Raw genomic sequence first — 60,948 nt, forward strand, 5'->3', positions numbered from 1 at the left:
AGGGCTGTTCGGGGTTCTGTTTGTACAGTTATGTTTTGTGTATGTTGCCATGGTGACGGGTGACGCCCTCTCGCTGCGACGGTGTGTCCTTCCGGGGTCAGAGGGCGCCCTGTGTGTTGGTGTTGTTGCCGCGCTGAGCAGTTAGGTAGCGGCAGTGTGTTTTTCTGCAAAACGGCTGTGCTCCCTGGCTAGCTCACGGGAAGCACGACCAAACGATACCTCCGTCTCCTCCTTGTCTGAGCTCGCCACAATATTTATATTATGAAAAGCAGATTTTTGACATTTTAAGTTTGTCCCGTTGTCAGATAAAATAAACACGCACAAAACAAAAGCAAACAACAAGAACACAAAGCTGGAAAACCCACCCGATTGACCAAAATCAACTCAAAATATTCCCACACAACAGAACCTACTCTATTCCTCGCTGGCTCCAAATCTCTCAGTAGAAATATCAGTGGTTCGCTATCTGTCACCATCAAAACACTCCACAAATCCCGCGAATGATTCGCTTCCTTATAAACCATTGAATCAGATACCGAGGCAGTCAGATTCTAAATGAAGCATCGGACGTCACTGATCACGTGACTCTGGCCAAACAAATCAAGCTTCGACACACGCACCGGAGCGTCAGCTTCAAGCGGGCCATCACTACTTTATGGCTGTCTCCCCCAGGAGGAGTGTGAAAGGCCAGAGAGAGGAGACAGGGGAGCAAAGAAAAAGATGGACTTTTTGGAGACGGCACGACACGGGAGTCAAGGGAGTGCACGGCAGTTTTTTGTGTGAATTATTTACACCACTGTAAATAAATGCACTGTTCATCACAAAGAGTCCAAGGTTTGTGTCTTCATTTCCCACATCCCCAAAGTGTGCCACACAGCCAGTGACAGCCATGGATTTAACACCTTTCCTCTGCTTTTTCCTTACTACATATTTTTGGGGATTTGCTTCTGCTCTCGATGGTAAGCTGAACAGCACAAGTATACGCAAACAAGTTTAGAAAATTATATAGAAAATAATTAATTGAAATATTTTTTTTCAGGTCAAGCTGTGCTTTCTGTAGTATACTGACAGTTGCTCTCATAACTCAAGTAACCGTTCTAAAATAACTTTGTCACTGATGTCTTCAAAAAGGTCATTATAACCAGTGTTGGGAAGGTTACTTTTAAAATGTATTCCGTTACAGAATACAGAATACATGCCCCAAAACGTAACGGCGGTACATGTATTCCGTTACTCCCCAACACTGATTATAACCCAGTAGTTATTAAGACCAGTAAAACCAAATGTCAAATACGTGCATGATTTGTGCTTCTTCCCTCTCTCCTTCTGTAATGCATTTTTGCTTGATGATATGAAACAGTATATTTAAACTTTATATTGTTTTATATTTTATTAAACACTAGCAGTGTCTGCCTATTATTGTCTTTCTTTTTTACCTCTACTACTTTCGACCTTTATCTACTGGATTGAAAGAAAAAAAAACGAATTTCCTGTTCGGGTTTTTCCCCTGCTGTTAACAAGAAACTTGTGTTGCTTACTTCAGGCTAAGCAGGTATTTTGAGTCACTCCAAGGTAGACTTGACAACTGATATGATGATAATTTAATTTTAAAGGATTATGAACAGTCAGTCATTACATTTCATTTGTAGATAAACATGGGAAAATGTTGACATTTGAATTAAGAACAACACTAACATGGAGTATAATAGTATAAATGGAGTTAATTATTATACTACTGGTTCTTGGTGGAATGGATATATAAGATTAAAAAAAAGGTTGAGCAGCACCGCCGTGACATTGTACATTTATGGCTCAGAGATATATTTCTTCTGGAAAGAGAACGTTAAACTGTCAAAGCGTCAAAGGCTCATTTGACAGTGACGTGCTTTATATAAATATTTTCTTTCTTTCTTTTCTGTTTGACTTAGACCAAAAACAAGTTGTAGAAGCTGGAGAGAATGCACTACTGAAGTGTTGTGATTCCAGTATCGGTAAAATCGAAAAGTTATCATGGATCAGGAGAGATGTGGGAACAAATCTGCATGTTTTCTTCTACCGAGAAAATCGCCTCTATGAAAACATCCAGCATCCATCCTTTCGTGGCCGAGTGAAGCTGAGTGATCCACAAATTAAAGATGGAAATGTGTCCCTCATTCTCTTCAACACCACCACTAATGACACTGGAACATATGAGTGTTATGTGGTAGGCACTCACGCTGGACGCCGTAAGAGAGCAGTTTCTGAAGTCCAGCATGTAGTGCAGCTGAAAGTTAAATCTATAAGTACGTTTTGGCATCTTTAGCCTAAGTTAGATGAAATCTACACAATGCACCTTTTTTTTCCTTTTTAATAAAGCAAAAGCCATCATACCTTAAAACCATTGTAAGAAGATCAGAAGTCTGTTTATATGATTTTAAATTGGTTTCATTTTAAGTATCGTGTCAAGTGTTTTTAATGTAAATTTATTGATCAGTGATGTTACAATTTACAAACAAATTAGAAACTAACACAAACAAATTCCAAAGTTTACTATGATCTTTCACTGCTTCTTCCATTTATTAATTGATAATGTCTGACAGCACCTCACGCATGTTTCTCACCTGCAGCTCAGCCACGAGGACTCACGGAGGATGGATCTGTTGAACTGATGGTTGGTCTGTCAGCTTCTGCTGGGCTTCTTGTTGCTACTGTTGCTGGTTTTGTGATCTACAGAAAATTTGCGAATTCAAATTATCGCTCTCCTTCTGAACAAAAGCCAGTTTCCAGGACTCCCAAGGAAACTGGAAAGATGACAATGGAAGTCCAACCCGAGAGTCCTCTCCTATTAAACAGTTAAATACAGACTGAAGAAGTCACTTGGACGAGAGATGAAACGTTTCTCCTACAAAACGCTACGTCTGAATGAACAGAATCAACTTTTGGAGAGTTAAATATATAAATTTTTGTTTTCAAGTCTCAAAACAGAGTTAAAGCTAATGTGCACTGTTGTTCTCTCAGCCCACTGAGAGGAAAAGCACATCTTTATCAAAAACTCCTGCAACAACCTCTTTTTGTGGATTGTGTGTTTTTATTGTCTACTTTTTTTTTATTTAGGAAAGTGCATGTTAATTACATGTAAAAAAAAATTACATGAATGTAAACATACCAGATTATAGCCAAGGGCTAATTTCCATCTGTTGTCCATAAAACATAAAAAATAAACATAATAATTCATAAAAAATTCATAATTCATTCATATTTATCCCCTTCGTATATTTTATTTATATTTGTCTCTGTATTTATATGTGTGTGTGTGTGTGTGTGTGTGTGTGTGTGTGTGTGTGTATATATATATATATATATATATATATATATATATATAACATTCTGTAACTGTAACTTCTGTCGTTGCTGTGCTTTTTTGGAAACCGAATTTCCCAGAGGAACCCACCCGAGGGATTAATAAAGTTCTATCTTATCTTATAATAAAAACTCCATCACCAAACTCACACATACACACCATTCTGTTCCCAAATGAAACATTAAAACTGTACAACTCATACATGATCACACACTTGATTTGTCCATAACCAGTTTTTAACCTTTGCCTTAAACAAGTTGAATGTCGAGCATTCTCTAATGGGTTGAGGAAGACTGTTCCACAGATGGCCACCCTGGACAGAAAGGACGTTCTGCCCAAATGCTGTCCGTCTGTGGGGTTGTAGCTCGAGTGGTCCTGTCTGAGCTTTCTTTATGCCTAATGAACTCCTTTAGTGGTGGTGGAGCAAGGGAGTGTAAGACTTTATATATTAAACACACTCTTTTAAATTTCACTAAGTTATTGAAGTTCAGTAATTTGTGTTTTTTTAACACATGACAGTGGTGGTGGGAAGTCGGTTTTTTGTCAAGTACTTTTAAACTTCTTTTATAAATGTTTTCAATAGTTTTAAGTGTTGTTGGACAAGCAAGTGACCAGGACGTGAAACAATAGTCCATATGAGAGATGATCATACTAGCCATGGTTATTTTCTAGAGAAGTGATTATACACGCCTTTGTTCTTCTGGTATGCTGTTGCTCGTGTTCATGAAGATCTAATTACACTGGAATCTTGAGAATCTAGTTCCTGACTGATTAGAATTTCAAATGCATATTTAAAAAAGTTCCACTACCATCTCCTTTTATTTCCTCATTCCTTTAGTCTTAAAGTGCGCAAAGTTAAACTCACAATCCAACAAGTGACTTTATCTCACAGTGGGTAAATCCAGGGAATTTCTTGTTATTGTTAACAAGTTAATATGAATTAAAAGAAGGAAAAATCTCCAGCTTCAAATGGACAATGTTTATGACATTTATTCTGCTCTTACCTTGTGTTCTATGAGGCAATAATGTTGACTGACAGGAGGCGTGAACATTGGCAATGTTGGCAGAAAAAACACACAAGCCTTAATTAACACTAAAACAAACACACACACCTGACTATGACTGGAACTTAGTCTTAGTCACGTCTTTCACATTACTAAAGGTAAAGTCACCTCTTTGGTCTTGCAATGGGGATAAATAGAGTCCAGACGAGTACAGAGCTGCACAGATTTATCAGAACTGTTTAACACTTTATAGATATTACATTGCATAAAGAAAACACTTCACTTTGCTTAACCTGTAAACCATGTGCCAGGTCACATCTATAATCTTTGATATTTTTATAGAAGAGATTTAACTGTCAGCAGTTCACATTTATGTCCCTTTATTTATATGATTTGCGGTGCTAAGGCTTAAGATGTAATGTGTAGGCCTGCTCCTACTGCTCTAGGTCAGTAAATATCAGCTGCAATATGTACATTAGCAGTAAAGTAACACAAAGACTCATATATTACTATCACGGGGGTCTCAGGGACACAGGGAATAAAGCTTATCCCAGCTCTATAAACTAAACAGGTCACAGTTACAAATATGTGTGTCTTTGAATGGTGAGAAGATTAAAGAGTGCACACAGGTGAACTGTCCCTTTAAACGCTCCTGTCGTGTTCACCTCCCGCCCCTTACTTTAGTGTTCCCATTCTTCAAAATTGACCAGCCAGTTTTAACTGCTCTTAAATCAGCACAACAACCAACAAATCTTTTATTCAACATTCTTCATCTGTGAACAATGTCTCAAAGTAGTGTTTAATATTATAATATTAATATGAATTAACTGCAGTAAAAATACAAATGGGCACTGAAAACATATTACAAAACGAATGAATGAAAGTAAATAAAAAACCAAAGACCAAACTCAACATGAAGCCTTGTGTGTGTGTGTGTGTGTGTGTGTGTGTGTGTGTGTGTGTGTGTGTGTGTGTGTGTGTGTGTGTGTGTGTGTGTGTGTATCATGCACATGTGTGGCATGTGACAGTCAGGTGAGGGCCTTGCAAACATAGGCATCACATTTGCAGCATCTCAGGCTTGTTTTGTTGTCTCTCGGCGCACAGAGCTCACAGCGCTTCCTTTTCTGCTCGTGTCTGTGTTGGGGGAGAGCAGCCAGGCCAGTGGCTGAGGCTGGGGCTTGCACACTCTTCACCAGACTGGCAGAGCCTGGTGTGCGGGGAATGTGCTGGCGCCGTTGAATAAGAGGAGTCACCAAAGCTTTCCCCAGCTCTGCTAGGAAAAGTCTCTTCCTGAAACTCTTCCCCTGATTCCAGGTTGGGTTGATGGCTGTCCACACCACATACGCGTTGAAAGCAGACACATCAAGGATCTTGTGGAACAGTGCCACAGGCCAACGAGCTGTCATTAGCTTGCAGGTGTATGTGCCAGTAAACTGCAATAAAAGGAACAATAAATAAGAGATTGGGAACATATTGAATCTGTCGTACACAAAATGCTATGATTCACATAAATGAAAATGAAATACATGCAGGATCGATGAAACTTTACATTACCTTATCAAGGCAGTCAACAGCTCCTTTGTTCTTCTTGTAGTCCTGGATTATAAGGGGCTTCCTGTCCTCTGTGGTGCTGACCGCGGCGTCTTTGTGTGGCGTGCTCATCGGGATGACATTTCTATTCTCCGTGGGAAAATCCAACACAAATGTGTGTGTGTCAGTGAAAGCACATGTTGATGAGAGTGCCTCTCTTCCTCTACTTTTTCTGCATAATCCATCATACAAAATGTAATCAAATGGAAAAGTCTCTTTTTAAAACTTGTTTTATTAGTTTTAATCTTTTAACTTTATGCATCAAGCAAAAATTTAATTATATGCACCATTCTCTGACTTGAAGAAATTAGTTTAACATTTAAACCTATTTTCTGCACATTCCAGCACATAAAATATTTTTTTTTTGTTTACACTCACTCTTTCAAATAGATGCAAGTAAAACACGGCAGAACATAAATAAAGTCAAAGACTCAGCGGTGCTGTTGCTCTATTTTCACCTGTAAAGCAGGAGTAGGGTAGGCAGAGGTGTGCTCTGGTGCAGGTGTGCCGGAGCGGTCAGTGGAAGAATCCGCGAGTTTCTCTGTGAGTTTCCCATTAAACCCTCACGCTGCACGAACGTGGCACTCGCTTACGTCATTGTCATGAGACATTTTCGCAAAAAAATCACGGTTTTAGTAACGCAGTAACTGAGCGTTCCTACGGGAAAGTAACGGTAATCTAATTACCATTTTTGCAATAGTAATCCCTTACTTTACTCGTTACTTGAAAAAAGTAATCAGATTACAGTAACGCGTTAACGCGTTACTGCCCATCTCTGGTTGTCACATGTGGTATTATGCACTTGGAGACTGGTTGTTTTGTCCAGCACAACACACACGCCCTGGTTTTCGTCGGCTCCTCCACTACTGGGGTTCCCCGTGTATACCTGCATATTTCAGGCATAGCTGCTCCTGGCGTCACATGCTACCCAGACCTTTATTCCACTGTGGCGTGGGTGTGGTCTCTGGCCAGCTGCAGAGGAGGGGTGACGCAGTGAGCTCCTGGGGTGGCACAGGGGCGGGGTGAACAGGTGTGCTGGGATCTGACAGTGATTGTGTCTCTTTATATGTTGGCAGTGACAGTCGGAGGAGGGAAGCGGACGTGACAGCAGAGAGAGAGCAGGTGTGTCTGTGTCCCAGTAAAAACCACAGTATTAAATAAAAATTCTGCTGTCATCATATTCGCTCCAGCTTATGTTTCTTGGGTCCAACATTACATCCACATTTCCCTGGATTGCTTAAAATGTACACCTTGAAGGGACAGCGACCTCTGAAAGGAACCAGGCAATCATCAACCGTCACCTCAGGGCCTGGATTGTACATAAGCGCCACTGCTGCACAGTTCAAAAGCAAAAGTGGTTTTTATGGAGAACAGCTACCATCCAAGCTCTCTCAAAAATATCTGCTGAATCATTTTTTTCCTTTAAAACAAGTTTATCATTTAAATTTAAATGATGCCTAAAGAACGTGTAAGTGTCTGAGCACAAACTCTGGATGTTAAAAATGTGATCAGATGAGTTTATTCAGTAGTGCGTTGTCAGCTCGAACCTGTTTTTTTGTTGGGTCTTTTTTTCTTTTTCTCTATAGCTTTGCTCTTAGTGTTTTACAGTTCAATTCAATTGTATTTATACAGCGCCAAATCACAACATCATGTCATCAGGATAACACATCTCATGAAAGACTGAAATATGCTTTAAAGAAAAACTCCAGAGCAGAGATGATTCAGCTGGATCAGAGGGAGTTTCCTCAGCAAGCTGCCTGTGTGTAATTTTTGGCTCACACTTGCTTTCACAAGTTGGATAAATCAGACTGTATCAATTCAGCCACATCTTCCCCTCTTATATGTAAATTGTCAGCAGTGCTGTGACATTTGTGCCACATGTGGCCCAAACAACACTCATTTTCACTCTGTCTGTGGCTATTCGTCGAATTCGGGGACTACAGTGTTATTTTATGTAGCTGTTTCTCTTGTTGACAGTTGTGCCAAAAGTGATTGTCTGTAGTTTTTTATGTGTAATGTCTTTACTTATATTTGTAAATACATGTTAGTGAACAGTTTTTGCAAATTTAAAAATTGCCTATTTTAACATAACATATACCTTTATAAAGCTAGTGTTATATTTTTGTAATTCCTGATATCCTCTTGGCCAGATTACTTCAAAAAATACATTTTTAATTTAAATTAGACTTTTTAACTCGATAAATAAAGGATACATCAGTTTGACAAAAACTGATTGCAGCTTCTGCCTTCTGACAGGAACGTGGTTTGTGGCTCAAAATGACATGATATCATTACTTATATCCATCTGTAATGTGTTTCACGTATTATAGGTCATGTACATTTGTTTAAATATGGGAAATCCTTTTTTGGCATATACTGAAAATCTGTATTTGGTAGACAATGACTTTTTCGGCACAACACTGACGTTTTAAAATGGCGGATTGGATACTTATGAATGAGATGTTCTCATGACTTATCAAGTGATGCCACTGATCAGCCAATCGGTGGCATGCAGTCTGATAAGGTGACATTTTAATACCTTCTCAGATTGTTTGAAACCCCAGCCGAGCAGATACTAAAAAGTACCTGGTACCAGGAACTATGACTCAATGGAAAACCCGAAAAACAGTAGTTGTGATCAGAGCTGTTTTGATTCTTTAAATAACAGGGAAACATGCAGCGGTGTTTCCTTTATGACCTCTATTAGCAGAGTAAACACTGGAGCATCCTTTATGATAAGAGAGCTGTATGAAAACCTCTCATCATTCCTTCACCTCGTGATGTTTTCCTTCAACGACAAGGAAACATGATGAGCCAGAGACAGAGTTTTAAACTATTTGTTTCTGTCATTCAGCAGAACAGCGAAATAACAGACTCAGAAAATCAATGATGGGGAAATCTGCTGTTGCTCTCAAAGGAAGTCATTTAAATGTTTCGAGTACTCCGAGACTTGACAAGAGAGAGAGATAGAGAGAGAGAGAAGGCCACGCCCAACAGCAGTTTGTTTATCAGTGGAAAGTTTCTAACATTTATTCTGTGATTTCACCCATTTGAGACATTTTAATGACATAAAGATCACTGTGCATGACTTAGATAGATTTAAAGAAGCTTTCCCTTATTAAAGGTCAGAGGTCACAGTCAAGGCCTTGTGTGTTGTCGGTCTGACTGGGCTTCCACCTGCTGGTGATATCCTGTCAAAGCACTTTACAGTGACACTCCACAAACAAAAAAAAGGAAATTGGGTGGTTGTTACAAAAGTCTAACTTTTAATTGGTACAAAATAATTTTACGTTTCTCTGATGAACGTAATTAAATCATGCAGGATTTGTATGAAATTTAACAACTTCATTTATTCTTGTTCAGATGACATGATACAATCTAGTAAGAGTGGTTAGTTGCCCGGACTCACAAAATTCACAAGATCACACAAGATTTCAAACAACAGGAAAAACACTGGAGTTATAAGAGGCAGACAACTATGCACGCATCACATGTATGCTGTTGCTATTTATTGTGGTTTAACCTCTCAAGGACAAAAAATGCTGCATCAAACCTTGCAATCATAGTTTTAATACTTTTGCGACACACATACTGGCAGCTCGGTGGTGCAGTGGTTAGCACTGTTACCTCACAGCAAGAAGTAGGAGAAGGAGTTCAAATCCACAATTGGGCAGTGGGTTCCATCTGGTTTGCAGTTATTACGCCTAGGTTAATATGTCATTCTAAACTAATTTTAATGTTTTTTTCTCTGTATGTGTTAGCCCTGTCATAGACTGGCGATCTGTCCAGGGTGTACCCTTCCACTTACCCTATCACATCTGGGATAGGCCCCAGCTCCCCCACAACGCCGATGAAGATAAGAGAGTGGAGTGAAAGTTGTTATAAATCTATTACGTTTTAAGTTAACTAGACTGTTGAAGATTATGTAATATGAAGACAACATATAGTACTTAAGGGACCAAGTACTATTGGGGTAAAAGTTATTGTATAGTGTTGGAATAAAGTGACAAAATTGCGAAGGATTTAAATATTCCAAGAGCTCCACTTATTTCATCTAAATATGTTTCAATCACGTTTTATCAGCACAAAAGGTTTATTGAATATGAATAGTTGTGTTGTTTTAACTCAGTTGTTTAAGTTTCTGTCAAAGCAAAACATTTTTGTGCAACCAATGTCCACTATTCAGTTAAATACAGGGAGTGCAGAATTATTAGGCAAATGAGTATTTTGTCCACATCATCCTCTTCATGCATGTTGTCTTACTCTAAGCTGTATAGGCTCGAAAGCCTACTACCAATTAAGCATATTAGGTGATGTGCATCTCTGTAATGAGAAGGGGTGTGGTCTAATGACATCAACACCTATATCAGGTGTGCATAATTATTAGGCAAAATGGGTCAAAAGAAGGAAAAGTCAAAAATAGTGAGATATCTTGCAGAGGGATGCAGCAGTCTCAAAATTGCAAAGCTTCTGAAGCGTGATCATCGAACAATCAAGCGTTTCATTCAAAATAGTCAACAGGGTCGCAAGAAACGTGTGGAAAAACCAAGGCGCCAAATAACTGCCCATGAACTGAGAAAAGTCAAGCGTGCAGCTGCCAAGATGCCACTTGCCACCAGTTTGGCCATATTTCAGAGCTGCAACATCACTGGAGTGCCCAAAAGCACAAGGTGTGCAATACTCAGAGACATGGCCAAGGTAAGAAAGGCTGAAAGACGACCACCACTGAACAAGACACACAAGCTGAAACGTCAAGACTGGGCCAAGAAATATCTCAAGACTGGTTTTTCTAAGGTTTTATGGACTGATGAAATGAGAGTGAGTCTTGATGGGCCAGATGGATGGGCCCGTGGCTGGATTGGTAAAGGGCAGAGAGCTCCAGTCCGACTCAGACGCCAGCAAGGTGGAGGTGGAGTACTGGTTTGGGCTGGTATCATCAAAGATGAGCTTGTGGGGCCTTTTTGGGTTGAGGATGGAGTCAAGCTCAACTCCCAGTCCTACTGCCAGTTTCTGGAAGACACCTTCTTCAAGCAGTGGTACAGGAAGAAGTCTGCATCCTTCAAGAAAAACATGATCTTCATGCAGGACAATGCTCCATCACACGCGTCCAAGTACTCCACAGCGTGGCTGGCAAGAAAGGGTATAAAAGAAGAAAAACTAATGACATGGCCTCCTTGTTCACCTGATCTGAACCCTATTGAGAACCTGTGGTCCATCATCAAATGTGAGATTTGGGAAAACAGTACACCTCTCTGAACAGTGTCTGGGAGGCTGTGGTTGCTGCTGCACGCAATGTTGATGGTGAACAGATCAAAACACTGACAGGATCCATGGATGGCAGGCTTTTGAGTGTCCTTGCAAAGAAAGGTGGCTATATTGGTCGCTGATTTGTTTTTGTTTTGTTTTTGAATGTCAGAAATGTATATTTGTGAATGTGGAGATGTTATATTGGTTTCACTGGTAAAAATAAATAATTGAAATGGGTATATATTTGTTTTTTGTTAAGTTGCCTAATAATTATGCACAGTAATAGTCACCTGCACACACAGATATCCCCCTAAAATAGCTAAAACTAAAAACAAACTAAAAACTACTTCCAAAAACATTCAGCTTTGATATTAATGAGTTTTTTGGGTTCATTGAGAACATGGTTGTTGTTCAATAATAAAATTATTCCTCAAAAATACAACTTGCCTAATAATTCTGCACTCCCTGTAAATCCTACACGTTCTTTGAACAACATTGCTTTTATTTTCACAGACTGTACACAAAAATGAAACAAACATGAAGGCAACAAAGAACCAAAAACTAGAGACAAAAGTAATTAAAACTCAGAGGTTTTGAAAAATGAAATATAATAATCCTTTAATTCCAAAGAAGTGTTTTGGATTTTGTATGTGTTTTGTCTCTAGGGGCCACCGTAATGACCATATGCACAGAGCATGTACAAGAATTTAAATTTGCAATGCTCCCATGGCCCTCAGTGTATGAACAACAATGAAGAACTTAAAGATAAAAAGATCAAAATAAATGGTTTGGTATGGCTGTGGGGCAGGTGGTTCAGAGGGAAGAGGTGAATGCAGGTCTGGAGTTTTTGTGTGTGAGAGAGTCGAGAGGGACAGAGCAGGGATAGCCTAAAGGCCAGAGAGGGGAGGTGCATTTCACCATAGGTCTTGAATGCAGCTATGGACGAGTGCGCCGGACAACAGCAGCATGTGGAGCAGCTTTAAAGGTATGAAAAGTGATTCGATTTATTTTAAGTTTCTTATATCTATGTCTTAAGGTTTCTGTTGAATAGGAAAAGTACACCAAAAATCTAAATTTCAGCATTTTCTGTCTGAATGTAAAAAGTTATTTCACAATGATGCTAATATTGGTTAGCTAGTTGATAATTTGGAAATATGTTTTAGCCAAGTAGCCCGAATAAGCAAACCACATATAAATTAGACATTCAGAACTGACTTAGCTTAAAAATCAAGATACGTTTGATCAAACTTGGTCTTTGACAACCAAAGTTTCAATATTTTAGGGGATTTCAACTTTCTATGCTTTTATGATTTTAAAATAAAAAAGTTTATTAGCAGCCTTAGGTTTTTCATGTGCAAGCTAGGAATGAGTATTAGTTTGTTGATTAAGAGGTGCTAATCAAAAAGAAAAAACTAGCCTAACTTCACATACAGGTCTATTATGATATTTGTTTTATTTATTTATTATGTCACCCATATGTCACAAAAATTTGATTTGCAAAATACAGATTCCTCAAGCGATGAGAGTGAATCAGCGGCTGCTTAATATGGACATTAAACAATAAGAGATCCAACATGTCCTCTTATCTGGACCGACAGCACTGATCACAGTGAGGATTACAGAGTCTGTTACACATACTAGTCGTTCTGTGGTGAAGGAAATGTGTCTCTATTAGAAGGACCAGACCTCAGACCTCATACTTCCATTCTTCTTGTTATCTCCAAACACCTTCTTGTCCCATTTACGTTTCTGTTCTAGTGTTCATGTCCCACCCTCTCTCTCTTTGCTCGTTTGTCACTTTGTCACGTCTCATTGCAACCAGGGAGATCTGCCTGACCCAGGATCAGACACTGAACCTCAGCCTGAGGCAAGGGTGGGCAACTCCAGGCCTCGAGGGCTGGTGTCCTGCAGGTTTTAGATCTTAACCTGGGTCAACACACCTGAATCACATGATTAGTTCATTCCCAGGCCTCTGGAGAACTTCAAGAAATGTTGAAGAGGTCATTTAGCCATTTAAATCATCTGTGTTTAATCAAGGACACACATAAAACCTGCAGGACACCAGCCCTCGAGGCCTGGATTTGCCCACCCCTGGCTGAGGTGTAGATAGTTGTTTACCATTCATTCAATTGAATTTGATTTATAGAGCACCAAATCATCCCAGCTGTTGCCTCTCATCTTCTATCAATAAAGTTATGTTTTATATTCACTCTCATGTTGTTTACCTTTTACATTAGAGCAACCAAATCTATATTAAAAATACTGCAAACTTACTGAAGCTGCATGTATGACCATGTTTTTCTGCACTTGTGCACAATGGTACCTCTGTCGCTCTCTCTCACAAACAAGAACACACACACAGACACACACACAGCCTTTATCTTAAACGGTGCAATATAATAAATATAATTATCACATGTTTAGTCATTACCACAAACATAAATTATTTTTTTCTTTGATCGGAGGATCAATCAGTGAAAGAGATGCGCTACCATAAACCTCAGTGTAGAAGCGCAAGGAAAATTAACCCGCAGCTGCCATCACCTGACCACATGTAAGTCACGTGTGTGGAGGCTCAAATGCAGCAATGCGTAGCTGTAGTGTCTCCGTGATGTACGAACATATATAAAGAGGATTGGATCCCCGCAAAATGCGCATGTCAGTGTTCGTGTTGGAGTTTAACTTGTGACGTAGAGCTCGTTACCATGGAGCCTGCCGACAGAAGAAGGGGTTCCCCTCTATGGCAGCACTTTGAGCTGATCTCTCCCAATAAGGTACTCCATACAATATACCTCCATCCTTCGTGCATCCTTCGTGCATCCTTCCTCCATCCTTCCTCCATCCTTCCTGCATCCTTTATCCATCTATACTCTTTCTATCCTCCATCTGTCTGTTCTGCTGATCCGTATCAGCGTCACGTGACCACAGTCTTTGCTCCATGTTAGAAACACTGGAGCGGAGTCACCATAATCATCTCATTTTCTGCTGAATTTATTTAAATGTTTATTGAAACCATAGCGACACATTTTTGATCTCAGCATCTCTCGCCCTTTAAACACGTTAAAATGACTGAATCTCACAAAATGATACGTAGCCATTTTTGTTTCCATGGCAACAGCTGAGCAGCATCTTCACCACCAGGTGGAGCACCAGTCTGATCATAGGCTGGAGGAAACATGGTGGATGATCACCTGAGCTGTACTCAGCTTCTGATAAACAATCAAATCAGATACAGAAAACAGGATTAATATTCATGAATGACAACAAGGGAAATGATGACATCATAACAGAAACGCAAACAAGACGTACATGAGTATAAAACATGCCAGACTGAAGATGAGACGTCAACAGCATCGCAAACATTAACTTTTAAAGCTTCCATGTGGTTTTACATTTCTTCCATGAAAACAGGAAGTGCCGCTTTTCATTTGAAGACTCACATTTATGGACGTGGACGTGGAACAGTATAAATCTGGGAGCTTTGTTTGGACATGAAGTTGGTAATGTGTCTGTGTGACAGCTGTGTGGAAGCATGAGAGCAACGTTTGCGGGAAAATCCACAGACTGTACCACTCGGACGTGTTTCAAGGAGGTTTTTCACAATAAAATCAAAGCATCGGTTTAAATAAAACCTCCTTCACCTAGTAAGGAAACATTTTGTGGACACGATTTATTTCCATTTAACAAAGTTAGTTCAGTGAGAGATGGTAGGAGGAGCAGAGGTCAGCTCATGGTGACAGAGGTCAAACAGATGTGAGGAGGAACAGCACACACAGCACTGGTGTGTTTCATCTCCACACATAGACAAACCACAGCAACACTGACTCCACTCTCAGCCTCCCAGTGACCATGAGCTTACCCGTGTCACCGGTGCCAGCCTCTGTGGAGCCCAGTGTGTCATATGATGATGATACAGGACATTTTCCACACCCAGCTCCACGCTGAGTCCTGGCTTCAGTGGGTGAGTCCATCCAGCAGAGACGTGGAGACACAAAGACTGAGAACGGCTGGACAGGTTCAGGTGTTACACTTCAGTTCAGTGTTCATGAACGCAGGTTCATTGTTGTGCACTAGAACCTGATGTAGAAGTTACAGCATGCAAGCACACGGTGATGGGGCCGAGGAGCAGCTCTTTACTGACATCTAGTGGTTCTACATCTTTTTCCTGGTTAATAAAGTTCAGCTTTCTTCTCCTGCAGATCATTTGACAAATCTTTTGCTGTCCCCATGACTCGGGAGCCAAAAACGTCGGTGCAGCACTGGACCTGCAGCGTCTGTCTGAAGGCCTGAAACTCCTCCCACGCTGATAACAGGTGAGCATGGTGACCTTCAGTAAGGTAAACCTGTGGTTGTTTCTGTCCAACACAGCTGTAGGGCAGTAAAGAACGTCACCCAACCTCCACCAGAGAGAAAGAAAAATGTCTGTATCACGATTCATATTCTGTGAGAGTAATCACAGATCCCTGTGGGGTGTTTGAACACTCGTACACACTTCCAGCTGCACTGTGGAGGTGCAGTGATTGGAGTGTACCCGTGGGGATCTGTGATTTTGAAGGCTAGGACGTGTTTCAGCCTCTGCTGTCGTTGATGTCACAGAATAGTTAAATCCTTCCTGTTTCATGGGATCGTCCTTGTCTTCTGACAGCAAGCAGAAACATGGCTGTGGTATAGTTTTGTCATGTTGACGTCTTGTCACGATGTGAGCGTTTCATTTTATGACCAGTCCTGATGGACTGTGATTAGTGAAACTGGAGACTTGCTCCGCCTTCCACCTCTTCCATCATTTTCCTGTTTGTTATCCCAGTGTGTGTGTGCTTTGATGTGGATATATCGTCAACGTGTCCTTTAATGACGTGACTGTGTGGCTGCTGTTGCTCTGTCTCTCGTTTCTCTGGATCAGCTTTGTTTTCTCAGTCTGGAGGAAATGGGTGTAATACTCATGCCTACTCTAGGCCCCTCCCACAGGATAGACAGATTGACTGTGGCATCATCATGTGATAAAACCCATTCTGTTAAATCTTTCTGTACTTCCTGTTTAGTGACCTCATCATTTAGCACAGCCTCATTAAATCTGCAGTATTTAGATAGTTTACTCGTCCTGTCCTCACTGCCAAAGATACTGGTTTGTGTCCACACACAGTGGTGGGTTCTTTATTACAGTCACTGGTCCTATATAGCTTTTTACCAGGTGGTGTTGAAGAGCTCCCATGGACACGGGACATGAAGGTGACGTTAGTGGCCCAGTTCTGCTGGGAGCCGCTCCACAGTCTGTCTGAGAGCACAGCTGAAGTTAAATATACACAATATAAAAGTTTAAGACGTTTTTGTTTAAGCTCCCTCTTCTCACATGTTCTGTCTTCGCATCCAGCTGTTGGGTCCGCGTCTCGGTGCAGGAGATATCTGACCGTGCTTTCGTCTTTGTTGTTGACTTTGTTGTTGGTCTGTTCGTGCCCCTCTCAGCTTTCTGTCCTTATCTTTTCTCTCAAACTGATTTTCCACATATGCAGCCCGTTATGATCCAAAGCTGTCCAGCGGGAAAATCACAGTCCTTGACAGGCCAATTCTGGCCCCCGAGCCTTATGTTTGACAGCCCTGCTCTAGAGGATGCTGACACTGTAAAAACATTTAGTGTTGCAGTTTTCACTGAAGGCCAGCATATCAGGAATGGAGCTGGGCTTTTGTTGGCTCCTGAGAAGAAGAGCAAAGACAAACACATCTTCTCTTCCTCCTGAATAAACAGGAAACAGGAAAATCCTCCACTACAAATCAGAGTCAGTGGAGCATCGCTGCAGTTAGAACTGCTTCATTTATGCACAGGCAGGTGGAGGTTTTCCTGCTTCAGCTGCTGCTGGAGCTTCAACAGATGTGGTGATGGAGCAGAGGGTAGCTGATTACTGGCTGCATCTATAATAAGCACTGTTTGAATCAGACCCACAGCTGGGTTTCTGAACCTCACACTGCTGAGTGCCTCACTTGAACAGTGGACATTCATTTATAAGGAGCTCTATGAGCAAAAAAGGAATATAAAAGTAATATAAGGAGAAAAGCAGCACTAAGACACTTCACTGTAGCTTTGTGGAGCTCTTACACACAGTGTGTGTGTTCTAGTCCACATCACAATAAGACACTTACTGAGAAACAGCTAGTGCTGAAGACGCTGCAGCCCAGAGGTTGGAGGAACAGACAGTGACACACAGACATGAATCAAGAATCGGTTGCAGTGCGAGAAACAACACAGTGGCAGAAATAGAATATATGTTATTTATTTATTTTAGTATATATGTTATATACATGTCGATTCATCTGCCCATGGATACAGAATACAATTAGAAAATATGAAATATCAATGATTATGAGTGGGGTGAGTGCAAAATCCAGGTAGGACATGATGTGCAAAGAATCCAGAGTGCAACCTTTTCACATAAATAAATAAGTGTGTTATTGTAAGTGTGTTGTTGTAAGTGTGTTATTGTAAGACGTTAGCAGAGCAGTGATCGGTGCGATTCTGTGGACAGGTGTGCTTCATCCACACCTGAGCTGAGATCAGGAGTATCTGTACTTGGTTTGACTCTGTGGGAGATCTATGCATTTTCTTCTGCTTATCCAGCTCAGGGTTACAGGAGGCTGGAGCCAGAGTACACCCTGGCCAGGTCACCAGCTTATCACAGGGTAACATTTGCAGTGACACCTGCAGAATCACCGGGTGACCTAACCCCACTAACTGCATGTCTGTGGACTGTGGGAGGAAGCCTCCAAACACAGAGAACCCAGAGAGAACATGCAGACTCCACACAGGAAGGCCAGGTGGGGGATTCAAACCCTGCTGTGAGGCAACAGAGCTAATTACTGCACCACCGTACTGCCTCTGGCTGGGTTGTAGCACATCTAATACTTACCTCACTCAGGGACATGAAAACAATTCATACACAGCCTTCATGCTTTTGTTGATGTTCTGTCTCTTTTAAAATGAAAAAAACATAACACAAAAGACTTCATTGTGTGTAACTTATCAGATAATTATTCCCCCTTCTGTGATTTAAGCTGTTCCTGCTTCTGCTGCTTTTATAAAAAAAAAAAGCAAATCAGACTTGGAGGAAAAGAAACAAAACAGAAGCATAAGTGGGCTACCAGCATTGGTGTCTCCATTAAAACATGATTCACCATGGTAACAGAGTCCTCTTGACTCAGAAGATACTGAAATTTGTTTTTAATGGATTTATTTTTGGTTTGTTTGAGACGGTCTGTGTGTGTGTGTGTGTGTGTGTGTGTGTGTGTGTGTGTGTGTGTTTGTCAGCGCTGATACAGAGACTAATGGGTTTGCGAGGATACCGTTTAAATCACTTACTGAGAACAAACAAAGTCTTTTCTTTGAAAGTTTTGAAGCTAAATTCAGACACGGGGACGGATGATATTTATAAGTGCTTTATGAAACCCGTCCTCATCGTAGCAATCAAGTGCTTCCATCATCATGATGGCACGTTGTTTTAGAGCACAGTCAGCACGTGGCCTGTTGGCTCATATTCTACATCATTGTGTGTCGCTGTGATTGTCACGTCCATATGATACGACTTTCACCTGCTGGCAGGTAGAACAAATACTGTCCAACACAGCTGTAGGGCAGTGACTGTTACAGCCACAGGGGAGCTCCTTCATCCCCACAGTCACACTGTGCAGTGCACACACGCACACACACACACACACACACACACACACACACACACACACGATGTCACAGACATGTGTTTACACGATTACTTAGCCCTTGAGCTCAGCTCATGATCATTAACATGAACTGTTATGATCGCTGATCAAAGACCAGAATCAGAATCAGAATCGTGTTTATTGGCCATGTATATGCGCAGACACATACAAGGAATTTGGTTCAGGTAGATGGTGACTCTCAAGCACAGCAATGTAAATCTCAACAATATAAGCAACGCAATACACCCACCCACCCTCCCACACACACACACACACACACACACACACAGACACACACATGGATCCCCCATTCAGAGATGGTCTTTCTCTTTTTAAATGGCCTTCTTGTTTGTTCTCAGTAAGAGATTCAAGCTGTATCCTCTCAAATCCATTCAATTCAATTCAATTCAATTTTATTTATATAGCGCCAAATCACAACAAAAGTCGCCTCAAGGCGCTTCATAGATACAGAGAAAAACCCAACAATCATATGACCCCCTATGAGCAAGCACTTTGGCGACAGTGGGAAGGAAAAACTCCCTTTTAAAAGGAAGAAACCTCCGGCAGAACCAGGCTCAGGGAGGGGCGGCCATCTGCTGCGACCGGTTGGGGTGAGAGAAGGAAGACAGGATAAAGACATGCTGTGGAAGAGAGACAGAGGTTAATAACAGATATGATTCAATGCAGAGAGGTCTATTAATACATAGTGAGTGAGAAAGGTGACTGGAAAGGAAAAACTCAATGCATCACGGGAATCCCCCGGCAGCCTACATCTATTGCAGCATAACTAAGGGAGGATTCAGGGTCACCTGGTCCAGCCCTAACTATATGCTTTAGCAAAAAGGAAAGTTTTAAGCCTAATCTTAAAAGTAGAGATAGTGTCTGTCTCCTGAATCCAAACTGGAAGCTGGTTCCACAGAAGAGGGGCCTGAAAACTGAAGGCTCTGCCTCCCATTCTACTTTTAAATACTCTAGGAACAACAAGTAGGCCTGCAGAGCAAGAGCGGAGCGCTCTAATAGGGTGATATGGTACTACAAGGTCATTAAGATAAGATGGGGCCTGATTATTTAAGACCTTGTATGTGAGGAGCAGGATTTTGAATTCAATTCTGGATTTAACAGGAAGCCAATGAAGGGAAGCCAAAACAGGAGAAATATGCTCTCTCTTTCTAGTCCCTGTCAGGACTCTTGCTGCAGCATTTTGGATTAGCTGAAGGCTTTTCAGGGAGTTTTTTGGACGTCCTGATAATAATGAATTACAGTAGTCCAGCCTGGAAGTAATAAATGCATGAACTAGTTTTTCAGCGTCACTCTGAGACAGGATATTTCTAACTTTAGAGATGTTGCGCAAATGGAAGAAAGCAGTCTTACATATTTGTTTAATATGTGCGTTGAAGGACATGTCCTGGTCAAAAATGACTCCAAGGTTCCTCACCGCGTTACTGGAGGCCAAGGTAATGCCATCCAGAGTAAGAATCTGGTTAAATACCATATTTCTAAGATTTTCAGGGCCGAGTACAATAACCTCAGTTTTATCTGAATTAAGAAGCAGAAAGTTAGCGGCCATCCAGGTCTTTATGTCTTTAAGACATTCCTGCAGTTTATCTAATTGGTGTGTGTTATCTGGCTTCATGGACAGATAGAGCTGGGTGTCATCTGCATAGCAGTGAAAATGTATGCCATGTCTTCTAATGATGCTGCCTAAGGGAAGCATGTATAATGTAAACAGAATTGGTCCTAGCACTGAACCCTGTGGAACTCCATAATTAACCTCAGTGTGTGAAGAGGACTCTCCATTTACATGCACAAACTGGAGTCTATTAGATAGATATGATACAAACCACTGCACCGCAGTACCTGTCTAGCAGGACAAGCACAGAGATGAGTCCACTGTCAGAGGCCATAAGAAGATCATTTGTAACCTTCACTAAAGCTGTTTCTGTGCTGTGATGAGCTCTGAAACCTGACTGAAACTCTTCAAATAAACCATTCCTCTGCAGATGATCTGTTAGCTGTTTGACAACTACTCTTTCAAGGATTTTTGATATGAAAGGAAGGTTGGAGATTGGCCTATAATTAGCTAAGACTGCTGGGTCTAGAGATGGCTTTTTGAGTAAAGGTTTAACTACAGCCAGCTTGAAGGCCTGTGGTACATAGCCGATTATTAGAGATAGGTTGATCATATTTAAAATCGAAGAATTAATTAATGGCAGGACTTCTTTGAGCAGTTTTGTAGGAATAGGGTCTAAAAGACACGTTGATGGTTTGGAGGAAGTAATTATTGAAGTTAACTCAGAAAGATCAATTGGAGAAAAAGAGTCTAACTTAACATCAATGGTACTAAGAGTATCTGTAGATAATATTACATCTGTGGGATGATTATTGGTCATTTTTTCTCTAATGATAAAAATTTTATTTGTGAAGAAGTTCATGAAGTCATTACTAGTTAACGTTAAAGGGATGGTTGGCTCAAAAGAGCTCTGACTTTTTGTCAGCCTGGCTACATTGCTGAAGAGAAACCTAGGGTTGTTCTTATTTTCTTCAATCAGTGATGAATAGTAAGATGTTCTGGCTTTGCGGAGGGCTTTCTTATAAAGCAGCAAACTATTTCTCCAGGCTAAATGATGATCCTCTAGATTTGTGACACGCCATTTCCTCTCCAGATTACGAGTCATCTGCTTTAGGGTACGTGTTTGAGAATTATACCACGGAGTCAGGTACTTCTGATTTGAGGCCTTAGTTTTCACAGGAGCTACAGTATCCAGAGTCGTACGTAGTGAGGAGGTGAAATTATTAACAAGAAAATCGACCTCTGTTGGGGTAGCGTTCAGATAGCTGCTCTGCTCTGTGTTGGTACAGGGCATTGGAGATGATAACAGTGGGTGGATTATATTCTTAAACTTAGTTACAGTGCTTTCAGAAAGACATCTATTTTGATAAAGTCTACTCTTCACCGCTGTGTAATCAATTATTGTAAAAGTAAATGTTATCAGGAAATGATCAGACAGGAGAGGGTTTTCAGGAAACACTGTTAAATGTTCAGGTTCGATGCCATATGTTAAAACAAGATCTAGAGTGTGATTAAAGTGGTGGGTGGGTTCTTTTACGTTTTGAGAGAAACCAATTGAGTCTAATAACAGATTAAATGCCATGTTGAGGCTGTCATTTTTAGCATCTACATGGATGTTAAAATCACCGACAATAATTATTTTATCTGAGCTCAGAACTAAATTAGATATAAAGTCTGAGAAATCAGACAGAAACTCTGTGTAAGGCCCAGGTGGACGATAGATGATAACAAGTAAGACTGGTTTCTGAGTTTCACAGCTGGGGTGGACAATGTTAAGCATCAGGCTTTCAAATGAATTAAAAGTCTGTCTTGGTCTTTCATTAATTAATAGGCTGGTGTGAAAAATTGCTGCCACACCGCCCCCTCGGCCTGTGCTTCGAGATTTCTGGTAGTTAGAATGACTCGGGGGTGTTGATTCATTTAAACTAACATAATCATCCTGCTGCAACCAGGTTTCTGTAAGGCAGAGTAAATCAATTTGTTGATCAATTATTAAGTCATGTACTAACAGAGACTTGGAGGAGAGAGACCTAATATTTAATAATCCACATTTCACTGTTTTACTCTTTGGTTCAGATGTGGATACTGTATTGTTCTTTCTTTGTGATTGTTTATGTTTAAGTTGTTTGTTGCTGGTTTTTAGTTTGTTTTTTGTCTTTTTGGAAGCTGACACAGTCTCTATGGAGATGGGTTTTTGGGGGGGTAGCAGGAGGAGAGAAGCTGCAGAGAGGCGTGTAAGACTGCAACTCTGCTTCCTGGTCCCAACTCTGGATAGTCATATTTTGGGGGGTTTAATAAATTTGTCCATATTTCTAGAAATGAGAGCTGCTCCATCCAAAGTGGGATGGATGCCGTCTCTCCTAACAAGACCAGGTTTCCTCCAGAAGGTTTGCCAATTATCTATGAAGCCCACATCGTTTCTGGGACACCACTCAGACAGCCAGCAATTTAAGGAGAACATGCGGCTAAACATGTCACTCCTGGTCTGATTGGGGAGGGGACCAGAGAAAACTGGTCCAACATTGTTTTGGCAAAGTTGCACACCGATTCAATATTGATTTTAGTGACCTCCGATTGGCGTAACCGGGTGTCATTACTGCCGACGTGAATTATGATCTTACTGAATTTACGTTTACCCTTAGCCAGCAGTTTTAAATTTCCTTCAATGTCGCCTGCTCTGGCCCCTGGAAGACAATTGACTATGGTTGCCGGTGTCTCTAGCTTCACATGTCTGAGAACAGAATCGCCAATTACCAGAGTTTGACCCCCGGCGGGTGTGTCGCCGAGTGGGGAAAAACGGTTAGACACATGAACGGGTTGGTGGTGTACCTGGGGCTTCTGTTTAGGACTATGCTTCCTCCTCACCGTCACCCAGCCTCCCTGTTTCCCCAGCTGCTTTGGACCTGCCGGGGAACAGCTAGCGGGGCCTACGCTATTTTCGGCTGCACCAGCTACAGGGGCCTGGCTAGCTACGGGTGAATGAAGGGTGCGAAGCCGAGTCTCCAATTCAGTAATCCTGGCCTCCAGCGCTGCAAATATGCTACATTTGTTACAGATATCATTACTGCTAAAGGAGGCAGAGGAGTAACTAAACATCTGACACAATGAGCAAGAAAGTGCAGGAGGGACAGGTGAAGTAGCCATGGTGCTAACGAGTCGGCTACGAGCTAAGCTAAGCTAAGCTAGCGAAACAGTACAGAGACAGTGAGTGAATACTTTGGCTATAAATTAGGTAGTGAGTACACAGAAAGTGTGCTTCGGATGAAGCACGTGAAGATTATACTATGAAAGAAGAATGTATTTAAAAGTTGTTAATTAAATTGCTAAGCAATTAAGCTACTCAGAAACACCACTGTGTTTGAGCAGGAACAGGAAGTGATACTCTACCACAGAGCGAGTGAACACCAAGTGACAGCGCCTCCCAAGTGGACTCCAGCAGTCCATTAAAGTCTGTAACAATGCTCACACACACAGACCGTCTCAAACAGACCAAAAATAAATCCATTTAAAAAATGTAAAGAACAAAAGTTTTCAGTAGCTTCTGAGTCAAGATGAGTCTGTTGCCATGGTGAATTCATGTTTTAATGGATATACAGGGTCTGAGCCGTCATACTCGTAGAATCCACTCACTGAGGGAATAAAAAGCGAGGTGGCAAAAGAGTCTGGAAAAAAACCCCTAAGGCAGCATGGTCTCAAAGATCCGGGCCCAGCGTATCCAAGCAGGGTCGTGGAAAACTGGTCCCCCTCCATGGAGCTTTTCAAAGCACAGGAGACAACGCACGCTCGACATCGCTTACCAGCCAAAGCTCGCCGCCAGTAAAGCCTGAGTTTTACCTGAATAGCTGCTCTTCTCCCTCTCCTTTTCCATGGTCTACAGGGACCGCTGAGATCACCTGATGAGGATCCAGCTAATGGTGGAGGGTGGGAAATGCAGAAGGAGGAGGAAGAGACATTGTGAGGCATCATAGAGGAAGAATGGACAGTAAAGCCAGGCGATCATACACCAAGGCAACTAATACATAGTTAAAACTAAGTGAGAACAGCAGAGCAGAAAAAAACGTAAGCGAGTGCGACGTTCATGACAACAGCTGTGTGCAGAGTATGAGCGTGCAGCGTCTAAAGTGTGGAAGTACCGACCTTACTTTGACTTTCTGTTAAAAGTGATAAAAACATTAGCGTCCGCTGTTCACAGCATGGGAAGAAAACTTCTTTTTACAGCGAATAAAACCCCTAAACTTCTGTGCAAGCACCGAGTACGCTGCCACAGGAATGTGAAATTCACAGAGAAACTCCCGGATTCTTCCGCTGACCGCTGCGGCACACCTGCACCAGGGCAAACATCCGCCTACCACACTCCTCCTATCCAGGTGAAAATAGAGCAACAGGACCGCTAGCCTTTGATTTTTCTTATTTTCTGCTGTGTTTTACTTGCATCCATGTGAAAGACTGAGTGTAAACAGAAAAACCTATTTCATGTGCAGGAATGTGCAGAAAATAGGTTAGAGAGTGATATTATACCCCTCTCGTCAAAAAAAGTGACAGGTTACTTCCGGAGCTCATTAATTATTCATGAGCTCCGGAAGTCCGGAAGTAGGAAGTAATTAAATTATCCCCTAATTAAATTAGCCCCTAATTAAATTAGCTCCGGAAGTCCGGAAGTAGGAAGTAATTAAATAATAAAAATATGATATTCATAAAAATATGATATTCATAAAAATATGATATTCATAAAAATATAATTGATTATTTAGAAAGTTTCTTATATATCAAAATAGCATTCTTTTATTTCTTTAAGCAATTAAAAAATTTATTTATTTTTTATGCTCAAAAAACGCCATCTGGTGGTGGGTCAGTGTGTGCGCGCGCCCGCGCGCGCCCGAGGCTGTGTGTCTGGGCGCGCGGGGGCGCGCCCGTGTCTCCGGACCGTGCTCTCTCGGGCTCCGTGCTCATGTGTTTAAAAATGTATTAAACCATATTAAAATTGTAGGAAGTAATTAAATAATAAAAATATGATATTCATAAAAATATGATATTCATAAAAATATGATATTCATAAAAATATAATTGATTATTTAGAAAGTTTCTTATATATCAAAATAGCATTCTTTTATTTCTTTAAGCAATTAAAAAATTTATTTATTTTTTATGCTCAAAAAACGCCATCTGGTGGTGGGTCAGTGTGTGCGCGCGCCCGCGCGCGCCCGAGGCTGTGTGTCTGGGCGCGCGGGGGCGCGCCCGTGTCTCCGGACCGTGCTCTCTCGGGCTCCGTGCTCATGTGTTTAAAAATGTATTAAACCATATTAAAATTGTTTAGTTAAACTTGTGCTTTTGTAACGTTCAGTATGGCCACAAACACATGCTGCATGCCTTGGGGGAAAACTTTATTTCGATTTATATGCATTTGTAGATTTAGAATAAAACTCATACTCAGAAAAAACAACTCGCGATCCCCGCAGCCCCCTTAACCTAATCCTTAGATACATAAGCAGGGAAAACTCCTTAAAAAACCCTCCGCTATTTCTCCAAAACCCTACAATAACTTGTTAGGGTACCCCCTCTATTCCCAAAACCTTATATTCGATAACAGGGAAAATCCTGAAAAAATCCTTAGTCTTTTTTCTCAAATTCAGCGCCCCGCGGCTCCCTTCATGCTCAGCCAAACAAAGCCAAAACTCCTTTTAAAAATTTCTCCGCGATTTCTCCAAAACCCCTAGAATAACTTGTTAGCTACCCCTCTATTCCCCAAAAAAAAGCGCTATAATCCAAAAACATTGGGAAAGCTCCTTACTCTTTTTTCTTCAAAAACTTGCCTCTTGCTAGCTACCTCTAAAATTCTACGCAGAGTCTAAGTTCTACCTCGCTCTTAATCTCCGATCCACAACTTCTTGCAGAGCACAATTTTTTCCTGCTTGTTCGCTCCCCGCTCTGCTCCCTAATGCGCTGCTTACCTCGTTCGAAATTTGCGCCGGAGACCAACTCCCCCCCTTACTGCGCCCCGCTGCCAATCACATAACCCTTGCACCGCTCCCTTCGCACCCCGGTTAGCCAATCCGCTCCAGGTCTGATTTTACGATCTCCCGCTGATGTTAAGACTATCTTCGAACCCCCAGAAGAGATCTGACTTCAGACATATCAACAACTGGCGCCGCTCAGACTGCTTGCGAGCTCAACAGCCATGAAACCAGGGATCAACAACTACCTTCGCGTGCCCTATGTGCATATCACTCGGTAAGTGTTAATCTTCCCCCTCTAACTACATTTTCGCATTTTCCTTTTTACCACTCTGTCAATCCTTTCATTTAAAAAAATAAATAAATATCACAATGGTTTGTAACAGGTACAATACACCATCCATCCATCCATTCGCCTCCACTTATCCTTTTCTCAGGCTCGCGCGGTGCGCTGGAGCCTATCCCACGTACAATACACTTTAAAATATATATAAGCTCCACTTTTAACTCCCGTAAAAGTTTATACATTACATGTCTACATCACCTATCATGACCTCATCGGGTATCTCATATCATCTTGTTATTGTTATGTTATTTGATATTTTGCTAGTTTGCGTGTTTTAAAACTCTTTTTGTTTTTCTTTATATTTTTAGACCCAGATGTGTTAACCTGATCCCTGCGAAACACCAGCTCTGCGTGGATTTTGACCGCGAGTGACCGGATGTTGTTTCCGGCCTGAGGTTGCCTGAAATGCCGTGAGGCTCGTTTGAAAGATTGCGCCCGAGACCAACTCCGCCTCCAAGGCATGCCTACCTTTAGCTGCCACCAGTGAGATATCAGAGCCGGGCTCCACATATCCAATCAGGAACACGAGCAAGACAGCTTTTGCAGACTCTCCAGAAATATACAAGTCCTTACCAACTGCTCTGCAACCCAGTGTTTCTGGTCCCCTCACTAACATCGCTTTTTGAGATATTTTTTATGAACCACCAAAAAAGCAATTTTACCCCACAGACTGGGTCTGAGGGCAGCAGCGGGGACAAATGATTGTAATGAAGCGACGGACATTTCATGGCTGGTCTTGCATAATCGTGAGTTATTATGTCATATGGTGATAAGTACATAGTTTTGCAAGAGGCATACAAGCACTGTGGAAAAAGTAATCATAAAACTGTTTTTGTGAACACCCTACGTTATGCTTTAAAAAATGTGATACATGTAATGTGATCATCAAAGAACATGATTTAAAAAAAAAAAAAAAAACTTTTATTCTTATGCTTTTAAAGTATGTCAGATTATCTTAAAACACTTATTTGTATGTTATAATGTTTTTCTTACACCATGTGTAATTTTTATAGACACCGTATTCATTGTATCAATGTGTAATTATGTATCTTTGATAAATAAATAAAATATTTAATCTTGTATTTGTGTACTTTCTGGTGATTCAATAAAAATTAGTCACATATCGCTCTGATAAACACAGATGGCTGAAAGAAATGTTTGATGGAACAAAGGAAACAAGTGTCTTGCTGCTAAACTTTTAAGTCACCATGGTTTAAATGAGAAAGTCTGTATGTAAAACATGAAAAACTCCATATCAGTGATATCTACAAAGGTGTACTCATTTCTTTGTAATGGTACTTTACTGTTCCAATGAAACAAAAAGAAAATCTCATTTTTAAAGTACATTTTTCGGCCATCCTGACCTATTTTCAGGGGCAAGAATGTTGATGTTAGACTGTGTTTTAAATCAGGTTGTGATCTTAAACTAACTATCACAGCACTGATTTCAGTTGTAATCTCAATTAGAATCCCAATTTGGCTTTTCTCCAGTCAGTGTTATGGTGAAATTTAACTTGTTCTTTTGTGTAATTGCACATGGCCCAGCAAAGGACCCCTTAGTAAACTGGTTTGTACACTTTTTATATTGAAACGTTCAACGTTTTACGTGTTATCCTTGATCACAGTTCTAAACAAGTTAACTTTCTTCACTTCAAAGTAACCCAAAAAAGAAACTATATGTCCAGTTCTCTTTACTCCAAACCTGGTTTAAGGCTATGCTGTTGTTGTGATATGGCCATACAAATAATATTAAGTTTAATTAATCTTTTAAAAAAATGGCTGCTTCATGGCTACCTGTTCAGAGAATTTGCAGACTTTTATGGAAACTGTCACAATGTAACACTCTCACTGTCAAAACAGGGTTGATCCATGTTTCTATGAACACTGATTAATATATCAACAGCTCTGAAAATCCTTTTTTTTTTTTTTTTAAAGTAAAGCAGAACAGGATCTCTGTATCTCTAAAAATCCCAACAAAACTGGCAATCACCTCTAAACAAATGGAAGTAGTTTATGGATCTTTATCACCTGCAACACCATGTAACACCTAGATGTTAGACTCTTTTACCATCACATTTGCAAGGGTTTATGTGTTATCCTTGATCACAGTTCTAAATAAGTTAACTTTCTTGACATAAAAGTAGCCCAAAGAAGACAAATATATGTCCAGTTCTTTTTTACTCCAAACCTACTGATCGGAAAACATTATGTGATGCTGGAAGTTTTCATCCTATCCACCTGCAAAACAAGTTTACCTGTAAGCCAACACATTAGACGTAAGCAAATTTGTGAAATTCCTGAACAATGTGCTTTGTGGAGTAGCAGTAGTACTAGAACTAGTACTAGTAGTCCTAGTATTCTGCAGCAACCAGGCTTCAAGAGTGATCACTCTTCTGGCTTTCAAATGGTGAAAACATGTCACAGTCTTAACCGCAAATCAGAAATGTTGGTAAATTTAAAAAGGAATTTAAACGTCAGCTTTGACATAGACACAGACTTTATTAATGCCACACTCAGGAAATTCACATGTTACACATGATTTAGCTCACCTGCTAAATCCCCAGAGCAATAACCACATCAGCATCATTAGCCTGAGTGTTGATCCTCCAGGTGAGTGAGTGGAGTTGAGTGTGTGTGTGTGTGTGTGTGTGTGTGTGTGTGTGTGTGTGTGTGTGTGTGTGTGTGTGTGTGTGTGTGTGTGTGTGTGATCAGAGGTGAAGCTGCTTTCTGCAAAGTCTCATCAACAACATCTTTAGAAACAAACATCAACAACCAGGAAGAGTCTAAAAGCACTAAATATGAAACAGACCATTTACCATACCCAACACTGAGCTCCTGCACAGTCAGATGGAGTGAAACATAATGTCCCAGTGGTGTTCTGTTGGATTTAGCAGGTGAGCGTTGTTGCCAGTCAAAACCTTTTTGGAAACTCTTTACAAGAATCAATGTAATTATTTGTTTTACTTGAATCAAATGTAATGGTTTATATACCTGAAATAAAACTTTTTTGGAAACCCTGTACATGAAGTAAAAGGTTTTTGATCTTGTAAGTTCTGGCTTTAATATTTTCAGCTGATAAAGTGAACTTCATACAAACTCTGTGTTAGAAAAAGGGGATAGTTTACTACATGCTATAAAAACACAATCCTTAATCTTTTATTTTGCAACTTTATCTTTCTGTTCTGGTTTTTAGAGTGATTGTTTTATTGACTCGTACTTTGGGAATCACCCTGTTGTGAGAAAAGGATAAGCTGGGAGAGAATACAGCATTATGTATCCGTAGATCTAAGACATAAACCTGTTGTTAAAAAAGAATAGTTAACTGAAGTGCAGATTTAATTTTAAATTATTTCACGAACTGTCCAGGAATTACAGAGAGCTTTATACTGATATGGTAAAATTCTCTGAGTGTATTGGTTGTATATGACAAGTATTTGTAAATCATTAGTAGTTACTCTTGCATAGGTGTTTTGCTTGTTTTAAATTTGTGCACTATTTATTTTTATTTTTTGTATTTTGTAATGAATCTCTAATTCACTTTTTCTTGTTGGCCTTGTTGTGTGTACCTCACAAGTCAAATTATACATTGTGATGGAGCAGTCACAATACACCCGCACGAGACACAGTTTGATTTTTCTAACACAGAGTTTGTATGAAGTTCACTTTATCAGCTGAAAATATTAAAGCCAGAACTTACAAGATCAAAAACCTTTTACTTCATGTACAGGGTTTCCAAAAAAGTTTTATTTCAGGTATATAAACCATTACATTTGATTCAAGTAAAACAAATAATTACATTGATTCTTGTAAAGTTTTTCCAAGAAAGTTTTATTTGATGTAACGGGTTTCCAAAATTATTTAATTTGATGTAATGAAACCAATAGTTTTGAATGGGGTAAAACAAATAACTCGATTGATTCTTGCAATGCTTTTCCAAGAAAGTTTTATTTGATGTAACGGGTTTCCAAAAAAAAGTTTTATTTCAGGTATATAAACCATCACATTTGATTCAAGTAAAACAAATAATTACATTGATTCTTGTAAAGAGTTTCCAAAAAGGTTTTGACTGGCAACAACGCTCACCTGCTAAATCCAACAGAACACCACTGGGACATTATGTTTCACTCCATCTGACTGTGCAGGAGCTCAGTGTTGGGTATGGTAAATGGTCTGTTTCATATTTAGTGCTTTTAGACTCTTCCTGGTTGTTGATGTTTGTTTCTAAAGATGTTGTTGATGAGACTTTGCAGAAAGCAGCTTCACCTCTGATCACACACACACACACACACACACACACACACACACACACACACACACACACACACACACACACTCAACTCCACTCACTCACCTGGAGGATCAACACTCAGGCTAATGATGCTGATGTGGTTATTGCTCTGGGGATTTAGCAGGTGAGCTAAATCATGTGTAACATGTGAATTTCCTGAGTGTGGCATTAATAAAGTCTGTGTCTATGTCAAAGCTGACGTTTAAATTCCTTTTTAAATTTACCAACATTTCTGATTTGCGGTTAAGACTGTGACATGTTTTCACCATTTGAAAGCCAGAAGAGTGATCACTCTTGAAGCCTGGTTGCTGCAGAATACTAGGACTACTAGTACTAGTTCTAGTACTACTGCTACTCCACAAAGCACATTGTTCAGGAATTTCACAAATTTGCTTACGTCTAATGTGTTGGCTTACAGGTAAACTTGTTTTGCAGGTGGATAGGATGAAAACTTCCAGCATCACATAATGTTTTCCGATCAGTAGGTTTGGAGTAAAAAAGAACTGGACATATATTTGTCTTCTTTGGGCTACTTTTATGTCAAGAAAGTTAACTTATTTAGAACTGTGATCAAGGATAACACATAAACCCTTGCAAATGTGATGGTAAAAGAGTCTAACATCTAGGTGTTACATGGTGTTGCAGGTGATAAAGATCCATAAACTACTTCCATTTGTTTAGAGGTGATTGCCAGTTTTGTTGGGATTTTTAGAGATACAGAGATCCTGTTCTGCTTTACTTTAAAAAAAAAAAAAAAGGATTTTCAGAGCTGTTGATATATTAATCAGTGTTCATAGAAACATGGATCAACCCTGTTTTGACAGTGAGAGTGTTACATTGTGACAGTTTCCATAAAAGTCTGCAAATTCTCTGAACAGGTAGCCATGAAGCAGCCATTTTTTTAAAAGATTAATTAAACTTAATATTATTTGTATGGCCATATCACAACAACAGCATAGCCTTAAACCAGGTTTGGAGTAAAGAGAACTGGACATATAGTTTCTTTTTTGGGTTACTTTGAAGTGAAGAAAGTTAACTTGTTTAGAACTGTGATCAAGGATAACACGTAAAACGTTGAACGTTTCAATATAAAAAGTGTACAAACCAGTTTACTAAGGGGTCCTTTGCTGGGCCATGTGCAATTACACAAAAGAACAAGTTAAATTTCACCATAACACTGACTGGAGAAAAGCCAAATTGGGATTCTAATTGAGATTACAACTGAAATCAGTGCTGTGATAGTTAGTTTAAGATCACAACCTGATTTAAAACACAGTCTAACATCAACATTCTTGCCCCTGAAAATAGGTCAGGATGGCCGAAAAATGTACTTTAAAAATGAGATTTTCTTTTTGTTTCATTGGAACAGTAAAGTACCATTACAAAGAAATGAGTACACCTTTGTAGATATCACTGATATGGAGTTTTTCATGTTTTACATACAGACTTTCTCATTTAAACCATGGTGACTTAAAAGTTTAGCAGCAAGACACTTGTTTCCTTTGTTCCATCAAACATTTCTTTCAGCCATCTGTGTTTATCAGAGCGATATGTGACTAATTTTTATTGAATCACCAGAAAGTACACAAATACAAGATTAAATATTTTATTTATTTATCAAAGATACATAATTACACATTGATACAATGAATACGGTGTCTATAAAAATTACACATGGTGTAAGAAAAACATTATAACATACAAATAAGTGTTTTAAGATAATCTGACATACTTTAAAAGCATAAGAATAAAAGTTTTTTTTTTTTTTTTTAAATCATGTTCTTTGATGATCACATTACATGTATCACATTTTTTAAAGCATAACGTAGGGTGTTCACAAAAACAGTTTTATGATTACTTTTTCCACAGTGCTTGTATGCCTCTTGCAAAACTATGTACTTATCACCATATGACATAATAACTCACGATTATGCAAGACCAGCCATGAAATGTCCGTCGCTTCATTACAATCATTTGTCCCCGCTGCTGCCCTCAGACCCAGTCTGTGGGGTAAAATTGCTTTTTTGGTGGTTCATAAAAAATATCTCAAAAAGCGATGTTAGTGAGGGGACCAGAAACACTGGGTTGCAGAGCAGTTGGTAAGGACTTGTATATTTCTGGAGAGTCTGCAAAAGCTGTCTTGCTCGTGTTCCTGATTGGATATGTGGAGCCCGGCTCTGATATCTCACTGGTGGCAGCTAAAGGTAGGCATGCCTTGGAGGCGGAGTTGGTCTCGGGCGCAATCTTTCAAACGAGCCTCACGGCATTTCAGGCAACCTCAGGCCGGAAACAACATCCGGTCACTCGCGGTCAAAATCCACGCAGAGCTGGTGTTTCGCAGGGATCAGGTTAACACATCTGGGTCTAAAAATATAAAGAAAAACAAAAAGAGTTTTAAAACACGCAAACTAGCAAAATATCAAATAACATAACAATAACAAGATGATATGAGATACCCGATGAGGTCATGATAGGTGATGTAGACATGTAATGTATAAACTTTTACGGGAGTTAAAAGTGGAGCTTATATATATTTTAAAGTGTATTGTACGTGGGATAGGCTCCAGCGCACCGCGCGAGCCTGAGAAAAGGATAAGTGGAGGCGAATGGATGGATGGATGGTGTATTGTACCTGTTACAAACCATTGTGATATTTATTTATTTTTTTAAATGAAAGGATTGACAGAGTGGTAAAAAGGAAAATGCGAAAATGTAGTTAGAGGGGGAAGATTAACACTTACCGAGTGATATGCACATAGGGCACGCGAAGGTAGTTGTTGATCCCTGGTTTCATGGCTGTTGAGCTCGCAAGCAGTCTGAGCGGCGCCAGTTGTTGATATGTCTGAAGTCAGATCTCTTCTGGGGGTTCGAAGATAGTCTTAACATCAGCGGGAGATCGTAAAATCAGACCTGGAGCGGATTGGCTAACCGGGGTGCGAAGGGAGCGGTGCAAGGGTTATGTGATTGGCAGCGGGGCGCAGTAAGGGGGGGAGTTGGTCTCCGGCGCAAATTTCGAACGAGGTAAGCAGCGCATTAGGGAGCAGAGCGGGGAGCGAACAAGCAGGAAAAAATTGTGCTCTGCAAGAAGTTGTGGATCGGAGATTAAGAGCGAGGTAGAACTTAGACTCTGCGTAGAATTTTAGAGGTAGCTAGCAAGAGGCAAGTTTTTGAAGAAAAAAAAAAGAGTAAGGAGCTTTCCCAATGTTTTTGGATTATAGCGCTTTTTTTGGGGGAATAGAGGGGTAGCTAACAAGTTATTCTAGGGGTTTTTGAGAAATCGCGGAGAAATTTTTAAAAGGAGTTTTGGCTTTGTTTGGCTGAGCATGAAGGGAGCCGCGGGGCGCTGAATTTGAGAAAAAAGACTAAGGATTTTTTCAGGATTTTCCCTGTTATCGAATATAAGGTTTTGGGAATAGAGGGGGTACCCTAACAAGTTATTGTAGGGTTTTGGAGAAATAGCGGAGGGATTTTTAAGGAGTTTTCCCTGCTTATGTATCTAAGGATTAGGTTAAGGGGGCTGCGGGGATCGCGAGTTGTTTTTTCTGAGTATGAGTTTTATTCTAAATCTAGAAATGCATATAAATCTAAATAAAGTTTTCCCCCAAGGCATGCAGCATGTGTTTGTGGCCATACTGAACGTTACAAAAGCACAAGTTTAACTAAACAATTTTAATATGGTTTAATACATTTTTAAACACATGAGCACGGAGCCCGAGAGAGCACGGTCCGGAGACACGGGCGCGCCCCCGCGCGCCCAGACACACAGCCTCGGGCGCGCGTGGGCGCGCGCACACACTGACCCACCACCAGATGGCGTTTTTTGAGCATAAAAAAATAAATAAATTTTTTAATTGCTTAAAGAAATAAAAGAATGCTAATTTGATATATAAGAAACTTTCTAAATAATCAATTATATTTTTATGAATATCATATTTTTATGAATATCATATTTTTATGAATATCATATTTTTATGAATATCATATTTTTATGAATATCATATTTTTATTATTTAATTACTTCCTACTTCCGGACTTCCGGAGCTAATTTAATTAGGGGCTAATTTAATTAGGGGATAATTTAATTACTTCCTACTTCCGGACTTCCGGAGCTCATGAATAATTAATGAGCTCCGGAAGCAACCTGTCACTTTTTTTGACGAGAGGGGTATAATATCACTCTCTTAGGTTTAAATGTTAAACAAATTTCTTCCAGTCAGAGAATGTTGAATATAATTAAATTTTTGCTTGATTCATAAAGTTAAAAGATTAAAACTAATAAAACAAGTTTTAAAAAGAGACTTTTCCATTTGATTACATTTTGGATGATAGATCATGCAGAAAAAGTAGAATTGGGCTGAAAGATCTATCACTTTATTACCTATTCAGGTTGTAAATTATGTTTTTAAAAAGTAACTAAGTAACTAATTACTTTCAACAATAAGTAATCAGTAAAATAACAGGTTTACTTTTGGGGGGAAGTAATCAGTAATTAGTTACTGATAGGTTTGTAGCTTAAACCCATTCGCTGGAACGTTAAGGACAATTTATTACACAGCAGAAACAAGACACAAGTAGGCAAAGTTCTTTGTGTTACTCATGCATGAGGGAGAGAACCACGACAAGAGCCGTTCCTTCGCTTGACCCCAGTCGCTCTCATCCACTCCCCCGTAACACTGCTCTTTTATTGAGGTTACATGAATATACATAGGTTCATTAACATATGACGTCTACATACACACAAAGAGTACCTTGCCTGTGCGTTGTGTAAATGTGTGTGTGTGTGTGGGGAGGGTCCAGTGTGTGACCCCATAAAGACTTCCCTAAACCTGCTGGTCTGGAAGTCCAGCAGTTCATTTAAACAAAAGGCACTTAGCCTAAAACAGATATAGCTACATTTATCCTACCATAAAACAATAACGTGTATGCCCTCTCCCATGCTCCCAGGATGTTGGTGTGACTGCCAGAACACTCTGGAATGCACACAAAGCCTTTGCAGACTATTAAGGATCAAACCTCTACCAACATGACATTGATTATACAACTCTAAGCATATATGAGTAGATATTTCTAAGCATAAATGACAATAAACAATACAAATCTAACACTTACTGATTACTTTTTTCAAGTAACTTGACCAACACTGGTCACCAGGATTGTTCACCTCTCTGCAGGAACTTTGGTTCTCTCCTCTTTAAAGAAACTCTCTGCTGTGCACCTCCCAGCTTCAGCTTCCTCCACAGGTTTTCTATGACTGAGGTCTGGAGACTGATCCACGACTCATGTTCAGTATTCTGGCTGAGAGAACAAGGTTCTCGTCTCAGATTTCACACTGCATGTTCCTGTCCACTGACCTCTCAGTGTGTGATGTTGGCCTGCACCTTAAAAAGAACGTCAGCCCAGAGCATCATGTTACCTCCTCCCTGCCTGACTGTGGGGACACTGCTCTGTGGGTCACGTCAGCGTTTCTCGGGTTGATGGCAGAGATCTTGATTTTGGTTTCATGTGACCACAGTACACTTCCAACACTACATTTTCTGAGTTATTTGTGGGTGTTTTCTTGTTAGTTCGTTTTTTTAGTACTTGAACACTAAAGTGGCCTTCAATGAGATGACAGAGCCAGCAGTGACCCACAGCATTTAAGTTTGACACTCCTGTTTTAGATGTTCACTGGCAAACTTGAAGGATCTGGAGCCAGAGTACACCCTGGCCAGGTCACCAGCTTATCACAGGGTAACATTTGCAGTGACACCTGCAGAATCACCGGGTGACCTAACCCCACTAACTGCATATCTGTGGACTGTGGGAGGAAGCCTCCAAACACAGAGAACCCAGAGAGAACATGCAGACTCCACACAGGAAGGCCAGGTGGGGGATTCAAACCCTGCTGTGAGGCAACAGAGCTAATTACTGCACCACCGTACTGCCTCTGGCTGGGTTGTAGCACATCTAATACTTACCTCACTCAGGGACATGAAAACAATTCATACACAGCCTTCATGCTTTTGTTGATGTTCTGTCTCTTTTAAAATGAAAAAAACATAACACAAAAGACTTCATTGTGTGTAACTTATCAGATAATTATTCCCCCTTCTGTGATTTAAGCTGTTCCTGCTTCTGCTGCTTTTATAAAAAAAAAAAAGCAAATCAGACTTGGAGGAAAAGAAACAAAACAGAAGCATAAGTGGGCTACCAGCATTGGTGTCTCCATTAAAACATGATTCACCATGGCAACAGAGTCCTCTTGACTCAGAAGATACTGAGATTTGTTTTTAATGGATTTATTTTTGGTTTGTTTGAGACGGTCTGTGTGTGTGTGTGTGTGTGTGTGTGTGTGTGTGTGTGTGTGTGTGTGTGTTTGTCAGCGCTGATACAGAGACTAATGGGTTTGCGAGGATACCGTTTAAATCACTTACTGAGAACAAACAAAGTCTTTTCTTTGAAAGTTTTGAAGCTAAATTCAGACACGGGGACGGATGATATTTATAAGTGCTTTATGAAACCCGTCCTCATCATAGCAATCATATGTTTCCATCATCATGATGGCACGTTGTTTTAGAGCATAGTCAGCACGTGGCCTGTTGGCTCATATTCTAGTGATGTGCGGATCGATCCTGAAATATCGATTCCTCCGATACCAGTCATTTATGTTCTAGAATCGATTCTCACATTAAAATATCAATATTTTAGTAATTTAGGGTATATTTGTAGTTTATCAGTGGAAAGAAACTATAACATTCAGATTGTCTACATTGGAAGCAACTACTTCCTCTTCCGCCTTTCATAGTCATGTGTGAAATACGGCTGTATAAATGTGTCGCAGACCCTTTGCGTGCGCACTCACAACAATGGCTGAGCGTGGAGTCATTTTACATCCACAAACGACGTGGTTTGTGATACATGTGGCAAGACCACTAACCTCGTCAAACACCTCAGAGTAAATCATATCACAGAATATGACGAGGATATGTTGAGGTGAACTGAAGAGGAGGAGAGAGTCAGGTGCTGCTAGGGCGAGACAGACGTCTCTCACAGAGTCCTTCAGTGCTGCAGGCAGGCAAGGTGTTCAAATAGCGCATAACTTCAGTTTTTTTTTTATTTCTATATATGATGAACTCTGCATTATTAAGTGATAAGAACAAGTAATCTGATGTCTTATAATCACTATGACGCTATAATTTGAGATACAATAAAAGATACAATGAATAAAATAAGCTTTTGTACAAAGTATCGGTATCGGATCAGTATCGTCGATACCACCCTGAATATTACTTGGTATTGGATCGGAAAGGAAATCGCACATCACTATCATGTTCTACATCATTGTGTGTCGCTGTGATTGTCACGTTCATGTGATATGACTTTCACCTGCTGGCAGGTAGAACAAATACTAACTGACTTCCTAAAGTCATATGAGTGGGTTTGTTTGTTTGTTTGTTTTTTCTTTTTTTCACAAAAAGTAGTGAGAAACAAGTCTGGGCATGCATGACGCTGTTTGTGCCCGTTCAGTCATGACTTAGCATCTAAGGCAGGGATGTCCAACATATGGCCAGCGGGCCACATCCGATCCTGATACACTTTTATATGTCAGTTATTAATGACCTGAGCAAATGTGGGAGCTGAATGTTCAGCTCTGCTGATCTCCATGCAAACAGGGGTGGAACCATAAAGCCAATCACATGCAAAGACAGACTGTCATACCATGGTTGGGTACAGGCCGGGTACACAGAGAGACGGAAGCCGATTTAAATACAAGAGTGTCAGGAAAATGTAAAATGAGCAGCGTTCGACTAATAATTGAATATTAGATCAAACAAAGTGAATACAAAGTGTGTTTGAATGGCAGAGATGCAGAAATGTGAGCATGTAACACAGAGCAACAGCATACATGCAAACCCTCCTGAATCTTTTCCAGGAGAATCTCGAATTTCAGTGCCCCTCCTGAAAATCTCCCAGAGCCACCATTCTCCTGAATTTCTGCTGATTTTCCACCCGGACAACAAAAATGAAAACCATATCCCAGAACCAAAACCCAGCAAATTCCAGTTTCCAACAATGGCGGCAGCTATTTAGTTTTAAGATTACTCCTATTACTCTTTCTGGGTCACAAAATAAACTTTTAGCATATTTTCAGGTGAGAATAAACTTCAAATATCTGAGCCGGCAAGAATAGCAAACTCCCGGCACATCGTTTTCAAACCCCTGCGGTCTTTCGCTACTCAGGTTAAACATGATATTTAAGTAACTCGATAACCTAAAAATTTTATTGTTGGACTTTTTCAGTGTTTTATTTGTTCCTGAGTAAATTGGTTTTGCTGAGATTAAAGTTATTAGATTAGATGAGATTAAATAAAAACTTTATTAATCCCTCGGGAGGATTCCTCCAGGGTTGTGACACTGCTGAAAAAAACGTCAAACAGAAAACTGATTAAACAGAAGTGTGAGACGGTCAAGAATTTACGCCAGCGTCCGGTTATATTTAGATAGCAAGGAGCAGACGGCAGAGTTTCACTCCACTGAGAGAGCCCGTGACGTAATTCTGAACGCTAGACCATCACAGTCGCTCACTTACGGCCTACCCGCCTTTCGGAGGACTTGGCCCACTTAGACCACGAAGGCCGGGTCCTTAGGTCGATGCAGCCTCTGAATTTGGACAGTAATAAAAGTGACATTTAACTTACTTTAAATAAATAATTTTAAATAAATAAACACTGTAAAATTCAAGTTTTTTGTATATGTGTATGTAATCCCCCCTTTTGAACGTCTCCCTAATTCTGAGGCTTCAAGGTTGGCAAGTATGAGCAACAGCTCAGTCTGAGTCTAAACGAGTCTCACAGGCTTGCTGTGCGTTTAAAGCTGTAAGAATTACAAATTACAATTATAAGTTATCATTCTTAACTTGTTTGATCCGCTGGTCACCACAGACAAACACAAGCAGACATTTTGGATTTTTACTGTATTATCATAGTTTTAAAGCTTTTCCTGCAGATACAAACCTCCCTTATGAACATTTATACTACACAAAGTCATTCAGCAATAAACAATTGAAGACAGAAAAGTTTGTTTTTCACTTTCTACTATAGAAATTTCAGTTTTTTGTGATGATTGATGAGCTATCAGAACTTTTTCTATCATTTTATTTCTTACAGTTTAAGGAGTCGTGCTGACAGGTTTCTGTTGTTGTCACAGAGCTTTTTCTTCATCATATAGAAAAACACTTAAATATGTGACTCCTTCACAGTGACAGGATGTTTCAGTGGTCCGGCCCAACTAAAGTCATGTGGTCCCCCATGTAAATTCAGGCTGTTTCTCAATCCTGTCTTTAAGTGATGATGTATGAACCCTGCTTCCAGGTCCAAATTACTCTGCGTTTAATAAGGCTGTTGTGTTTTTAACATTTTTTAATGCTTTGTATCTTGTTCTATTTAATCTCAACAAGTCCCTAAAAAAAGTCAGTGATCACTGTCGGCCTCTCTCGGTTTTTATGATCACTGCTCATTTTAAAGCTTGGTTTTTAAAACCTCACAATGTATCTATATGCAGCAGTATATTAATAACTAACCTCATATCATGGATGCATTGTCTCAGTTGTTCTCGTGGACTTGTGATACGTCATCAGTCATCAATTCAAAGTACGCATCAAGCCAAGCCCAAGTATGCTCAAAATTCCCAGATGTGTTCTCGCTCCACTTTATCGAGCAATAAAGTGGAGTCCACAGCTACTGTGAACTTGGTGCAGCTAAATCTAACTCAAAAGTGGCAATGGCAATTTTATTTGTTCCTGAGTAAATCGGTTTGGTGAAGACTAAAGTTAAGCTTGAATTCTTACTTGGAGAGTGGTCACTGTATTTTGAATTACACCCATCATATCCCCTGATGTAAAATGTTCTGTTCTTATTTAAACAGCTGGATCAGAATTACATCTAAGATGACAAATAATTAAATTCAGCAAAAACAGCATGTTAATGCATGGAGATCCTGAAGGCTGCTCCAAAAATGATCCGATTATATTTTAAACATTTGTTCAATTCTCTTCCAAACCCCAGCAGCTGTGTATTGTAAGTTTTAGTGTCTACTAAAATACAAATAAAAGTGTTCTAACATCTCACCTGTTTGTTTTTATTCAGACATACATGTGTACTATTTTATTAATAGAGACATTAGCCTCGTTTCTGTCATGTAGTGGTTGTGCTGAAGCTTATTAGACATTATGAAACTGATGATATGTAAAATTGATTTTTGCCAAAGTGCTTAAGATACTTTTTTAATTATATATTTTTTAATCTACTACATTTGTAATTTCTATTGCAAATATTAAGCACAGTTAAATTAAGAGGGGATGGCAGTGAAAACTCTGGAGCTGTGTTGTCACCATAGAAATTGTAGAGTGATCTGCTGCTTTCTGTGGAATTCTGGACTCGCGTGTGAACTTACAAAGTCCGTACTCGCGAACAGCAGAGGCTGGTGAGCAATGTTCCCTCTAAGCTGCGCACGTGCGCAATTGCGCACTGCTGGCACGGTCTCTGCGCACAGAAAATCTGTGTTGCGCACACAAAAAAAATCTAACCTAAATTGAAATTAAAATGAATACGTCAACAATTCTGTTTTGCAGTGTTAGTCAGTAAGTGACTGGCTGCTCCCGTATGGGATTAGAACGATCCCACGTTATCCCATAGTCCAGCGATTCACATTCGTATACGCAGCCAATCGATGTCGTTGACAGGCTATGACAGCGTCCTTATGTGCCGACACCGGAGCTGATGTGGAGTGAAGCCACGTTAATGACAACGTGGACAACCATTGGAGATGTGAGCAGGACAGACGAAACAATTGATGGAAAAAGTGTGGACTTTATACCAGTTTTTAAATTGTGTTGATAGGCCACGTAAAACCGGAGTTGTGATTTTAAAAAAAGAATGCAATGTTTGGTTTCCTTGCTGAATACTATCGTTGTTTATATTTACTGCGGGAAGAAACGGTAAAAACTGCGTTTTATAAGAAAAAAGCCTCGAAAGCGCTCTCCACCTGTGAGCAAAAACAAACCCCCCCACCCCCTCTCTCTTTCCTATTCGTCCAAAAAAGTACCATGTCGACCAATCAAAAAATGATATGGTAACGTGGCATCTAGTTGTTAAGAAACGGGGGGAAATTTTAGGAGTGACGGCGGTGCTTTGAGATGTGAGAGATTTGAGACGTATAGCGCAAATCTTGTGTAGTTAGTGTGTAGTGTAGTCAGTAGATTTGTTGTGTGTGTCAGAGCAATGAGGCGACTGCTGAACGTTACAGGTGTTACAGCAGTGCTACATCTCCTGTTGTCAGGCCTGCAGGTATCAGGCTGTTGTTCTCCTTTATCTCATAGTGGACAGAAATTATTTTTTGGAGTGGCACAAATAATTTGTGTGGCATCAGATTTGATGCAGAACAGCTGATTGTTCTGTAAATAGTTTGAAATGTTTATTTAAAAATGCATTGGCTGCATTTAAAAAAAAATAGCTGCAAAAAACTTTGTTGTTTGCCAAACTGAGTTACTTTTTTGAGGAGTAACTATATAATTATTTGCCCAACATTGGTCATTATATACTGTATTTTGCAGACAGAGAGTTACAGGACTCTCTCCCAGACCACAGACGCATAATACAAGTCAGAGCTGTATATATAAAAAAAGAAAAGAAAAAAGAAAAAGAAAGTTGTGTTTTCGAAATTGGAGTTCAAGTCATTTTTATTTCCAATAGCGTTAACATACTACACAGGCCAATGGCTAGATTTTTTTTTTACATTTTCATTGTAAGTGGGCTAAAGCAGTTTAAAAGTAGTCTAACATAAATGTAAATGCTGTAATTTGATTATTTTAATAAACCATGAAACTTGGATGGATTTGATGCTGGCGTGACCACAGTGCACACATCTGATGTCGCTCACAGTGGTCCAAGGGATCGCTCAGGGAGTTTGTGTGTTCACTCAGACACATGAAAAATTAGAGGGAACATTGCTGGTGGGTGGGGCTGCTGCAGTGACCTCATTCACCCCTTCACTGTTACCTACAAGTTACACATTGAAAGTCTTGGGGGGTTGGGGAAAGGAGTTGATCACTCAAGGGTGCCCCCCTCAATTTTACCAGCGCTCCAATTTTGTTCGCATCATATTTTAGTATAGTTTCTGAATTGAGGAGAATAAAAACATATTTAACATTCGATGTAGCTGCATTGTTGAGTAGAAAGCACAGATTAAATAAAGATGTTTAAATTTAGAATAGAATAGAATAGAATAGAATAATTGCCATTATTGTCACTATACAGTTGTACAATGAGATACAGTTTTAAATTTAATTTTGGAACTTTTTTAATTTAAGAATATCTGAGCAGATGGTGCAAACAGCAAACACCTGCTGCTGAAGACACTGCAGTCCACAGGTTGGAGGAACAGACAGTGACACACAGACAGGTCGGCTGCAGTAACACTTTAATACAGAACACTATCAACAGTAATTCCATCACATGGTCACAGAGTTATCACAGTACAGTCACAGGAACACGGTTACAACATGACAGTAGCTCCTGAGCCAGGCTCCCTGCATCATCTTGAGAAATAAAAGCAAACCATAAAATGATGCTGGAACAGACAGCACTGATGCTTTTGTCTGTCATGTGCCAGTCTCTTTGGATTTCACACTGCTGAGTTTAAAGACATATGAAATGAGCCTCCACCCTTTGCTTCTCCCTGAGCTCAGCTCACATCAGTCGTTAGGCCAGTGTAGCACCTGACTGCATGTTTGAGGCTGAAAGTTTTTTTCCTGTTAGTGATTCCATATTCAGTCACATTCCTGCTGTGTGTGCATGTCTGTCTCTGTAACAGTGACATTTGTGTCCCTGCAGTGCTGATAAATCAGGATGCTTAACCCTTTAAAACCGGTCGGAGCGGGCACGCTCCGTTTTGCATAACTATTTTTAAATCCCGGTAGCACTGCAACCACAGAAGCTAGCACCATAATTTTTTTTGCATATGAAACCGGAGGAGTTGTGCTTACATCTTATGCCATCAGCTTGTCCTAGGTCACAGTTTCCTTCCACATATAGCTTTGCAAAAACGGCATAAAAAGCACTTGCAGCAACAAAAACATAATATTCCAGAAACACGCTTTGCCGATCCGATCAGCTGTTTGTAACACTTCCTACATCCATCAGCGTGGACTATCGCATGTCCGCCATGACCTGCCCGAAACAGGAAGTGACGTCATCAGGGCCTTATGAGCCTATACTGGTGTTTTTAAAAGTTATGTTTGACTTTATGACTTTCTGTGTCATTTCTGTGATGCTTAGGACTCATATTGCACTGCTGGAAATAGTTTATTTTGATGCACATGCTGGGGTTTTTTTTGTAAATTTGCATTATAATATTTATTTTCGTTTTTCCTGCAGTATATAAAAATTGGTGTATTTAAAAAATAAAACTATGAAGACACTCAAAATACATTTTCTGTGGTGGGAAACTATTTTGTGCAACTTTTTTGTATTTACAGTTTTGAGGGATAAGCCTCTTAAATTTCTCTAACTAGAAATATATGTTAAAAAAACAAAAACGATTTTAAATTTTTTTGTAGTTTATTGCACTTTTTTGCAATTTATGTAATTACCATGCACTTAATGCAGACATATTATTAAAATATGTCTGCATTAATGTATATCAACTTGAAATGCTCCCAATAATGGCACTACAGCATGTAAAAATATAATATAAGCTCTGGTGGACTTCTTCTATGGTACGTCTTAAAGAGTTAAGGAGCCGAAGTCAGCGGCAGCAGAAACAGATGGAACAGCTCAGTCTCACTGTTACTGTCACAATATTCAACTTTAAGGACACTTTCTGCAGACCTGAGGGAAATCCCAGAGATAACACTGTGTCAGGCTGCACACAAGCGAATATGCATGAATAAGGCAGCTTTTTAAAAAGGCTTTTCTACAGTAAAGAACAGACGGTGACTTATCCAGAGGGACATCATCATAAGACCTGCTCAGTCTGCAGGTTTGCTCACAAACAAGTCAACACTTTAGAACTTTCTGGGGTGTTGGTTGATTTTCTTTCTCTCTCCATTAAAAAAAACTGCCGACAGCAATTAAACTTCAGACTAATACATGATGGTAATTATGTCCTCGTGTGTAATTTTCAGACTTGGGAAAATTATGATGCAGTTAGAGAAAAAAAAATAAGAGAAAAACAAGGCTAAAAACATCCATTCATGCAGGGATTACCATAGCAACAGAGTCATTTTCTTCTGACAATACTCATGTGTTAAGAATCAGCAGCGACACACAGACAGAAAGTATTAACACTTTGGTTTGAAAATAGATTCTTTGGTTTGTTTTGCATGTGTGTGTGTGTGTTGGCTGTAGAGAGTACCGTTTAAATGACTTACTGAGAACAAACACAATGTTCCTTGGCGAAGCTGCTCAGCAAAAAAGGAGTTGTAAAGCTAACAGGGACGGCTAAGTATTTGAGTGTTTCGTACGGCGCTTGCTGTTTCACGGTTCATCACAGGATAGTTATCGTACAGTCACGACGCTACAAATAGAGACACAAAGCAAAGGAAACATAAAGCAGCATTCAAGCTATGTTACAAAGAAATATCAGGCACACTGCAGCTGAGTCAGTGTTAAAGCTGCCTGCTCTGGCTCTGAATCAGCTCTAATGGCACTTTGTTTTAGAGCACAGTCAGTGCTGTGGCCTGTTGGCTCATATTCTACATTCTATGTCGCTGTGATTGTAAAGTGCATATGATACGACTTTCACAGATATTGTGTGTATAGCAAGCGAGGTGTTCAACTCTAAAGCTTTATTTGTCCCCCATGATAGACAGTACCTCCACCCCCTGCAGGAGGCTGTGGAGGCGCTGAGAGCTCCTTTAGCAGTGACTGTTACAGCCACGGAGCAGCTCCTTCATCCCCATAGTAACACTGTGACACAGATTCAAATGTACAATCTGAAGCTCATGGGTGGGTTTGTTTGTTTTTTTTCTTTTTTCAAAAAAAAGTAGTGAGAAACAAATCTGGGCATGCATGACGCTGTTTGTGCCCGTTCAGCCATGACTTGGCGTCTAATACAGGGCTGTCCAACATACAGCCAGCGGGTCACATCAGGCCCCTAATACACTTTCATATGTCAGTTATTAATGGCCCGAATGTATGTGGGAGCTGAATCTTCAGTCCTGCTGATCTCCATGCAAACAGGGGTGGGATGATACAGCCAATCACAGGCAAAGACAGACTGGGTCATACCACTGTGTCAAAGAATAACAGTAAGTTTAATGGTACCATTTATAGCTATAATTGTGGTTCACCATCTAAAGTCAGTGTGCCACCCCTGCTCTAAATCATGAATTACAGGAACTGTTAACGCTAGGGTTGCCAACTCCCTGAAAAATAAATAAGGGACACCTCGTGGCCAGGGCCGGGCAACCCAGTTCACCCTTCCCAGTGTGGTGAATTTTGTAGCTCTTTTTTTGTGTGTGAAATTATTTTTTAACCATTTGACTTGAATTTGATTTAAGCAGATGCATATTCTTTGTGATATGACCATATGGGAAACAAATGATCATTTAGCCATTTATTTTTAGCTCAAAATGACAACATTAACACAGTAAAACAGGTCTCTTTCTTAAACAGAAGCCTGTCATGCTTAACTTTTGAGAATATAAGTAAATCTTTCTTTAAAAGAACTCTGTCCTGCTTAACTTAAAATTATATAAATTAATAGAAAACAATAGAACGAAAAATACTCTTGTAACAGTGCACATATAGTGCATTTAGTACAGTTGGCTTCAGTTGAGGTATTATTTCAGCTTTTCTAAAGCTAATCAGCTGCTCCTGTTTGTAAACCCGCTTGTTCCCATGATTACGCACCTTAACTCATCATCATTATTCATCTATGTATTACTTTTATGTATTAGTCATCTATTTGTTGTAATCATCTATCCTTGCAGTTGTTTATTACACAAAATAAATTATATTATCACACTTCTGGCCACATAGCGCTGATATTCACCGCACATGCCCATATTAACCTTAACCAGAGGGTTTAAAAAAACACAAACCAGTGTTTACATACCATATCTGCTTCTGCCGTGGCCTGGTGGACAAAAACTTGGTTAAGGGTTCCCCGAGCTTTCACGCCCCTCATGTTCTTCATGTGCCCCCACCACTAGAAGCATGCCTATGGAAAAAGTGCGCCGGCACACAGTGCAGTGCGCTTTATATGTGTTATCGTGCATTTTCCCAGCCAGGTGTTTTCCTTTTCCCATTCCTCCCTGTACTTTTGCAGCCTTTTTTTTTCTTTCTCTGAGGGGAACAAACATTGCTGCTCTAATGCTGGGCTTACACTGTGCGATTTTTGGCCCATTTTGAGACGATTTTTGAGTCGTGCGACCGATTTGGTGATCGGCCCAATTTTGGCCTTCATCGTGCATCGTGTAGTACACGTGGGGTAACGAGAAGCGATTAACACCTCACGACCAGCTCCCGATCATCAATCGCTTGTGAGGGTGTCACCACAGCCGCTCACACTGCTCACGCGCAAACACGTAAACGTCGTGTGCTTGTTGTTGTGGTCATCTGTTGTCTTCCGGTATTTTCTCCGTAAGCGACCTTTCCTCGACCAATGAGATGAGCGGTAATCTGAATTGTCATACTCGAATTGTCATAAGTGTGGTGTCAGCTCATTGGTCACAAAGCAGGAGAGGGGCTGGGAATTATGTTTTCAAACAAAGCGTTAATTCCATAAACATTTATAGACTACTTTTGATTCTCACTGTATTACGGGACAAAGTGCGTCCCTTATTAGCTCAATACGGGACGTGTACTTTTGTTTCTAAATACGGGACGATTCCGTTTTTTAAGGGACGGTTGGCAACCCTAGTTAACACTCTAGCATAGCATCAGTATATAGCATAGCAAGCATGTCCAGTCAATTGTGACATGCGCAAGCAGTGCCTTCATTAGCAGCTAACGTTAGCCATGCTACCTGCCTGTTACTGACAGTGTTCATGTGCAACACCCTGATAGTTGATGTTGATGCTCCACAAACAGTGATTTGATTGGCTAACGTTGGTTCGTACTGTTAGTGGAATAAATTCAGTCTGTTCGTGAACGTGTGGAGAGTCTTTTGACAACAGCGTCTTTTAGTTTTGGTCATAGTCGATGAGAAACAGTTTCACTGTTTGCTAAAAGAGGTGGACCGTTTGGTGGGAGCAGATCGAACATGTGCTTTAAACTTACTGCACTTCTGATTGGATCTTGTTCACTGACAGAGGTGTTTAGTTATCGTCTTGTTTTCATCATGAACATCAGTGAAACTAATGTGACTCCTGCCTGTGAGTCCAAACATGCTAAACAAGTACCTCCTTTAAAGCAATAGCCATGAAAACTGTAGATTATAAGAGGAAAACTGCAGTGAAATCAAAACCTGTGGTTATCTTTAAAAACAAACCACAAAAAGAATACATACATATGAGTTTCCACCCTTTACATGTAATCTCAGCATTATCACTCATTGTAACAGCTGTTATATGAAAAAAACCAAAGAAATGAAAAAAAAAGTTTTCTGTTTAAACTCAGAGGCAGGACTTTCAGGTCAGAGGTCGGTGTTAACAGAATCATCAAGATTAAACACAGAAACAGAAATATGAGAGAAGACCCAAAGTCAAAAGCAGATCACATGTAGGTGGAGCAAACCGCCTTTTGCCAGCATTCAGTGGTGGAGCTGCAGGTGAGAAACAGAAGACAGGTGTGAGACATGATCTACTTCCTGCTTTCTACAAAGTCTCATCAACAATATCTGCATAAAAGGACACGTTCCCCTCCCATAGCAACAACCCGACACCTTCTCTATGATCCATCCCGCCTGTTCCAGCTGCTGCTCTGGGCACATTTTCATGGCACATTTTGGACCCCTCAGTGTCTGAGATTGTGTGAACGTTACAACATACGTGAGCATTGCTGCTGACCATGTCCATCATATTTTGGTCACAGTGCACCATCTTCCAGCAGGACAAAACACTGTGAGACTAATTGGTGAACAGGACAGTGACTCAGTTCTCGGTCCAGTGGAGAAATCTTGGGATGGAACAGGAGATTCACATCGTGGATGTGCAGGAACTGTGCAACGCTTTCATGTTAACATGGAGCAAAATGTTAGAGGAAGGTTTCCAGCTCCATGTTGCATTTATGCCTTGAAGGATTAAGGCAGTTCTGAAGGTAAAAGGGGGCCAACCCAGTGCTAACAAGGTATACCTAACAACATGAGCAGTGAGTTTAGATTGATGAAAACAACTTCATCATGTTTATTGTAAGTCATGATTAAACTAATTGTGCTATAACTCCTAGAACCTCGGCCTCATGTGTGCAGACGTTTTATGAAAGGGGCTCAAAGGCTGATCTTCACAAGGGGCTGTAACTGAAGGAACAACGCTTCAGGTGTCCTGCAGTGCACCCCCACCCACTTAAGCAAACAATTTAGGTGACAAGGGGAAGGTAAAACTCCCTTTTAACAGGAAGAAATCCTCCAGCAGAACCAGTCGCAGAGAGGAGCAGCCATCTGAGAGACCAGCTGAGGGGAGCTGACGTGGACAGGAGAAAAGACACGCTGTGCACTCTCAGAAATAGAGGTACGAGAGAAGAACATTTTTGTACCTATAGGTACATTTTTTTTAAAATGTTCCCTTAAAAGTACAATACTGGTCTTTAAAAGTCCAGAAATGCCCCTTTAAAGGTTCAATTTGAAATAAAGTACAAATCTGTACCATTTTGACCTGTACTGCAGTGACAGTGGCAGAACGTGGTAATGGGTCAGCATGGGAAAATCTGGATGGGCCTGGTTAATTGTAAAATTCATATGAGATGTGAGTGTGCTCATAAAAGCTACATGTTATAATCAAATCTGTTGGTCCTCTCCTCTGTACGTAAATTATCCTATGATGCAAAGAATATCTGTAACCTACCTTTGTGTAAGTTATGTTAAATTATATTTTTTTAAAAAACACACAATGACATGCAGGCACAACCAAATGATGTTAAAAAAACTGGTCCATTTCCATTTTATTAAGTTCCAGTTATAATTTTTTAATGTTTTAAATCTTTCAAAAACGTGAAATCATTTTACTGTTATGTTTGGACTTTACTTTTTTGCTTTTACTACATCCTAGAATTGTTCATTAATTGTGAGGTTTTTATGGAATTTGCAACATCAAGTTAAACCGAGGTTCTTTGGAAGTTAAAATGTCAAGCAGATTTTTATGTTACGGTGACTACATTTTGTAAGTTACAAATATAGTTCGCCAAGACAGCATAACGGTTTCTAAACAACTGCGCATTAATACCACAATGTTGTATTTCCATGTATCAAGTTCGCAACGCGCATTAATCCCAAAGGCTGAAAAGCCAGCAGCGATGAGTGCTCCGCCTCCGCGCTGACTAGCGTTGACACAGAAAATGACTCTCAGGGGGTTATCCACGGAGGAGCTCCTTAAAAAGTTGATGGAAGAACATGGGTGAATGCTAGCAGTTAGCTAAGTTTTAAACAAAGAAAGGTACAAATGTGGACTATTTAGACTGTTGGTGGAATGTTCAACGTCTGTCTGCCCGCCGTATTCCAGTGTTTTATCAATAAATAGTCAGTAACCGTGTACAACAATGTAAAAAAATCAATAATTTCTCAAAACATGCTAGTATGTAAATATAGCTATTAACAAAAATGTTTTCTAAGCAAAATTTATCGCATCTAACTTGTTTCCCGCTCAAAGGGATTTTAAACAATGGAAGGTACACATTTGTACCATTTCACCTACTTAGTGGGATTTGGGATTTTCGAATATGAGAACTGTAAGCTCTGTGCAGGGACACTGTCTGCAACCCAAGAATTGTTAAGATGATTGGGGAAACAGCTAATGATTTTTTTTGTCTCTAAATCTGATTATTATTATTTTCTGTACTAACTGATTAATCAATCTGTTTATTAGCTTTAGAATTTTTTGTTCAAGGGTTAAAGCACTTTACATTTATCTCCAGTCTGTGTCTTTAAACATGTCAAAAGTTTAAATCCTCAATGTAAAATGTCATTCTTTTGTCTATTCTGCTCTTTTCATTTCCAGTTGTGTGATGAGGTTGATTTAATGCATCCCTGCCAAGACAACATCTGTCGCCGCTTTAGCAAAAACTTCACTGCTGTTCTTCAAATGACCAAGGATTTGCCACTGAAGAAGGTCTACATGGAGGCAAGAGAGAATGCACTGGCTGAAGACATTACAGGTGCTAATTTGACCTCATACAAATAGTAAATTTTGTGACAATTCATTTGCTCTCTCTTCCAAAGATAATTGATGTACCATAGTGTCATGTGAAGAGCATGTTAATGGGAATTTGCATGCTATCAAAATCTAATGAAGTGCATTTGCATCTGTATGACCTAGGAATTGACTTCAAGGGGGCACTTCTCTTGCCATCCATCTTCAAGGAGAAGATAGAAGATTTCATCATCCTTGGAGAGGTAAATGCATGATGCATAGCCTTTGGCCACAAGTTTCATTCTCGTAGTTTTGTTGGCATGGAGCTGAATTCAGCTGTGGTTCAGCATCACAGCTAAGCTAATGTAGGGGAAACACTGCTGTTAATCCACAGTGCTGCTGTGCTCTTGGGTTTTGTCTGGTGTTTATATAGATAGATAGACCTTTATTGTCCCCTTAGGGAAATTCTTCTTCACAGGTACTGTCACTGTCAGGGGTGATTGCTTTTGCCCTTGAATATTATGTCAAACTTTAGCAGCTTATCAAACACTACCACAACAGTCATTGGTCAAGAAGCTTTTTGTTTGGAGTAGGGGCCATGTTTACAGGTTATCAGAATAGACAGTTTTGTTTTGCAGCAAATAAAGAAGGTAATTTGAGGAATCTGTTGAAAATCCACTTGGCACATATAGCTTAAACATACTGTATACTAATGTTTTTCTTCCTCTTCTGCAGAATACTCCCACGAGTCCATACCCAACCATTCGAATGAAGGATAAGAGTTGGACAACTGCCCTCTTAAGACAGTGTCGCTGTGTTGTAACAGTTGAAGGAGTGGATGTTTGCTCGTGCCGCTCGCTGGATGAGGCCTACATCTCAGCATTCTCCACCTTCTTCGTGTTCAACATGACCTACCCTGCATACTTCAAGAAAACACTTGTCTTTCTTCAGAACTGCATTGTCAACATAGGAGACCAGGGAGACAAACCCCTGCCAGTAAGTGTCACCAGGGTACTTAACCAACTCTATTAAATATGCCCCCACCCAAGTGTCACTACCTTATTCACTACCCAAGGCTGATTTTGATGCATGGTCCTCTTCGCCCTTTGTGGTGTATGGGATATGAAAGCAAGCATCAATATTTCAAAAATCTAGCGAGTAAATGCAAAAACTTTGTAAACATCACTGCAACTCTTAACAATCGTCATCAAATGAAACAGTGCTGGGAGTTTTCTTCAGATAAGTTGCTTGTTGACTTTGAACATTCACTCAGCACAAGTGTCAGTGTGCCATTTTCATCTCTGCCAGGTGACTTACAGAATGCTCTGGAAATGAACAAAAGTTTTACAGATGTGCATTTTCAGGATAAAGTGCTTCAGTGTGTGTCTGCTATATCTGTCAGCAGTGTCAAATATGAACTTGAGGATGTTTTTGTAGTTGGCCATGTACACACTGAAGCCATACCTATATTCCTTAAAATCAGGTATATTTTGAATGTTGATACTTGTTGGGTATTGTGTGGGAAACTGTTACTTCCTCGCACTTATGAATGTCATTTCCATGCTTACCAAGTGGCAGTTGACAATGACTGGATCCTGTTCAATCCAGGAAATGAATTAGACTTTCAAGCTCTAGACACGTATTTAGTTGATGATAGGCTGTTTGTGTCCTTGAGGTATTCTGTGTGACGTGATTGCAAGAACATTTTCCATTGTGTTCAGGTGTTTAATGTCTTTATGTGATTGTTTACTTTTTCTTTTTTTTTTTTTTTTAAATGAATGTATTTTTCTTGACATGTCCTATGGCAATATACGAATGTAATCAAGGATGTATTTCTGTGGTTGTTTAAATGCTTTGATGTGATTGTATTATCGAAAATAAATGGTTAAATAACCAAATATTTTGGACTATTGGGGGTACATTTTTGTCTCTTTAGGTACGAAATAGGTTGTCGCTGGGGGGGTACCCTCATAGGTACCCTATTGTACCCTTTTCAAGGGAACATTTCTGTACTATAGTTTCAAGGTACATTTATGTCTTAGGAAAGTACATGATTGTACTTCAGATGGTACAATTTCATAAGGTACAAAAATGTACCAAGCCTAAAGGGTACAGAAATGTCCTTCAAAAAGGAACACCCCCAGCGACAAGCATTTGTACCCTTTTTGGTACACTTTGGTACCCCTATTTCTGAGAGTGTGGAAGAGAGCCAGAGATTAATAATTACTAATGATTCAGTGTAGAGAGGTGTCTAAACACATAGTGAGGTAAGAAGAAACACTCATGGGAATCCCCCAGCAGCCTAGACTGCAGCGTAACCAAGGCAACTGTAGTTGTGATTTGAGGCACACAGAGAACAGATTGTTGACGACTCTACAAACTTACCCACTGGAGCAATCATCAGCTGGATGGTGTTGATGGTATCAGTATTCTCAATGTGAGTCTTCCATTGGTATCTTTCTTTGTCGACGGCCAGACACTCATATGTTCCATTCTCAGCCTGCGTCACATCCTGCAGAGCCAAGGACAAATTCCCACTGTCCATCCATCCATCCATCAGATGCAAGCGGCTAGTTGAAGATGGATACTTGTTGGCTCGATGAGACATCTTGCTCTGGTACAAAAGTACTTTTTCTCGCTTTAGGTCAGTTCTCCTCCACACTACAGCCGCAGTGGGATAATCTTTATGGACCTGACACGGCAGAATGACATCCTGTCCACACTCAGCTCTGATAATTGTCAGGGCTGTAGGAGAGAAGAGACAACACAGGACAGAATCAATCTTTTCTAAGTACATTTCAAGGCAAACGCTAACTCTCTCTCTCTCTCACACACACACACACACACACACACACACACACACACACAAACCCATGCATGCACACACACACACACACTTCCTGTAACAAACCCAGGAAGATAAGAATTGTGTCACCAACTCATCACTTGCATGATCCTGAATCTGAAAATAGAATTACTGTGATTCTAAAAACAGGCCTTACTGAGAGCTGTGTGTGTGTGTGTGAGAGAGAGAGAGAGAGAGAGAGGGAGAGAGAGTGTTCACCCTGACACGTGTTTGTGGGGACCAAAAATTGGACAATTAATATACTTGTGGGGACCAACAGACCTTATGGGGACAAATTCTTGGCACCATGATTTTGAAGACATTTGTTGAGACTCAAAATGTGGTGTTAGTGTCAGAGTTACAGATAAGTTAGGGTCAGGCATTCAAACTCACATTCGCACCTATGGGCAGTTTTTGTTACCAGTTAATCTGACTGTGTTGAAAACAAACATGGGGAGACAAGCACAGAAAGACCCCAGCCTGATGGTGGAATTAATGAAGTAACTTTAAAGTTTAAATCATGTAAGTCTGAGTGAGAGCGATAAGGTGTGGTTGGACATCAGATAATTAAATATCAACAACTTGATTGTGACAAAAACAAAAAACAAAGAAAGAAACAAAAAAAGCAACATTTTACAACTTCAACCTAAAGCGCTCCATCTATGCAAGATAGCATGGGTGCTGTGTAGGAGTAAAGTCAGTCAAGTTTTTGGTGGTGCTGTCACTTGTTTTTTGTTCTCTTTGTGGTAGAGTATCATTTCCTGTTCCTGTTACAACACACACAGTGATAGAGAGGGCCAAATGAAACTTTCCGAAGCTCGTATTGAAAAAGGGTACAGTACTCGAGGCTTTTCAACACAAGTTTAGGAGTGACGGCGTTTGCAATGTTCAGCGTGTTTGGAGTCTAAAGTCAGTGTGTTGTCTTGTGTAGTTAGTGTGTAGTGTAGTCAATTGTTTTGTTGTGTGTGTCAGAACATGAGTCGACTGCTGAACGTTACAGGTGTTACAGGAGTGATACATCTCCTGCTGTCAGGCCTGCAGGTATCAGGCTGTTGTTCTCCTTTATCTCATAGTGGACAGAAATTATTTTTTGGAGTGGCACAAATAATTTGTGTGGCATCAAATTTGATGCAGAACAGCTGATTGTTCTGTAAATAGTTTGAAATGTTTATTTAAAAAAACACCTTGGCTGCATCTTTAGATAAACAGATGCAAAAAACTTTGTTGTTTGCAAAACTCAGTCACTTTTTTGAAGAAGTAACTATATAAGTAATTTCCCAACATTGGTCATTATATGCTGTATTTTGCAGACAGCGTTACAGGACTCTCTCCCAGACCACAGACTCATACTCATAAAGTCAGAGCTTTATAAAAAAAAAAAAAAAAAAAAGTTGTGCTTTCAAAATTGGAGTTCCAGTTATTTTTACTTCCAGTAGTGTTAACATACTACACAGGTCATGAACAAGATTTACTTTTAAATTTTCATTGTAAGTGGGCTAAAGCACTTAATTAAAAGTAGTCTAACATAAATCTAAATGCTGTAATTTGATTATTTTAATAAACCAAGTAACTTGGATGGATTTGATGCTGGCGTGACCACAGTGCACACGTCTGCTGTTGCTCACAGTGGTCCAAGGGATCGCTCAGGGAGTTGAAAAATCAGACACATGAAAAATTAGAGGGAACATTGCACATCATCATGAATATTAAACTGTAGTGTATATATTGTATAATATGAGTGAAAAGTAAACCATGTGACATGTAAACTTGGGTTACTAGGAAAGACCAAAATAATTTCTTTGATCAAGCATGTTGAATCTGACCAGAAAAGCCCCGAAATGAGAGGGAGCCACAGAGAGGAGGAGGATACGGGCTGTGAGGGACACACAGTGGACCAGTCCTTAGACCTGTGTGTCTCACACTGCCCTGTGATGACACTCCATACACGCAGTTTCATTAACACTAATGAATAATAATGAAAAGATAAAGTAATGAGTTACTATAGTTCTCAGTTACAGCCTCATGTTTACTCCATATTCATCTCTTTTCAGACATCAGCAGGATCAAGGATGACCCCCCCACCCCAGTCTGAGGACGTTCCCCACCACATGAATGGGGGACGGGAGGCACAGCTTCCAGCCCAGCTGGTAGGAAAGTCCTCCTTGGGTGGACTTCTCTGTAACTATGGACTCTGCCTGTTGTCATGCGTGCAGACGTTTCAGTCCATAGACATTTCAGCCAGTGCTTTTTAAACATTAACTGTGCACATGTGCGGGATGTGAAATCTTCTGTTTCATTGTTAAATGTTCATTCACTTTGTTTGTGCTCCAAATAAATTCCCTTCATAGATGAAGCAGTTCAATTTTGTCCTCTTGGTTTGGTTCAATGCCCCCATGAAAAAACACCCTGAGCCCAACCTGCTAAATCTGGTGTGGAACTGCCACTGCTGTGAAGCTTCATCTTCATGTATCAAATTCTGTACTTAAAAAGTCCCCTTCCACTCATTTTCATGTCCATTTCCTGCACAATGAAACCTGAGGCAATGCTTAAACATGAGTCTGTCAACACCTATAAACACAACAGCCTTCATGTGCATGAATCAGGGTCTGTCATTTAGCAAAGAAACTTCAAACACTAGTACAAAAACAATCAAGCGGTCCTTCCAAATCTCATATTTGAGCGCACGGTAATAAAAACACTTGAGGATAATCAGGGCCCGTGTCTGAATCTTGACAGATGCAAAAATAAACAGAAAACAAAACAGCAGATTTTTAGTTAGAGAAGTGAAGAAAATGCTGTTTTCATTTTCTTCCCAACATTAGAAGAGTCTAACATGATGCACACGTGTAGAAACAGACACATATACCTGTGCATGAACACTGCTGTGCAGACAAAACACACGATTTCCATCTTTCTCATGCAAAAACTCACCTACAGATCTTGTAAACCGGCAGAGAAGAATCAAAGCCAACACAGCTTTGCTGAACATGGTTGTATTCTCAGCAGTGGAGGTGCAATGCTCAGAGCTCCTTAGTCCTCTTGGGTTTGGGGGATATGAGCGCTCATAGCAAGAGGACTGCAAGGGTACAGACCTTTATACACTTGAGTGTGCTGACAGCAGTCATGTGCTCATGTTGCGTCTGGCCCTCACTGTCACACTCACTGTTTCCACTAACACATCCACCCGGCTGAGCAGCTGCACACACGTGTCTACACTCATACATGCAGCTGCTGAGAGTGACGTCAGGCTGCAGGTCAGTAACCATGGTTTCAGGCGACGCTCTGAAACTGATGATTCCAGCCAAAGATGTCAGGTTATTGTTTCCATGCAGAATCAAGACTGAAGACAAATAAATCCACTTTCTGTTTACATAGTGCTTTACTGTAATTCCCATGGTAATGCTGACTTATAAAAACAAAGGTGATCCATCAGTCCAGATGAATAATGTGAGCTCATTTAAGCGCACGTTTGTGTATTCAGAGCCATGAATGTTGATGTACTCTGTCCACTGATGACTAGTCATCCACCCATTCACACACTGGCGATGGCAAGCTGCATTGTAGCCACAGCCACCCTGGGGTGCACTGACAGAGGTGAGGCTGCCGGACACTGGCGCCACCGGGCCCTCTGACCACCACCAGTAGGCAACGGGTGAAGTGTCTTTCCCAAGGACACAACGACCGAGACTGGCAGAGCCGGCAACCTTCCGATTACAAGGCGAACTCCCAACTCTTGAGCCACGATCGCCCCCCATATAATACATATATTAGTAATTATTTTAAATGATTGAATATTTTAAATAAAAGTACAGTTATGAATCAGTTAAACAGCTAAGAGAGCGGGGTGAAATAAAGGCTTTAAGTCTGAGGCACCATGAAAGCGAGTTAATAGAGAAAGTTTAAACTCATGATTAAAGCTGGAGGACTGATGGATGGGGAGCTGTGTGTGAGCACTCCTGCAGGGATGGGGCTGCTGGCTGGAAGTAATTACTGAGGTTGGGTCAAGGAGATCGATCAGAGAGACAGTCTGAATAAACATCAGCACTTATTCGTTCAGTTTTATTCACATAGCATCAAATCAAATCAACAGTTCATGCACTTTATATTGTAAAGACCCTACAATTACATTCTTACAGTTAAAACTGCTGTAACTAATGATCTACATGGAAACACATCTATGGAGAGGAAATCCACCTGCTGAGGGTCACATCTGCATCATTGTAGCTACAGTGGATGTTTCAGTGTCAGGACTGAAGGTGGAGCTTTGTGTGTCTCAGGGTGAGCCCGCAGCAGCTGCCTCCAACCGAGGACATGCCTCCATCACTCTCAGCACTGGAGCCCCCCAGGGGTGTGTTCTGAGCCTGCTGTACTCGTTGTACACATATGGCTGTGTGGCCACTACCAGCTCCACCACCATCATTAAGTTTGCTGACGACACCGTCGTGGTGGGCCTGATCTCTGATAACAACAAGACGGCCTACCTGAAGGAGATTAGGAAATATATATTTATATATTTTTCTTATATATTTGTATATTGTGTATTTGTGTATTGTGCATTTTGTTGTACAGTTATTTTATTTTTAACTTTAATATATTTTATTTTATTCCTTCCTAGCTAAATTTACCCTTCATTTTAATTTTCATATTTATTTCCTATCCTATTCAGTCTTTTTTTTTTTCTTTAGGTCACGAGCAGTTGTCTAAGCATTTCACTGCATATCGTACTGTGTATGACTGTGTATGTGACAAATAAAATTTGAATTTGAATACTTTACCATCTTAAATCTAACAAATTCCTTCATGAATTACATTTAGTCAAAGGTCAAAGGTCAAATGCTTCTTTGTCTTTCTCCACAGAACCATTTCCATCCTGGACCACAGCTCTCCTGGCTTTTCTTGTTGTTTCTGGAGGTCTTTTATTCTATTTCTGGCAGTATTTCATGTCAGGTGAGTGTCTCCTACTACAGACAGCTGTCTGAAACATGCTAACACTGAACCCTCACACAGAACGTTTATGGCCTTTTTATCTAATAATGACAAAACAACGTCTGAGCCATGATCCTCATGTTGCTTTTAGAGAAAGTCATTAATACTTTTTATCAAGAGTAATATTACTATTATAATGATACTTCCCAGGTTATTGTCATGTGTTTTACAAGAGAAAAGGCATTTCTCTGAGCAATTCTTTCTTTGCTGTCCACCCACAGATGCCGATTAACATATACAATAGAAATAGAACATATAATACAAATAGTACAAATAAATAAATGAAGACAGAAAACAGACAAAATATGGAGATTTGAAACAGAGATGCGTGAAAAAGAGCTATAGCTTAATATGCAGGATGACCTGATGTGCAAAAAATCATTATTACTATTCAAAGTGGGTCGGCTGTTCAAGAGTGATGGCAGTGGGGAAGAAGGAGTTGTTGAGTCTGGATTTCAATTCAATTCAATTCAATTTTATTTATACAGCGCCAAATCACAACAAAAGTTGCCTCAAGGTGCTTCATAGATACAGAGAAAAACCCAACAATCATATGACCCCCTATGAGCAAGCACTTTGGCGACAGTGGGAAGGAAAAACTCCCTTTTAACAGGAAGAAACCTCCGGCAGAACCAGGCTCAGGGAGGGGCGGCCATCTGCTGCGACCGGTTGGGGTGAGAGAAGGAAGACAGGATAAAGACATGCTGTGGAAGAGAGACAGAGGTTAATAACAGATATGATTCAGCAGAGAGGTCTATTAACACATAGTGAGTGAGAAAGGTGACTGGAAAGGAAAAACTCAATGCATCATGGGAATCCCCGGCAGCCTACGTCTATTGCAGCATAACTAAGGGAGGATTCAGGGTCACCTGGTCCAGCCCTAACTATATGCTTTAGCAAAAAGGAAAGTTTTAAGCCTAATCTTGAAAGCAGAGATAGTGTCTGTCTCCCGAATCCAAACTCCAAATTTCACACTTCTAAACCTTTGTCTCGAGGGCAGAAGTGTGAACAGTCTGTGTTGGGGGTGTGTGGGGTCTTTGAGGATGGAGGCAGCTCTCCTCTGGACTCTGCGATGGTAGATGTTCTGCAGAGAGGGCAGCTGAGTCCTGATGATCTTCTCCACAGTTGTTATCACTCTCTGCAGGCATTTGCGGTCCATAGCAGTAGTACTGCCGTACCATGCAGCTGGTCAGTGTTCTCTCTACAATGCAGCTGTAGAACCTGCTGTAGTCCTTGTGGGTGTTTTTGACCAGTCAAATCTTTGTATTTCACTCTCTTCTCATTGTGTTTGCTGTTCTCTCAGAGTGTCGGGTGGAGGTGGAGGAGTCTGTCTGGTTGCCCTTTAAAACCACAGCTCAGCTGCCTGAAGACACTCTAGTAGAGTGGTGGCACCGTCCTGAGAAGCCTGACAAACAGGAGCGGGATTATAGAGACCGAGTGAAGATGAAAGACGAGCGTCTGAAAAGCAGACAGTTCAGCCTGACCTTTAAACGCTCCACAGAGAGAGGAGGACTCCCCTCAGTTATTACATTCATTCATTATTACGTTCTTAGCTGATCCTACATTACAAAATGATTTTAACAATGAATGCAGTGGTGAATATGCGTTTAACCTTCCTGTCATGTTCGGTTTACATGTTTCGATTTACAACTTAAAACACTCATAAATATTGTGTTTTGCATGCCATTGCCTCAAGACCTTATGACATCCTCCATACTATGCACTTGAACATATAACAGTGATTATCGCCTCTTTAATTGAAAGCTTGTAGACAAACAGCTTTTTACAGCTACAGTGTAATTACCTGTTTTGGTTCG

At 40.3% G+C, this 60,948-nt stretch overlaps 1 protein-coding gene and 2 long non-coding RNA genes across 5 annotated transcripts; all 3 read left to right on the top strand.

Annotated features, from left to right (window-relative positions):
• Nucleotides 1–627: 627 nt before the first annotated feature.
• On the top strand, nucleotides 628–3,255 carry LOC101481523 (uncharacterized). The gene is made up of 3 exons (XR_013096091.1): nucleotides 628–959; nucleotides 1,929–2,282; nucleotides 2,607–3,255. It is a non-coding gene; the product is annotated as an uncharacterized LOC101481523 (long non-coding RNA).
• Nucleotides 3,256–13,756: 10,501 nt separating this feature from the next.
• Nucleotides 13,757–53,254, top strand: LOC101481336 (uncharacterized). 2 transcript variants are annotated; one of them, XM_014410530.2, is made up of 5 exons: nucleotides 13,757–13,955; nucleotides 15,381–15,494; nucleotides 51,169–51,325; nucleotides 51,487–51,563; nucleotides 52,036–53,254. In XM_014410530.2, exons 3-5 carry the CDS (start codon nucleotides 51,190–51,192, stop codon nucleotides 52,330–52,332), a joined length of 510 nt encoding a protein of 169 aa, XP_014266016.2. In that variant the 5' UTR covers nucleotides 13,757–13,955; nucleotides 15,381–15,494; nucleotides 51,169–51,189; the 3' UTR covers nucleotides 52,333–53,254. The 2 variants fall into 2 exon arrangements, with proteins under 2 accessions (XP_014266016.2, XP_076737134.1); XM_076881019.1 differs by lacking the exons at nucleotides 13,757–13,955; nucleotides 15,381–15,494 and adding an exon at nucleotides 49,523–49,686.
• A 544-nt stretch (nucleotides 53,255–53,798) lies between these two features.
• LOC143415669 (uncharacterized) lies at nucleotides 53,799–60,677 on the top strand. Of its 2 annotated transcripts, none has more exons than XR_013096103.1 (4): nucleotides 53,799–53,917; nucleotides 56,197–56,292; nucleotides 59,003–59,092; nucleotides 60,435–60,677. It is a non-coding gene; the product is annotated as an uncharacterized LOC143415669 (long non-coding RNA). The 2 variants fall into 2 exon arrangements; XR_013096102.1 differs by having other exon boundaries at nucleotides 53,840–53,944.
• The last annotated feature ends 271 nt before the right edge of the window (nucleotides 60,678–60,948 follow it).

The sequence above is a fragment of the Maylandia zebra genome, unplaced genomic scaffold (assembly GCF_041146795.1).
Source record: "Maylandia zebra isolate NMK-2024a unplaced genomic scaffold, Mzebra_GT3a scaffold02, whole genome shotgun sequence".
NCBI classification, from domain to species: domain Eukaryota; kingdom Metazoa; phylum Chordata; class Actinopteri; order Cichliformes; family Cichlidae; genus Maylandia; species Maylandia zebra.

What these genes read in the sequence shown, in the direction of transcription:
- LOC101481336 (XM_014410530.2), top strand. Translation starts at nt 51,190, where the DNA reads ATGCATCCCTGCCAAGACAACATCTGTCGCCGCTTTAGCAAAAACTTC. An exon ending in ACTGGCTGAAGACATTACAG is followed by an intron (nt 51,326 to 51,486) that starts GTGCTAATTTGA and finishes TGTATGACCTAG; the next exon opens with GAATTGACTTCAAGGGGGCA. An exon ending in ATTTCATCATCCTTGGAGAG is followed by an intron (nt 51,564 to 52,035) that starts GTAAATGCATGA and finishes CCTCTTCTGCAG; the next exon opens with AATACTCCCACGAGTCCATA.